At 31.4% G+C, this 72,089-nt stretch overlaps 1 protein-coding gene across 1 annotated transcript; it reads left to right on the top strand.

Moving 5' to 3' along the window:
- Positions 1 to 39,130: 39,130 nt before the first annotated feature.
- On the top strand, positions 39,131 to 59,381 carry LOC129962370 (uncharacterized). Its single transcript, XM_056076117.1, has 4 exons — positions 39,131 to 44,368; positions 54,478 to 54,618; positions 54,764 to 55,003; positions 59,358 to 59,381. The coding sequence occupies exons 1-4, from the start codon at positions 39,131 to 39,133 to the stop codon at positions 59,379 to 59,381; spliced, it is 5,643 nt and encodes a 1,880-aa protein (XP_055932092.1).
- Positions 59,382 to 72,089: the final 12,708 nt, after the last annotated feature.

Here is a 72,089-nt window from a genome sequence, read left to right as displayed (position 1 = left end):
AGACTATAACCGCAAATCCTGGAACAAATCTATAGCTTATAAATGTCTCAGCAATTTATCACACAGGCTGCGCTATCTAATATTCTGCTGTGTATGATGTGGGCCAAGAAAGAGCAGAGACAATACAATTCGAAAATGGAATATTCTTTTACTGCTTCTATCGCCAATTTCTCCGATCTGCAAGTGACGTATAAAAATTTCGATTTTACAAGGCGCCCGCATAAAAAATTGAATTTTTGATTCTTAAAATTTCTTTACAGTATCTCCTAAGACAAATAAAATAAGTGTTGGATGAAAAGAATGCGCGGACGGTCCTCGTTTCTACCAATAGCGTTCTATCCACCCTGGAATTGTTCTATTCCGTTTTTTTTTCCTGTCCCCCTCCCCCTTCTTTTTTTAATCCCACTCTTCGCTAAAAGATTGCCTCCCACTTTCTTCGATTTCCCATTCTTTCGTTTTATTCTTCGCTCACCCACCCTAACCCCTCTCGTGTTGAAAAAAATAGAAATGAACGTCCCCGCATCGTCAGTGCACCACTAAAAATTGGCTTTCCTCTCCAGCTAGATTGTGAGGGTTCACTCCCGCCAAAACACGAGATCGGGCGAAAGGATTTGGCTCGTTTTCAATATTTGGCGATGAAATGCGCCTACGGCGATGTTTCTAAAATTATAAATCTAAAATATTTTAAATTCTTTAGCGAATGGAAGCATTATATAAGAAAAGAAACGCCATGTACCAAAGCGCCATAAATCATCTATTTAATTAATTAGAAAAAGTTTCGTTTTAAAATCTGTAAGTAGTATGTTGTAATGGATTTCTTAATTTTCAACAGCCATCAGATGACAACGTAGGAATCGGCGTCTCCTCTCTAAATATACATACCATATCATACAAAAGACGTTTGGCAACTACTTAAGCAGCATCGCCATGAAACTCAGAATTCATCAGCAGGCCACCATCGCTCCAATAACAGAGAAGAGATTCAAAAGATTAATAACACATTCTAAGACTATGTATGAGGTAACTAGGTAACTTGTAACTAGGCAGCCATTGATGCAGTAAATATAAAGATAATAATAGCAATAAAGGTGGAGGTGTGTGTGCGTGCTACAGGACAAGATATTAGACTTAGAGCTACAAAGATGTACTTGACAAAAACATACTTTGAAAGATAAGAAAGTGCACTTCGGCGTGATGTTTTTAAATTTTTAATTAAAATATCAGCAAAAGTTTAGTATTTTTTGCGCAATAACTCTTAAAAATATTATTGAATAAAATTAATTTTTATACCATTTAAAAATTTTTAATACTGTCTTTTTAATAAAAAACATTTTATTTATATTTTTTATTATTATGTTAATTATACATTTATTTATTACTTCTTATTTATTTAAAACCTTATACATTCTTTTTCTATTTTTTGTAACACACTTTTTTCTTAACTTGACATAATATAATAGCAAAAATAATTAATCCCGTGATTTTCTATCAAAGTTATTGAAGAACTATTGAATTAAACATCGTTAATTTTGTATCATTTACATTAGGAATACAAAAATAAAGTTACAATATGGAGAAAATTAGAAGATAGATGAATTTGGAAATTATGTTTTTAATAGCACTTATGTCATGGGATTTGACTTCATTTCAATAGGTCATAAACACATAAAATTAAACTTATGTAAGACATTTGAAAAAACACAATTTTAATATATGTCAGAATTTAATGTTTATAATTTTTTTTTATTACGTTGAATCTTGAACATCAAGCTTTGCATAATAGAAAATAATTTTAAACTAAGCACAATCAGCATTTCCAGCACACCAATGGTACCAAAGGCAGATAAAAATAATATAAATTAAAATGTATATTTTTGGATCAATAAAATAAACAATTTAAAAAATTTTTTAGATGTTTATGTCTACTATATTATATAAATATAAATAATTTATATATTAGTGCATGTTTGTATTTGATGTAAGAAAATTGAAAAAAAAAATCATATATGATAAACAACACACAAAATTATTCATGTTTATAATTACAAGAAAGGGAGGTTGATTGACAAAATTCTATCTTAAGAATTTTTTAAGCCTTAATTAGAGAAAAGCGAATTTTTCTAACGGACCGACATAAATATGTACCAAATAAAACAAATTTAAGGGAAAAGGTAGATATTTATGTCGACCCATAAACGCTGAATTTTCAAATTACTCTCCTTATAGTTTCGCTAAATTATTCTAGTCCAGGTCGCTGAATTTTTTAAAAAAACTGCTCTGTTCTTGTAGCAAAAGAATGATCTGAAAGGCTGGAGTAATGAGAATGCCAAGTTTATTTACTATTCTTTTTTTACCGTACTTTTTAAAACCATCTTTTATTTTTATAATAGTACATCATTGAAAATAATAAACATGTTTGAAGAGTATGTATCAAATGATTGTGGTACGAAAATAAAAAGCAACGTCTTTAATATTTACTTTTTTATTTTGTAAAAATTATGATACCATAACAGAATATTAGCTCTAGGCTTTTTTAAAAAAATCAGAATCTTATTAATATATATCCTGAAATTTTCTCTCAAAAGAATTTTTTTCTGTTTGTTTAAAATTTAAATCTTTTTACTTCATTTCATATTATAAATGAAAGAAGCTATAAATAGATATCTGAATTTCAAAGTTGGTTAAATTCAATCATTAAAAATTGCTTAGTTCTAACTTAAGACTTGAATAATCTAAAAATTTGGATATTAGTTTTCAGAATCTTGTACATGCTAAACTCAATGACAAATCGTATTAAAATAACTCTAATGTATTCATTAATCATGAGTCCGCTTGTTTTAAATTTTACTGAGTATCACCATTAACTATGATTATTCAAAAAAAGTCTTCATGTGTAAATATATGTAAAAGGTTTTGATCATGACAGAAAATACAGTGTTAGCAAGAAATAAGTTACCCATTTCAGAGGGCTCTAAAATGCGTTCTATTGGTCCAAGTAAGATAAAATATGAACTATAGGTTATTCAGATGATGTGTTTTACATTAATTAAAAAAATTTAGTACAAAAAATTTACCAATAGATGACGCTGTAACACAAATGGCATTTATTTGTATATATTGAAAATGTGAAACATGATTTGCGTTATAGCGCATGTCTATTACCATTTTTCTTTAGACATAAAGAAGGTGGATTAGTTTGTTCGTCATGCCTACATTGCAAGAAACAGCGCTACTGGTGAAATTGTTCTACCTGACCCAACAAAATTCCGCTGCCGTTCTAAAGGAATTTCGTCATATGAAGCAGATACGAGGAGGTCCAATGTCTCCAGGTGCCTTACGCAAGATGATGCAGAAATTTCAAAAAAATTGGGTAACTTGGCATTCTTCCATTTAGAGGACGGAAAAAAAAATCCCGTCTTCCAACGTCGAAAATGTTGCAACCGCGCTCGTTGAAGCCAGCAGTCAGTCGCCACATAGAGTTTGCCAGTTGTTTACTGTGTTCTGTATATGCCGTATTCCACTGCACGAAAAATCGTTCGGTAGATTTTGCATTTTTATCCATACAAAATCAAGTCTGCACCTGTTGCAGGACGGGGACTTAGAGGTTCATAAAACTTTTGCACTTCAGTTCCTTGCTCGAATGGTGGTTGACACAACTTGTCCATGCAACATTCTGTGGAGTGATGAGGCCCACTTTTGCCTCTGTGCGCAAGTTAACACCCACAACTGTCGAACTTGGGAAGACGAAAACCCTCACGTTATCCAGGAACAACCTTCGCATTCTGAAAAAGTGACAGTATGGTGCAGTCTTACAGCCACCTTTATCATTGGACAGTATTACTTTGAAGAGATAACTTCAAATGGAATCCAAATCTGTTCCATCACAGGACAAAGGTAAGATGATATGCTGAGGGATTTTGTAATCCCAACTCTTCTACAGCGTGGATGCTTTCAAGACATCATTTTCATGCAGGATGGTGCATCATCTCATATTGATCGTCGTGTAAAGCGATTGTTAACACAGCATTTCACAGAAGCACGAGTTATCAGCCGCCATTTCCCAATAACATTGCCTCCTCGCTCGCAGTACATCACCCCTTGCGACTTTTGATTGTGGGGTTATTTGAAGGATAATATCTACCGTCAAAGGCCACCATCTCTACCAGATCTGAAGGAAAACATTCGGCACCATATACTTAATATTCCGACAGACTCACTCCGGTCGTCTATAGAAAATATGGTTCTCCGATTAGAGCATATTGTTGAAGATGAAGGAGATATATTGAGAAATTTTAATGTTACTTTATTTAACAATTATAAACTATGTTAAATGGTTTTATGTGTATTACAACACCACCTAACGGTGAATTTGTGAACTAATTTTTTTTTATTTGATAAATGTTAGCGCATCGCCTCAATAATCTGTAGTTCAAATTTTATCTCATTTGGATCAATAGAATGCAATTTAGAGCTCTCCGAAGTGGGTAATTTATTTTTTATTAACCCTGTATATGGGTGTTGTAAAATATGTAAATAATTAGATTATAATTTTGTATATTTATAATTATTAAATTTTGTGAAATTGGCATGTTAAAGACTGAAAATAAGATAAAAGAAATAAACAATTAAGAGAAAAATCTTGCCGCACATTCTCCAAAGTATCTCCAGATCAAATACGCGTTCACACACACACATCACACGCACAGATTTATGAATATAACTAAATAAACAAATACTCTGTGCACTCTACTAATTCTTTATACAGGATTCTCACTTATATCCATTATACCGCCCTTAACTTCTGAACTGTGGCAGCTTAGGTCATAAAGTTGGTGTCTAGGTATAGTGGAAAAGCTATGCGTTATTCGATGATGCAACTTACAACCCCTTCTGTTTGCTAATTTTGGAAATAGCTGTGCTATTTCATAAAATGTGAAAGATAAAAGAAAAAAGCCAATAAGAAGTTGCATAGCACTCTCGAGTACGAAAAGATACCCATCGCAACATTTGAGGTAAAAGGGGTGGTGTTTGGGAATGTAAGTGTGAAACATATATGCATGGCATTGCGCTAAATAAGTAATAAAGATTGCTCTAAATAAGTACTAAATGCACTAATAAAGATTTTGTATTATGATTTACCTTATTATCGGGTAATATACGATATTATAAAGTACTAATTCTCAAACGATAAGGTACAAAGAAGAAAGGGAGGAATATTTAAAAAAAATGAAAGAAAAATTGAAAAGCTAATTTTTTGAACCAAAATAAGCATCTCCCAAATTGTTAGCAAACCAAAAAGAATGTTCTTTCATGGATTTTTCTGGTAAAATTCTACGTCACTTTGCTTTTAGCTTCGTCGAAAAGTGAGCAGAACCGAGAAAGCATTTTGAAATACTACCTTATCATCCTGACCGATTAGTCTAAAGTTTGCTGCAAAACCCAAAAACATTTGTATAAAATTAAGGCACTGATAGACACATATTTAACTTATTGCGTATGTAAGTTTTCTCTTCTACATGTATTGGAATAGATATACCGACAGACAATAAATCTGGTGGTATGTTTTACATCTACAATGTAGACTTGTTGCAATCACTAATCGAGAAGTTGCTGTTGCGATTTTATTAAATAAGTGTGGCATTTAATCATTTGATTTTGACAACTATGAGCTTCATCGTGAATCTAAGCCGATTTGGCAGATTTTGAGTTTTTTCCCTCGTGCTCTGTGAGTGAGCTGGTGCATTGTCGTTGGTAGACAGTAAACGAATGGATTTTTTCGTAAATATTTGTAAACAATTACAATAAATAATTTTGTGCTTTTTATGGTTTCCAAATTCATTCATCCCACACACTTGTCGGAAAAGTAACAAACTGAAACTATATCTTCAACTGGTAATAAAACAGTACTCAGAGGCACATGAAAGCACAAACAAATAAATTTCTTCTCTATGGATTTTGCTCAAGATTGGATAGATTTTTAAGGTTTACAACAATTCTCACAAGTGGCGTAGGGACCAGAGGGACAAGAAGAGTAAAAATACTGTGGGCATTAATTTTATTGGATGATAACATGGCAAAACGATATTGTGTTTATATCATTTTTGAGATTAATTATCAGAAAGAAGCGAAAAAATTATTCAATGTCCCTGGTGCTTTTATATTTAATGAACCACAGATAACCGACTGGAAATGACAAAATCATATAAAGCATATATCTGTCGCTGTTGACTATCACATATCAGATTCTATTCTTCTGGGTTGTTGTAGAATTTTCGAATAATCTTGGTTTCAGATCGACCGACAACAAAACAGATTTTTTTAATTCACTTTATTTTGAAGATATCTTAAAATGATGAGATCACTTTTTTTTTGACGATTTTTATCTTTGTATTCTTCATATTAGTAAAAAGTAAAAATGTTATCAAATATTTAAAAAGTATTATTAAAATAAGAGGCATTTTAATATTTTATTAAAAATTCCAAAATTAATTGAAAGAAATGGCCGAATCAAACAAAAATCTTTCAAAAATATAAATTATTAAAAGTAATGTGGAAAGTTAGACGCCGAATATTCAGAATTGAGGAACTACGGCCCGCGCAAAATGCTCTATAATTCTGTGCAGCTGGGGGCTGTTCCCAGGAACATATGAAAAAAGAAGCCCTCACTTCACCCTTCCCATTCAATAGCATCCACTCACTCAACTTGGAATTTTGTGGGAAACCACAACTCAATATGCATCAAGAGCCCTTCCACAATTCCAGAACTTGGCGAGCAACAGCCCCAGCAGCAGCCCTAGTGGAGTGTTGTGTGCAGTATCTTCGGCAGCGCCCTCGCCGCTGTCATTTGATTATTTTTGAGAGGGCGGTCGAATGAGAGATTCTACTACTCCCCAACGCGTGTGAAGGGACCGTTCTTTCGACCCCCTTCCTCCGTTTCTTCTCGAAGCAATTCCATGTCTTCCCCTGTATATCTCCAACCCTCCCACTTTCTCACCCTTACCCCTCTTAGTTTTTCTGCGTCCGGCAGTCTTGTAATAGAAAGGCAGGAACGGGGGGTGGGGGGGGGAGGGCGAGGACACCACGAGAATTTCCCTAAGGACATATCTCATACTGATGCTTGATAAAAGAAAAGAGCCGAAGCATTTTTCCATCTTCCGATGATGGGGGGGGGGGGAGATTTTTCTTCCTTGAAAGTTTGATTTCGTAATTTTCTTTGCAGTGCTTTTTTTCATTGATTTTCCTTAAATATAAGAGAGAACTGCGTGAATGATGACTTCGTGCAAGGAAGCAATTCAACGATACAATTACATTCGTACGATGGATATTAATTCTCTTAATACGTGAATTAATACACAGCTTCATTTGTAAGCTAGTTATCATCTGACTTTTGATATAGAATTGGTTTAAATGAAGTGAATAGAATCAAGTAAACTGCTGGAATTAATCAAACAAATGTTGCACAAGCTTAAAAATGTTCTATTTGATAATTCTAAATTGTAATTTATAAAACTGTCTGATTAAGGGACTCCACCTTATATGAAGTATCCCGTGTTTTCAATTAAACTGACATTGTATTTTCTGTCGCTTGATAAGTGATAGCTACAAGAATAGTACAAAATTTAAAAAATAGAAAAAGTATCGTTGATTAAGAAGGATTTTGGGGGGAAAATGTACTTTCATACATAGCCGGCAAGAGGAAGTAAGTCTTATAATTATTTTCCAGTTCAAAATTCCCATTAAACACAATCTGATCAAGTCCTAAAATATCTAAATGGAAATTTTTCTCTACAAAGACAGTAACAACGGCAATATTATGGATATAAAGACAAGTGGAAAAACTCCAAAAAAACATTTAAATGACAAATTGAAAAGAAAGTAATTATTACCATGCATATAACTGATGATTTTTCTTCATCTCCACCAATCCAATGCTGCAAATACTCTTCATGTGTTTAGAAACAATCATAATCTTAAAAAGATCTGTCAATTAATTCTTTATACCGAATTATTTAAAAATTAGGCAAAGTAATAGAGAGAACAAGAGCATAGAAAGGCAAATGAGACCTTAAGCATAATATAAAATTTAATTGTCAGTGACTTAGCAACATAATAGAGCACGAGTCTTTTTACTTTTTCGCATGCATAGTATAGAGAAAGTATAGCGGTCGTCAAAAAAAAAAATTCGAAATCTCCACGTTTTAAACCTTTCTGAGTTCGAAAAACACATTTTTGAAGAATGTGAGCCTGTTTGTTTGTGACAATGATAAAAGCACTTTCAGCTAGACGAATGAAATTTTGTATTCAGTCCTTACATGAAATTTAGATTTTCTATCAATTTTTGAGGAAACTGCATTCAGAGTAAGTCTGTCTATCCGACTGTTAGAATAAGTTAATACGCTATCTGAGAACGAAGAGAGCAAGATGAATTACGCCTATCGAATTTTGAGCCAAATCCAACGAGGGCTGATCTTTTACTGGTGTGTACTTTCAGAAACATATTAACGCAATAACTAAAAAAAAAAAAAAAAACGAAATTACTTAAACATATGAAATTCCATATGTGTTTTTGTGACTAAAACTATAGTTCAATGCCAAATTTTTGTTTGAATCGATCGAGAAAAACGTGTGTAAAACACAAATTCGATTTTCGGTTACTATTAACCGAATGCTAGAGATTAATCGCCAAATAATTCACCAAGAATTACACGGTAAATTTAGTAAACCTGCTAAATTTCCGCCAAAGATCAATATTTGGTTAATGGTCAATATCATCCTCAATGATATGTCAATGTCTTGCAAGACGTTCTCTAGGATAACACCTTTATTAGAGAGTATGCGAGAAAGTTTTGGGGAAACTCCCACTGGTTTATTTTTGCTCCATTTGTCGCATTTTTCTCTAAATTGTGACACCTACAAATTCCTTTTCTCGACAAAACATTCTGTCATCAATGTCGTAGGGAAATCACTACGACACTGACAAAACTTTTGAAATTAAAAGCTTATATCTGAAAGTCTACCACTAAAAATAACGAATGGCATCTTGCAGGACGAATTTTTTTTTTATTACGTGTTTTATTTATTTCGTGAAAATTACGAAATGGCATGCAAGTTAGTGAAATTAAACATTAAGTGAAAGTATCTCGTTTTTGTTTTATACAAAACAGAAATCTGTTCTCATTTTATACCCCGTCACCTCCCCCCCCCCAAAAAAAAACTATGTTATTCTGCAATAGCCTAATCTACAACAATATTTTTTGTAAAATAGCATTTTATGCTCTTTTTGTCTGGTATAAAAAGTAAAGTGCAGATGCATTATTTCTAATACCTCAGATAAAAAAAAAACTTTTTTAAAAATAAAGCGTCTGTTCTGTTGCAATATTGCTAAATAATTCAACATTTTAAAACTTGAATCAGCACGAAGTGAAGGATTTGATTGCTGGCGCTTTTGAAAACTGACTGTTTTCTTGGAAAAAATATCATTTCATTCTTAATAATAGTTACCATGGAGACTGAATTCAGTCCTTTCTTTCGATGCCTATTCTAAGATTTTGTTTTTTTGTTTTCTTTGGATGCATATGTAGAACTAATCCTTTAACTTTTTGCTTCTCATTCTCATGTTGAAAAGCGTTCAAAATAACAATGAAAAAAAGTTAAATAAGAAGGACGCCAAATATCAAATGCCAATAAATTTTGAACCACGAAATAAAAAAAATTGACACCTTTACTTGCAGTAACAATTGTTTATGAGATATATTGTTTGAGATCTGTAAATATTACTTTCCTTCAATAAGAATCTCATCGCTAAAAAAAGAGTCTTTAAAATTATTCATAATAAATCTCAATCTTCTTTTTACGCGATAAATATTCTGAATGAATGTCGAGTCGATAATTGCCGAACTTAGCGATAAACTTGAGGATCATTTGGAAGTATAATGACGAATTTGGCGTCTTTGAAGACAAAATTAAAGCTCTAAAGAATACAAGAATTCTCTTATTTCTACAAGAACTCGAGATTCGTAGATTTTTCTATAAAATTCTCATCCAGTCAAAAAAAAAAAAAAAAAACTTATATAAATACGATAAACCTAAAGCATGTATATATGGCGAATTCACTCTTTGCAGCATTCATAGTGGAGCGAGCTATATGCGTGATATTTTTTTGCTTCTGTCGCTTGGCAAATATTTACTGTTTGCATGTGTATTGTTGTTTTCTGTGTTGTTCATTCTGCCTTTGAAAATTTTTGAAGATTCACTCGCAAATATCAAAAATTGCTTTGATGATTGAATTGAACCCTAACAACCAGACTTATTTCTTCGCGGAATCTTTTACTGTCCCGAATATAGACGTTACAGTTTCAGAGGGAACGTTACAGTTTCTGAGGGAAAATATTTTTAATAACTGGTTATATTTAAATTTTGTAACCATTAAATGTTATTTTTGTCTGATAAAAAGAATGTGTCATATTTATACATTCAATACATGTATAAAACTGCAGAATTTTTGCTAATCAAAAAACCAGTGAAAAATCCATCACAAAATTCCCTCTTTACAAGCTCGAAGCAAACCAAATTTAATAAAAGCTAATTGTAAAAATGAAGAGATCTTCAAATCTAGTGATTTAATCATCTTCTTTTCCGTGCTCTTTCTATTGATTTTCCTAAAATGTGCGAGAACATTTCAAATGAGCACCGAATAGCGTGATTGGGAGTTCCGTGCAAAGAAGCGATTCGACGTTAAAATCATATTTGCACGATGAAGAGTAATTTATACACTTGCTTAATTTGCAAGCTATTCATCCAAAGACTTAAGTAAAGTATTCACTTAAATATTTAAGCAGAAGATTAATGAATTCCGTTAACTTTCTGAAAATAATAAAATAAATCGGTTTAATGAATTATGCTTTTATAAATTTTTCAGAGAGAAAACTATTCAACATCACTAAGAATTATTCATCGCTCTGTAACCACTTTTTGACATACTCAGAGCCAGGCATCTGGGAAGGGTGGGTTGAGGAGGGACAAGAAACAGGGTCCTACGACCTTAGGAGGCCTCCGTGGTCATCAAAAGCTCTCTTTCTATATTTTTCTTTTTGCATTCTTTTTAAATAAAAAAAATTATATAACACGATTTTATTTAGAAGTTCTCTCAAAAGTTTTCTGGCGAGCTTATAATATAAATTCCAGTACAATAAAGGGATATGAAATAACGTTATTGAGAGAGGGTGCGACCCCAGCGACCCAGTGAAAAACCGCAGTAACCATTACTTTTGTTTAGTCATGCTGATCTAGAAACTGATTCGGTGATTATTTTTTATCCCTTATTAAGTGTGATAAAATTTGTCAGAATTATGCACTGGAATAAAATTAAAAAAAAAGAGACGGGAGCATGTCTGAAGATAGGTTGTCTTCCTCTGGCACATTATTAAATTACGTCTTTCTAATTTCATTTAGGAGCGCATGATTAATAAAATACAATTATTTTTTTCCCTTTTAGCATTTAAAAAATTAGCTTAATGACATAATTTTCATTTCAGAGCAAACATTACTCTAACTTCAATTAATTTTTCAAAGATTTTGTTCATTTTTAGTATTTAAATTAGGGTGTGAAAGTTTTATATATATGTATATAATATACTTACAAGTACAATTCCTTGCCAATCCAATATATGTAAGTTGTATTTATATTGTATAGACATTAGCCCCTTGACAGGATCGTTACTAAATTTTATACATAAACGTTGTAAAATGTTAAATCTGTGCATCGAAATTTATCTATCTAGTTCTCTTCATTTTGTAATTATTGCATTAATTCAGTGATTCTCAATCTGCGGGGCGCGCTCCCTAGGGGGGCGCGAGCACACTAGAAGGAGAATATCCAAGAGAAAATATTATTTTAAAAAATTGATTAACTGACTGAAAGGAAAGTACACATACACATAGAAAACAAAATACATTTCGACATATTTAATAACTTATTAAAATAAAACTACTTACTAAATAAAAACTTACTTAATCAAAAAATAAATTAAAAACAAATTTAATAAATATTAGTGACTTCTTGGGGCCTGTCTTGCAGAGCAAAGTTTTTCGAAGGAAGGCTTTGTATTAGAAATAGCCACTCTCCTCTCAGTTCTACTTCTATATTTTGTCTTCAAAGACGCCACAGCAGAAAATCCAGTTTCACAAAGGTAGGATGTTGAATAGTAATAGAAAGTGAAATGTTCTTGTTTTTAGTGCAGAAAAATCATCCTTACTCCTGCCCAAAATTCAAATAGCGATTCAGTACTAAATTGTCTTTTAGTTTCGCCACTTGTCGTGAAGTCTATGAACTTTTCTTCCTCATCAATTGAGAGTCTTTCGGGAGTCCCTAATCCACTCGTAACTTACTATCAGTTTGTTGTCAGCATGAAAATACTTCTAAAAATTCTTTGCCAGCATGGCTAAATGATATTCAATGATAACAAAAACAACTTTTACATGTTCTTCTTCAGCCTTGTAAGTTTTAGTACAATCATCCACATTTGCAAACATTGTTAGGTTTTTTGCTTTAAATTTCTGCTCCAAAATTCCAATTTTCTACAAAAAGCATTAACTTTATCACTCGTATCCAACATATGTGTATTTGCTCCTTGGAGTTGAAGGTTCAAGTTATTTAATTTCTCGAATATGTCGACCAAGTACCTCAATTTCATCAGAAATAAACAGTCGCGAAAATTCTCGGCCTCTGGTCTGTTTTTTTCTTCTAGGAAAATGGCGATTTCTTCTCTTAATTCATAAACACGTTGCAAAAATTTCTCACGTGATGATCATCTTGCCTCGCAATAAAATAGTAACTCTGAATATACTGAACCCATGTCTTTACCAAGTGAGGTAAAGATTCTCGACTTCAGGGGTCTAATTTTTTATATAATTTACTACGGTTACAACCCAGTTAACACAATATTCAAACCAGGACTCATTTCCATCGAAGCCAAAGCTTCTCTGTGGATCATGCAATGTGTGCACTGAGGCGAGTTTTGTTTTACTAGTGCTTGTATACCTTGGAATCTTCCGGACATTGAACCAGAACCATCGGTACATATTCCGACGCAATTTTTCCATTCTATGTTTGCCTCGTTCATAAAATCATTTAAAATAGCAAATAATGCGAGAGCTGATGTTTTGAGTTCTATTGGTTTGCAGAAAAGTAGTTCTACTACTGACATATTATCACAAATTCGAACATAGGCAATTAAATGAGCATCTTTATTACTATCTGTTGCTTCGTCAATTTATCACGCAACTTCGAAAAACGCTGACACTGTACATCTTCAGCTATATCACCAATTCGACGAGCAACAATATCATTTGAAAGAGATATGGACTGCAATTTTTTTGAAAAATGATCTCCAAACATAGTTTCTACAATCTCAATTGCTGCTTGCAAAATAAGCTCTTCACCAATGGTGTGAGGTTTTTTACATCTGGATATTTTATATGAACTTTGTAAGATGCAATTTAAGCTTTTTTATTCACAAAGAAAGTTTCTTTAAAAAATGATTTTTGCTTTTTATATGATTTTAATTTTAATTCGAAGAATTCTCTGGGTTTGTTGACGTACTCACTACGAAGCGTTAGCAAATGTGGTTTAAGTTTATTAGGTTTCATGCTGTCTGCGGCTAACATTTTTGTGGAAATGATACACAGGGGCCTTTTCTTCATTTACTTCAGTACTGGTAAACTCAAAATTTAAGTATTCTTGAAAATATTTCCTTGATTTTATTTTCGGAACCACGCTCACCTGTGTACTTGTTGATGCTTTACTATCGTCTAATGCTTGCTTACTTCCGCTTAAAAACTTATTCACGAGTCTGCATAAATCTGCTGCCGTGAATATTTAATATGGTAAATTGCAATTAACACGAAAACATATATAACATACACATTCATGATAGATTCGATAGCGATAAAAGGATCGAATCGAATGAGACTGGCTGGAATTGAATCTTTCGTTATCGAACATTTTCCTTCTTCCTATGAGAAACATTTGCTCCGCGCAAGCTCGAGACAGCATCGGTCGTGTGGATTCCCTTTCACAAACATTGCTTATTTTTTTCGCGCTTTTGTTATGCGCTTATGCGCTTTTGTTTTGTCATGCTTCTGTTTTAGTTCTTTTATTATTCGAAAAAATGTATTCCCAGTTTCTAAATTTAGCTCATCCCGTCTAGGTTAACTTTCATTAACGAATTTTTCTATTTCATATTCTTTGAACGTTATCTCCCTTTTGGCTTTCATTTCAAATATAATATTTAAATTTTCTCCGCTTTCATTTGCTTCATGAAAGCCAAAACCACATTTTGCATTTGTCCAAAAGCAAAATGTGGTTTCTCGCCAACGTTGGCTAGCTTTTACTCTTGTTTTGGCACTTAGTTAAAAATAATTTAAAAACAGAATTAAAAATACTCAATATACATTATTGTTGTATACATTTTATTGTAAGCGGGGGGCGCGATGAAAATTATGATTGAAAACCTGGGCACGAATACTGAAAGGTTGAGAAACGCTGCATTAACTTTTATTCCAACCGCTAGACAGAGAGATATCATCTTAACGGACTTGGTTCAAATTTAATAGAAAAATAAATAATTGTTTTAAAGCTATATATTATATTTCAAACATCTAGCTCAAACTGGTTTTGGGCTATCGTGTTACCAAATAGATGGTCATAATTCTAAAACTGTGCGTGTATGTTTGTGTTCTAAAACGGGGAGATTCGCCAAAATCTCGAACTCGAATTGTTTGACGATTTCATTTCTTTCTCTTTGTGCACTTCGTATACGAGAAAATAAAACTTTTATTGAAATAAATTTGATGCCTTGAGAATTTTTTTAAAATTTTTAAGTGGATCAGAAATGCTCTTACTTTGGAATAATTCGCTATTAGATTTTTGAATAGAAATACAAAAATTGTGATTTTTTAAAAATTTACAATATAATAAAAAAATTACAAAATTTGTACTATTCCATCAAAATTTCGATGAATTGATGAAAGGAAGTTTATCCGTCTGTGCAGAGATGAAATTTAAATTTTTATCGTGACATATTAACATATTTAAAGCAGACATAAATAAACAGTCGATAAGTAAGCCGACTTTTTGAATTTCATTAACAATATTTTGAAGTTTTGAGTCACGATTCAGTCAACAATTCAACGTTCTCGTCACTCAGAGCGAAAAGCGTGTTTAAAATTTTCATGAAATTTTTCTTTATTTCAAACGACACATACGTCCAAAGAAATCAGCCAAGCCTGCATCCTTGTCAGCTTGCCCAATGTTGTTTAATTCGTGACAAAAAGTATTTTAAACAGGCAATGAGCATACTTGATATTCATCCAGAATGTCATATGTCAACTCAAGTGAAACTTGTTTACGATACTGACTGAAAGTGTTTTTTTCTTTAGATCTTAACAATCAATCATTTACTCTAAAGAAATCCATCATTATTTCTATTATCTAAATGCTGCTAATATAGATCACCAGTTTATCGGACAACTGCAACGCAGAACGAATATATACAGAATTATCACAATTAACCTAGCAATTACCTGTTCAGAGTACCGAAGAGAAAATAAATGGGAATGTTTTCCTCTTTCGATTTTTTTTTCGTATATTTAAATTTAAAAAAAAAAATCCTATTGGCAAATTGGAAGGTGTGGATAGATTCTTTTCTGTCTAGATTCTAGACTCGTACATACATTGTGGATATGCAACGGAATCTAGTTTTGAGCTCATAATTTTTCAGCCTCAAAAGACAAAACAGAAGCTTGGTAGCTTGGGCAATGTAAGAACAGTAAAACTTAAACGTATATTGAGATGTTTTTACCGAAGGATAGGATCTAGCATCTTTTATCAGCAAGTCTAACAGATATTAAAACACTTATAATGCAAAATTTGTTTATTATGATGAGTCAATTATTCGCCAAATTTAAATAGTTAAGAAATAATTCAGATAGTTCAGAATATAGTTCAGAAATTTTACATGTTCAGATCTTTTATAGGGTCTTGCTTGCTAATCATTTCTTGTTGTTCTGATCAGAAAAAAGTTCCTGTTCGTAACTAGCGTTTAACTACACCATTGTGAATGTATGGCTCTTTGTTTCCGCTAAATTTATTACCCTCATCAAGAAGGTCTTTAATATTCACAAATAATATTGCTTTGCGGTCAAAATTGAAAGTCAACCATCCAATTCAACCATAGAGCAATAATAAACTACTGAATGCTCTCTGATATAACTAAAAAATACCAAAATCTACCACAATCGCGTCTTTTACAAATATTAAATCAATTCTGTGAAGCTTATTCATTATAGACAGAATTGGAAAGAGCATGTAGAATATAACTTGATTGAAGGAAGATGAAAGGGGGATTAAGTATAGGGTTTTCTATAATGTGTATACTACCATTACTCTTGCAGTTTATATATTTTTTTTCAATAAAATTGTTCAGTTATTTAAAAGAATTGTTTATTGTTTTTTGTGTAATTGGGGCAGTCACAGAATTAGGACAGCAGTTTAATTGGATAAAAATATTCAAGTCCAATGATTTCACAATTCAGTGGACTGTACATATCTTTAAAAAATTGGCAGCCAGATGTTAATGATAATTGATATTATCTGTTTTATTCTTATCTCACTTACATTTCGTATTCAATGTGCTTGACGATTGTCATAGATAATTTTCCACGGAAAAATTTAAAACCATGTCAATGCTTCTTTTTTATGTTTATTTTACACTGTCATTTTCTTTTAAAATATCTTTGAGCCTTCTTCTATCATGCTCTAATTTTATACCACTTAACATTTGAGGTTTAATTTTTTTTCCTGCAGTGCTTAATAAAGTTTACACCCATTTTATCCACTCACCATGTTTTAATTTGTCCTTCTGATTTGTAATAAAATTGCTATAGCAAATATACTAACCAGAAAAAAAAACGGCTTGAGTGGTCATTACGAAACTTTTTAGTGTTCCTTCTTACCCCCCCCCCCTCTAAAATTCTGCAACTTGGATAAAGCAATGAATTCTTTGCATATCATTGGAGAATTATTGTCATGAAATATACATCTTTTTGTGAATCTAACATTTTACTGAGCCTACCATGCGAATATGAATTCTCGACACCTCATAGACACTAAAACTTGCCATAAAACTGCAGTTGTAGTCACAAAATAACCTATCGAATTTCATTGATTTAATTAGTTTTTATGAGTTATTTTTTTTACATACATGAGAAATGACAGACCAACAGAGGGTAATGGATTGATGATCTCAAATGTTGACAATTATCTGTATTTTAGAGGATAAACCTGCGTGCCAAATTTTATGTATTTGACTCTCTTCGTTTTGTAGTTATCAAGTTCTCTTTAACTCGAACAGCTCTCGCCGCCCTGGAGGGTGCACAAAAAGGTGTAGGATTTGGCTCCTCCCATCGATAAAGGGACGTACTTCCTACGGGAAGAGTTGTACCGTGGCCGGTGATGGCTCATAGGACTCAACCACAGTTCCCGCCAGTGTGGCTGTGCGGCGATCCGGTCATTCAGTATTTTTATCCGCGTGCCTTCGGGTGGATCGGGGAGTCAGTGATAAGACTTAACTCGAAAAGCCAGACAGACAGGCTTACATTGAATGTATTTAGTTTAAAATTTAATGGAAATCTACAAATTTAATCGTAATTCTATACCAAATTCCAGCTGTCTAATTCAGGGAATTTTTTAATTATCCTGTTCAGTGACAGAGTGACAGACATAATTTCAAAAATGCATTTTCGAATTCAAAGAGTAATGAAACCCGGAGATATGTCAAAATTTCGAATACGATTTCTTTTAAATGTTTGCTATATTTTTTATTTCTAATTTTCTTATACAAGAAAACTTAAATATGACGTATTCACAGAGGAAGGGTATGAAGTAGGAAATAAAACAATTCAGAAGAAATAAACTCCTCCGGTGAAGCAAAAGCAACGCACAATGCTCAAAAGTAGAGTATCTGTAATCAATTCTATTGTTTCTATTAGCATTTGTCCAATGACTTTAGAAGTCAGTGATTTTGTTTTTCAATAGCGCCATATAGGGCCAAGACTACGACGTAGCTACACACACGTCACTGGGTAGCTACACACACGTCGCCCCTTTTTACTGGGCGGTCTTCATTCATGCATTTCATTCACTCATCCACAGATTTAATTTAGACCTGAATAAGAGAACGATCACCCCTGATCCAGTAACCCCAGTGGTATTACTCTCGAGATGGAGGACTTTGTGATCACGATCGATTTATACGTGCACCTTTCATCACACACACGGAGAGTCTTCGGCAGGCGGGGTTCGAACTCCCAACCCAAGAGACGCAAATCCAATGCCCTACCAACCAGGCTATCCCGACCCACAGAATCAACTCTTCCTACGGCGTTATGATTGTATTATAAAATGGTTGCCTTGATATTGCTTTGGAAAAGATTTTCAGAGTCCACTAAATTATTTACCACCATTATAATCCACCATTATTTTTTACCATGAATGATAAAAGAACGTCTAAATTAGGTACAGTAGAATCCTGATCATCCGAATTGATCAGAACTGTATTCTCCCTAGATAACCATAGACTTAATTAATAAACACTCAATTATAAATTATGCTTTATTTTATTCCGACGTTTCCTAGATTCGTATATTATATTCCAGGCTTTAAAAATAAAACCACTTTTTGTAACATACAAAAATTAAAAATAATTCATTAGTAAGAAGATATTGATTTTTGCTGTATCCTTTGATGTTATTAAGATTATTTTCAAGATTATTCTCTTTATTCCAATTAAGTGAAATTTTTAGACACAAATTTCAGTGTTATTCTTCCATGAAAATGCAGGAAATTTGCTTGTATTGAAGAGCTTAAAAATGAAGTGATTTTTTTTTATTTTCTTCCCTCTAAATTGCTTCCGGAATTATAAAATATTCGCTTCCCGATAATAATATATTTAAAGTCTTGTCTTTATGAAAATCAGTTTTAATGTGAACTCTGACTTCTTTATAGAAATTTCATTAATAAATATTGTCGTAGTTAGTGCGGATAAACGGTGTGTTATCTAAAGTCAAAGATAACACTTGCTAATCTCAACTGCGGACTTTATTAGAGGAACTAAACCTTACATCTGTTTTTATTCACATGACGAAAATGAATCGAATCCTCCAAATTTAGAAAGATACAGAAATTATAAGAACATTCTAGGACAAACGAGAAATAACAGAAAGTAAATCAATAACAAAACAATTTTAGGCAACTTGCCGCAATCATATACAAACTTGCGAACTGTCGCTTTCAGTTCATAACATTCTACCCCTGCTATTCAGTCTGCTCCAAGTTTCGTTACAATATGAATACAATTAGATATTCCGGCATAGACTTAGTTAATAGATGTCTTGGCTAATAGAAGCCCAAATAATAGGGATTATAATGTAAAAATATCTATTTATTAATTAACTCATTTTAATTATGAATGCATTCTTAGTAAATAAATGTATTTGAAACTGCATTTGTATTCATAAGGATGAAATATATTAGTATGTCCAGAACAGAACTTGCCGCAGTTTTTATTTTAAATACAGTTTGAAGACATAATGAATCTTCAGCATATCTGCGCGTATACTTAAAAATGAATGAAACATGACAATTTTTCATTTCGAGTATCTTCCTTCATTCTTTTTCTTCATTCGGGGGATCTTTCTTTGGTTCTCAGCCAAATAAAGCCCGGCGCTTTCGATTAGTCTGGAGTTCACTTTTCTGTGAAATGTTACATGAGAGGCGAAGCGGAATGAATACACTAAGGAAAATGGAAAAGAACACGAATGATTTGACTTCATTTCTTATTTTCAATTACACAACTGCTTTCCGATACATCACTGTCAAAAGCACTTCCCCCTACGCAATGGACATATATCGAATTTTTCACTCGTCACACGCCACAATGCAACTTATACAATGGGAGAAAGAAAAAGAGTCCGCTGAAAAATGAAATCATTTTCGCATTTATTCCACAGAATTCGTTATTAGTTTCATTAGGAATATTTCTTAAGAACATATCGATTTATCTCTTCCTGTGCTAGCATCCTGAGAAACGGAGGAAATTTAATTCATTCGGTGTTTCGATGCAAAATTAAAGTGCTCGTTTTAGAATGAATAATAGTTATGCTTCAAGTTTTTTTAATTTCATCTCAATAGAATTTCAACTGAAGTATACTTTTTTTGTGATAGCTATTAGGTAAGGTTGAATTAGGAGTTCTGCTGCTTTTTAACGTAAATATGGGACTGCTCAAAGCCCACAGGCAGAAGTTTATAAGGGAAGAAGCTGAATATTCTAGAATAAATATTTTTTGCATATAAATTGTCATACTGACAGCTAATCCTCTGTATTTGATATGATTCGGTGATGTATTCTTTGTCAGAGTCAAAATGTTGGGAATGTTTTCTAGAAAATCTCCTGATCTGAGACTGGTTGCTGAACATAAAGCCAGTGTTAGTATTCTCATCTCCAGTATGCTGCACTGGAGGCAACAATTAGTGTACAGAAAGAGCAGAAAATGGGAAATGCAGAGCCTGATGATGTAACAACATGATGGTTGATGGTTTTTCAATTTTTTATTCTTCCTGTGAATAAAAGAAAAAATACTGGTACGATAATACTGGTTTAAGAACCAGTAAAAGATAAAATTGGTAAAAGAAAAGATAATACTGGTTTAATGAACTCACTTTAAGTGTCCTTTTGTGAAGTTTGGAAAGAGTCGTTTAGAAGCTAAAGATCAAAAAGTTACTCAGCATCCGAATTCACAACACTGAATTGTCTTTAAAATGAATTCACATTTGGAATCCCTGTATAGAAGATATCATTATTTAACAGGGCGCATTTATCACTGAAATTCTGCATAGCTTGCTTTGGTATTCGTCGAGTGCGGTGTTTCTCAAGATGAGTGTCTTTTGAAAGGATCAGAATTTCAGATAACGAGCATTGTAAGTCTCATTCTTAGAAATCGATCAGAATAAGGTTTGAATAAGTTTGAGGCTATAGTAAAAAAATTTTTAAGTATTCTTCAATAAAGATTCATCTCAGGAAATTCTACACTTCAGCTGTAATATGAAGAGGTTCCACGTCTTGCGTGGCTGTAACTATCAAGGATATTACGCTCCATTAAATATAGCATCATTTTCTTCAATCGAATTTCAAATCACTTTAACTCCGTAGCCCAGAACTTAGTGAAAACTTGGCAGGCACAAAAATATCATTATGTAATAGCTTCTCAATGTATTCATGTGAGTTTTGTTAAGCCCAGACTCTACTGCACAAGATATTTTATTATAATTATAAGAAGGTTATTCGATATTTGAAATGCTGTAAGTATGATGTGTATATTGTTTGCTGATAAAATGCATTTACGAAACCATTCAAGAAATCCTGATAAATGTCCCATTTCTTCAGAATGTCAAACCAGACCGCAGAACGGATGGAATAATTGAACCTGAATTTTTCTTCAGTATCTTCTGTACTCTCAACTTCCTCAAAACTTCGGTAATGCCTAGCGATCTAGGTAATGCCTAGAGACAAGTGGCTATAAATGACAAGCGTGACAGTATTTTGCAATGTCTTAAAAACAAAATGTTAGTTCGTCTATGCCTCCTTTTAAATTCAAATAATGTTGAAGAGGCAACCTTTCCGTTCGCCCTCCATGATCTGGACATTAATACATTTTTTTAAATTACTGGTGACGACGGAGGGGTTGACGGAAGAGTAGTCATCCCCCATCGCCGCTTACTCTCACTACGCCATTCAGCTTCAACAGACAATTCGAGGACAAGGGAAAATAACTTCGCCTATTGTGATTTTATCCATCAGTCGAAATTACAATAAAAACCTAAAGCTACCTCAAAAATCAGGAACCAGCATAAATGAGCTATTAATTGTAAAAGCATTTTATCAGCCTCCGATTTGCATATTCCCTTCAATCTCTTGTCTGCAGTGTCATCTATCGAGGAAAATTTAAGCTACTTTTCTTTTCTTTTTCATAAAAAACGTTTCCCTTTCTAAGAATAACATAATTTGCTTTCGATTATATCAATTTCCTTCCACTTTTACGATTTTTAAAACCATTTATATTTTGTATTGTCCAACACGAGAAGAATGAAGCCAGAAAAAAAAATTCATTTTGAATTAAAATGAAAGAAAAAGAAAAAAAGTGAAATTCTTCTCAAGAATTTCTCGTATATTTCCACACATTTAAAAGTTGAAGTGAAATATTTAAATTTGTATTTATAATGGATATAAATGTGATCTACTGGTAACAACGCAATTAATATAAATTTATTTTGAATTAATTTTCTTATCCTAATATGCCATTGTTATTTGTTCCATAATAATTTAAGTTTTTAAAGTTAATTCAAGACGAGTCTTAAAATTCGATTTTTTTTTAAAATTTGCACTACCATTATTTATTCTATGATAACAGTGTCCTAGTTTTCCCTAGTTTCGCAATTATGTTCCTTGAATTTTAGGTATAATATGCATAGATCTACACATGTAATATTTCCATTATTCTATGTGGCAGCGAATATGCGAATCAAAACAATGATTCAGTACGTAATAATATTTTCGTTGGACTTGAGTGTCAACAGATATTTAAATAGCTGCAATGTTGAAGCATGCGTGCAATATTTTTATTTAACACGGAAGACAGCTGCTGTATACTTTTTTTACATCCATCCTTTTTAGGAGTCAATACTTTTGGAAAAAACGCCTGCTTTTAAAATTACAAAATAAATTTAAAAGCGCGTGCAAAAGCTAGGCCTGACCCTTCTATAAAAAACTCAAGACATTATTTTAATGTCTTTGTCTCTAATTCATTATTAACAAATCAAGAAACAACAAAGGGAACAAAAAGGATAAATTTACTCAAATAAGATTACTAAAATTAATATTAGTAATAAAAACAAATATTCAATTATTCGGGGTATTCATCAATAAGTCTGCCAAATTACTGTATGCATGTCTGAAATGTCGTATCAGAGCAGAATGAATGAACTCGCCATATGAATGAATTTCCATACATCTCAGATGCATGCAAATACATAATCTCAAGACAAATAGTTTTTACTATCATTATGGAAAAAGAAATCCTTTTACTACTTCTAAAAGGATTCATTTCTACAGCATATAGGAAATAAAAAAAATATATCCCAATGAATGCAATTTTTAAAGCAATAACAATAATCAAGAAACTGAAGGCGCTGGAATATCGTTCTCGCACGAATTTCATCAAAAATAATCCTAAACATTATCTCTCACATGATTCACGAAGAAAGTGATAAAGAAAAACTCACATAAAAGAGTAATTACTTTCTCTATTATCAGAGAGACAAGAAAATTAGCATCCCTATCAAGTGAGTCTCACGTTTTTGAAACCTCCTCCACCAATTTTCTTTTATCAAGAGAAACCCATAAAAACGTCAGCTTTCGCACTAATCTCCAAGGTACTTTTTTTCTATTATTACTACATAGATTTACGACTTGACGTCCATTCATACTGCATGTCCAAATACTACACAAAAGGGAAGGACGGTCTGTGCAGGACAGAAGGAAAAAGACTATCAGCTAAAAACGTCGTCCGTCCTCCTAATCCCCATAAAGAGAAAGTAAAACATTTTTATGGTCTTCCTTCGAGTAAAACTCTGCAGCTCAATAAAAGGTACCTTCTCGTTTTTCGACGAAAAGCTAGGAGGCGAGTGAGGATAAAAAGCGGTATCGACGTTTAAATATGGATACGAATCTGTCAAATCTAAGATGGAGGCTTCCCTCAGGTGCAATTCGGACCGATATCAGTCAATGCCAAAGTTTCCAATCCATCTCAAAATGTGGGCTCTCTTATTTTGAGAGCAGATCGACTCGCCCGCTTCCCAAGGAATGGAGATATTTATGAAAGTTTTTTTTATCGTTTAAAGCGCACAATGTGAGATAGGAAACTTTCCATTATAATGGAGACGTCATGTTTAAGTAGCGCTGGAAATTGGAAAAATTCATTTTTTTTTTTTTTTTTGTATGTGTTATTTGAGTTTTGAATCAGATTGGAGAAATATGAATATATTCCAACTGGTTAGAATCTATTCTCAGAAATAGATGCAGATAGTTTATGGTTCAAATAAGATTTGAAATACTATCATCTCTATTATTTCTTTAAACGAATTTATGATAGAAGAAACCTCAAATGATATATTATGATTAAATTTTATGTATTCGTTTTTTGCATTCTTGAATAAATAGTATGCTTAAAGAAATAACTGCAATCGCCATAAAATTCTTTCTGGAGAGTCTAATATATGCTCCAGATTATACTCGGCGATAGTGAAAATATACTTGTCGAAAAACTATTAAACAACGTCATAGTTTATCTCCCTCATAGTTCAAATGTTGAATTTTTTTAACTATTGGTTTCCGCCAGGGTTTGATTGCAAATTTTCAGCTTCTTTTATGAAAGAACAGCAGAATTAACACCCGATTTTACTTTTGGGGTTTGCGATCCAGTTACTGCAAATTAGCAATGGTATGTAAATCTTCCTAAATGGTAGCATGATTTGAAAGCTTGAAATTAGTTATAGATCTCATCTGATCTCAAAAAAAAAAAAAAAATCATTCCTTTACAGACTTGTGTAATTTTAAATTTTAATAAACGCAAATGTAGCAAATTAATTTAAATGAATTTCATGGAAGATTGTCGCATTTGTAGGCCCCGTGGACTCTAAGCAATCATGTCGAATCTGGAAATTTGAAGCGCTCCTTATAAATTGTCCTTTGCATCCGACTTTAATATGAATTTTCAGGATCCCTTCTCAATAGATTTTGCTCAGCTTTCAATCGGGAAGTTATTCTAAAAATTCACTCAACTAAACCTCATTTTGCTTGCAATTCTTCATATCACGAATAATATCAGCTTAGTCAAGTCTAAAGAGAAGTTCTGATACAAGACTGCATTTGGCATTTAAGAGCAGCACGCAGATTGTATATTTTTTTCTTCTGCTTGCATATTTATCACGAGGGTTGGGTTTTTCAAAATGGAAAGCCAATTTATTCAAATATTCATTGTACAGGTTCGCCTATTGCAAGTTAAATCTCAGTATTTTCACACAGCCTCATTCTAGTGTGCAGTGTCAATTTGAAGAAGGGTGTATTATTAAGTGCCGTTCTCTTCATGTGATTGCCTTACAAAGTTATGCCATCTGCGACAAAACATGAATGAAATTGAGCTGATACTTATTTTTAAGAGGCAGAAATGCTTTATCATTAAACCATTAGGATATCACTTCCTCCATAGTATTAATCTCTTGTTATCAAATCCTTCTGTAGAGAGTTTCACTTCTCTGCATTATTGTATTATTCCTCATGTGATGGTTATATTTACTATTGATGAAGGAAGATAAAATGAAATAGATAATGAATTGTTAGAATGAGAGATAGATTTCTTCCGATGAAATAATATGGAACTCTTTCCTGTTTCCTTTATGAAATATCTGTTTTTAAAGAATAGGTTGATATTTCAAAATTATGATTCATTTAGTATTTCCCCAAAATTAGTATTTATTTAGCACTTACTCCGCAAAAATTAGTATTCATATAGATTCACAATTAGAGTTTAGTCTAATTAAACTTTGTTAAATATTGTGGCGAATTCAAAACTTCTTATTCTAAAGATGAGGAATTACCACCAGGTCATGAAGGTTTTCAAATTTTTATTTTAATTGGAAAACTGATAATTTTGATGCAAAACTTCTTCATATGCACTTGCCATTAAAAAAACCCGTTTGAATTAAACATTTTCTCATTAAAAATAACAATTTTCAATGATTAAAAAAAAAATTACAAAACAGCGGGACTGGTCTCCGCAAAGTTTTCTCGCATATTTACTCGCCATTAAAGGTCTCATTCTCCTTCACTTGCATAAAATTACAGACTTTACGTAAGGCAAAGAAATTCTTTTTTTATTGCCGAGCATTGGTTACGAAATATTGAACTTAGGCGCTTTTTTAAGATTTTTACTGTATTTATTGTGCGATTATGTATACCTCTTTACGTTTTAAAGGTATGAAGTTCATTTGTACCTGAGCAGCCAAAGAGATAGATTTCCTTTCAATGGATTTCATTTAAAATTTGACTTTAAGTCTATGTACCAAATTTTATCTGTCTTGCTCAAAGCGTTTTTGAGGCATCGTGTTCACAGACAGATAGACATACATAATGATGAAAAAAATGTGTTTTTCGGACTCAGAGAAGTCTGAAAAGAAGAAATTCATCAAAATTTAGAGGGTTTTTTTTTTTTTTGACGTCTACAATACTTTTACTTTGTATACGTTCTGTACGAGAAAATAAAATTGGATTGCATTAAAACTGCATAAGCTTTTTCACAATTTAGAAACTTCTAAAGTGTATAAGAGGGTAAGAAGAATATTAGAACATATATTTTATTCTCATCTTTAAGAAAATTGAAATGCAGGAGAAATACTAAAAAATTAAAATACGCTACTTTTCTCAACATGTAACAAATAACTTTTTTGGTAACACATTTCCTGTCGAGTATACGAGAAATTTCCGAATCTGATTATTTCGAGAAAATTTGTACTTTCCTAGGAAATAAATACAAAATGAAATAAATATTACTACAGACAAGATTTCTAACAGATTAGAAGGAAGGATCTGAAATATGTTCTCAGATTATTTCTGCTTCTTTACACATAGGAACATAAATGTATTTGAGAAAAGATTAAAGAGGAACTTTGGTAAAACTAAGGATTACGATTTTTCTTTCTGGTCTTAGAGGCTGACGTCAAAATACGACTCTGTTGCACACAAACAATTTTGTCGAAGAATTAAATATCAAAGATTTACTTTGTTTCTAAAAATATCTTTAATTGATGTACGAAATTGGGTGTTTAAAATATAAGATTTTAAAGAAGTTTGAACTTGTTTAACTGAACATCAGAATAAAATAACAAGACTGAAAATATTATTTTATCACAATTTTGTAAAAAATAATTTAACTACATAATATTACAATTTTATTACGATTATATTAATAGTTTGAATAGTTAATAGAAATATTAGATTTTGATAGCTTTTCTATTGATTGATTGCTACATCAAAAAGAATCATTTTTATATAATAATAGTTTTTATCTTTAATAAGTATAATGCACATTTATCTGTATTTTATCATCTAGATTATAAAACTATGCTTTTTTAATTTTAATAGATATTATGGTCGTTGTGATTAATCGGATATTAATATTAATAACAGGACAATATGATAAATGGATACTTTAATCACTTTTACAGCTCGTTATTACGGATTAATCACATTAATTATACCATATACAGGGCACCAGATTTTGATATTTAATTTATTTAAATATATATTAGCGATTAGTATCAATGCAATAACACTCGTCTCAATGGTCAGATGAAGATGGTGACCCTAAACCAGTGCTTTTCTCTCAAAACTTTTACACCTCACTAATGTTGGATGATTTACATCAAATTTAACATGTTCATACATGCGGTGGAACTTTGTTTTAGCCAAGGATTGAATGTGAAACCTTTCAATTCCTAGACAAGATCTTGAAGCTACATTGTCACCTCATTCCTCATTTGAAATATATGAAATAAGCTACCATCATCATTATTAGTAACAGCTATTGTTGTTACTGATAAATTAATAATCATGAAAATGATTAAACGCATTTAAAAGGAATTAATATGTAGTGAATCTTCGTTTTAAAGATGGAAACATTCTAATATTATTGAGCCTTCACCATCTTCTTAACACAAAATCGTAAGGACTGCTTTGTTTTCTAATACATCGCGTCCATTAATATTTTTTATATATGGTTTTAATTAACCTACTATTATGAGCTGAAATAACTTTCCTGAATCGTTATTGCTAAGAATGCCTACAACGACAGAGGGAAAAAAATGTTTTGCCCTAAGCTTATCCTATTTTCGATGTTTTCTGAACTGATACAATCAGTAGTTTAGTGAGTAATCGTCAAAAATTCGAATTCTCGATTTTGACAATCATCAAAAATTCGAATTCGAGATTTTGAAGAATCTCCTCTTTTTAGACTCCCCTAAGTTCAACAAATGCATTTTTGGATCAATTTATCAATATCAATCTTTATCTTGGTGCATTGAATGCCTTGTCCATCAGATATTAATCCCATTTTATCTATGAGATGGTATGGTTCACAAGAAGATGTCCGAAAAATCTTGCTAAAAAATGCCATAACTGACGGTAACTCAGTGATTCTCAAACTGTGGGACGCGTTCCCTAGGGGGGCACGAGCACACTAGAGGGGGGGCGAGAATATCCAAGAGAAAATATTATTTAAAAAAATTGATTAACTGACTGAAAGGAAAGCACACATATACATAGAAAACAAAATACATTTCGACAAATTTAATAACTTATTAAAGTAAAACAACTTACTAAATCAAAACTTACTTAATCAAAACATACTAAATTAAAACAAATTTAATAATTATTAGTGTTTTCTTGGGGCTTGTCTTGCAGAGCAAAGTTTGTCGAAGGAAGACTTAATATTAGAAATAGCCACCTCAGTTCTACCGAGATCTATATTTTGTCTTCAAAGTAGCCGCAGAAAATCCAGTTTCTCAAAGGTAGGATGTTGAAAATTTTAATAGAATGCGAAATGCCCTTGTTTTTAGTGCAATTAAAATCATCCTCTACTCCTGCCCAAAATTCAAATAGTGATTTATTATTAAATTGTCTTCTAGTTTCGCCACTTGTCGTGAAGTCTATGAATTTTTCTTCCTCATCAATTGAGAGCCCTTCAGGAGTCTTATGAAATGGACCCCTAACTCACTCTTAACTTGCTATCAGTTTGACTACAGCAAGACAATACTTTTTAAACTTTGCCAACATGGCTAAATGATTTTCAGTGGTTACAAAAACAACTTTTACATGTTCTTCTTCAGCCTAGTAAGTTTTAGTACAATCATCCACATTTGCAAACATTGTTAGATTTCTTTGCTTTAAATTTCTGTTCCACAATTCCAATTTTCCACAAAAAGCATTAACTTTATCACTCGTATCCAACATATGTGTATTTGCTTCTTGGAGTTGAAGATTCAAGTTATTTAATTTCTCCAATATGTCGACCAAGTAGCTCAATTTCATCACAAATAAACCATCGCCAAAATTCTCGGCCTCCAGTATGTATTCTTCTTCTTCTAGGAAAATGGCGATTTCTTCTCTTAATTAAACACGATGCAAAAATTTCCCACGTGATAACCATCTTGCCTCGCAATAAAATAGTAAAGCTGAATGTACTGAACCCATGTCTTTACCAAGTGCGGAAAAGATTCTCGATTTCAGGGAGTCTCATTTTTATATAATTCACTACGGTTACAACCATAGTTAACACAATATTCAGACCAGGGCTCATTTTTTTCAAAGCCAAAGCTTCTCTGTGGATCATGCAATGTGTCCAGACCCACTGAGGCGATTTTTGTTTTACAGGTGCTTGTATACCTTGGAATCTTCCGGACATTGAACGAGCACCATCGGTGCATATTCCGACGCAATTTTTTCATTCTATGTTTGCCTAGTTCATAAAATCATTTAAAATAGCAAATAATGCGAGGGCCGTTGTTTTGGGTTCTATTGGTTTGCAGAAAAGTAGTTTTACTACTGACATATTATCACAAAATCGAACATAAGCAATTAAATGAGCATCTTTATCACTATCTGTTGCTTCATCAAGCTGTATTGAAAACAATTTATCACGCGACTTCGAAAAAAGCTGACACTGTACATCTTCAGCTATATCACCAATTCGACGAGTAACAGTATTATTTGAAACAGGTGTGGACTGCAATTGTTTTGAAAAATTATCTCCAAACATAGTTTCTACAATCTCAATTGCTGCTGGCAAAATATGTTCTTCCCCAATGGTGTGGGGTTTTTTACATCTGGCTATTTTTTATGAAACTTTGTAAGATTCAATTAAAGAGTTTTTATTCACAGACAAAATTTCTTTAAAAAATGATTTTTGCTTTTTATATGATTTTAATTTTAATTCGAAGAATTCTCTGGGTTTGTTGACGTACTCACTATGAAGCGTTTCCAAATGTCGTTTATTAGGTTTCATGCTGTCTACTGCCAACAGTTTTGAGCAAATGATACACAGGGGTCTTTCTTCATTTACTTCAGTACAGGTAAACCCAAAATTTAAGCATTCTTGAGAATATTTTCTTGATTTTATTTTCGGAACCACGCTCGTCTGTGTAGTTGTTGATGCTTGACTGTCGTTTAATACTAGCTTACTTCCGCTTAAAAATTTATCCATAAGTCTGCATAAATCTGCTGCCATAAATATTTAATATGTTGAATTGCAATTAACATGAAAACATATATAACATACACATTCACGATATATTATATAGCGATAGAAGGATCGACTCGAATGAGACTGGCTGGAATTGAAACTTGCATTATCAAACTTTTTTCTTCTTCCTATGGGAAAACATCTGCGCATGCTCGAGACGGCATCGGTCGTGTGGATTCTCTTCCACAAACATTACTTATTTTTTTCTGTTTTTAGTCATGCTTCTGTTTTATTTCTTTTATTATTTGAAAAAAAATGTATTCCTAGTTTCTAAATATAGCTCACCCCGTCTAGGTTACTTTCATTAAAGAATTTTTTTACTTTCATATTATTTTAACGTTATCTCCCTATTTGGCTTTCATTTCAAATATAATATTTTAATTTTCCCCGCTTTCATTCGCTTCATCTATTCACTGCACACTTTGCAAAATGCCAGATGTGGTTTCTCCCCAATGTTGGCTCGCTTTTACTCTTTTATTGGCAGTTAGTAAAATATAATTTAAAAACAGAATACAAAATACTCACTATACATTAGCGCTGTATACTTTTTATTGTAAGCGGGGGGAGGGGGACGAAATGAAAATTATTATTGAAAACTACGAATACTGAAAGGTTGAGAAACGCTGACGTAAAAAGATATACTATATGAATCTGCATTTGCTACCTCTGAAAATTTCCACCAAGAAACTGTTATAAGTTAAATTTCTTTTGCGAGCGCTTTTCAATAAAAAAAATATATATTTAGCCCGAACCGAGCACTTAGCCAGAAGCATTGTTGCTTGGTAATATTTAGACATGATTCCTATGTTTTTACATTATTTATAAAATTCTACTCTTTATTCTTTCAAAGATAACGCGTCCATGAGAAAATGCGTTTATGAAAGTGTATCAAATATAAAAGAAATTTTTTGAAACATCAAAATTATTCTAATGTTATTTTTCTATGTACACTTCATTAACATCTATGCACTTACTTCGAACATGTTCAGAATTTTTTGTTTCCAAAAGATAAAAAAATTCGGACGTGTAAAAATCCATTAAAAAAAAAAATCTTCTGTTTTTTTTTTTTTTTTTTTTTTTTTTTCATTAGATAAAAATTCTGCTCTTATTAACTTTTCAGGAGATTCAAATAGTGAGTAATCTGAAGGTGCTTAGTCTCTACTACATGGAGGAAATTTGAAATTAATCTAACACGTTTTCATTACTGAACTATACATTCAATTTGTGATAAATTTCAGTAGATTTGACATTTTCGTTCGTTAAAAATTTAATAATAGTTCTTTCTGTAAATGCGATATTTTGTGTTCAGTCATCATGTGTTTATGTACATGCGTTTGTGTCTAAACACAATAACAAAAAAAAAAAATGGAAATGATTTTAAAATGTATTAAAATTAGAGCTAAATTTTACAGAAATAAAACTGATATCCCTGTAAAGCTATATTAAAAAAATTTTTACTGGAGAAAGATGTTTTTGAAAGTTATACTCCGAAGTTACTGAAAAAATCCTTTCACATATGTAATAATTTTTTAATAAAAATCAAAATAAAATTTTTCAAAAATACTTTTTTTAGTGAGAGAATACGGCAAAGTAACTTCATACCAAATTTAATAGCTTTATGTTCAACACTTTGTCTATTAATATCACCTTTTTTTAAAAAAAAATTATCCCACATTTTTTTCAATTATTATTCTTTCCTGTCATTTCCTATTATTATATGCATCGATTAACTGTTTCAACTCTTCAACAATTACTCCGATTTACTCATAGGATAATAAAAACACACATTGTACATTATACGGTTGAGTTTGAAACGCAATATCCTATTTCTTATATTGCTCATTAAACCTTTTAAGATGTAGGGACTGACATTCTTTTATTAGATACAAGAATTATTCTTAGCTAAAATTAGAACAGTTTGTAAATATATGTCAATGGCGATTGTATTTCGGAACAGTGACAGCTTATAATTCGCCAATCATAAATTAAAGTCAGCGAAACGTTATCGTGGATTAGCATATCATGTAAGTGACATGTGTGCGAGGAAATGCAGATATGGAAGAAAAATTAAAACAAATAAAAAATTTACAAGAATTTTACCATAGAAATTAATTTCGAATTAGAAATTATTCGCTGTCACTGTTGGAATCATTATATTTCGGCGCTTTCTTGAAATATAATGACCGGTCCATACGGAAAGCATGCTTTCGTATCATTCAATATTAAAGAGTTGTTTTATAGTTATATTCTCCAGATACACATTTTTAAAGAAATACTGCATAGCAGTCAGACTTTAGCATCTGTCTCAGCATTATTTAAAGGGCTTTTCTTTCTTTTTTTAAATCAGCAAGAATCAGAAATCGCAGAAAGCAAGATCTTGGCTGCTGAATGATTTTGATATTTAGTGCAATTACAGACTATAAAATAATAATAAATGAAATATTTTGGCGCATTGTTTGGTAACACCAAAGAGTGAATTGCATGTCCACAATGCTGCATTTGCGACTAGTGAGATCATTAGGAACCATAAACCACAAACAGGCTTCTCCAACTTGCTGGAAGGCACATGAAAAATCTTGAATGACCGGACCGCCGCAACAGCAACACTGGCGGGAACTGTGGTGGAGTCCTGAGTGCCATCACACTTCACGGCACAACCCTTCCCTAAGGAAGTAAGCCCCGTCATCGATGGAAGAAGCCAGACCCTCACCTTTTCGTGTATCCGGAAGGGTGGCGAGAATTAATCACCATGTCGGTAGTTTCTCATACTCAGTTACGAGGAGCCCCTCCCCATGGGACTGAGATCATTAGGAAATACAAATGATGGATTTATCCAGAATGTGAACGGCAAAACAACTACTTTTATTTAAGAGAATCCTCTTTGATTTTTCTTCGTTAAATAATTTGAGTATTTTATTAAAATTTCTATATTTTGAATAAAAAAAGAAACGGGGCATTTTTATTAATTGATTTATCTATTATACTGACTCATCTATTATTTATTTATGATCTCTCTATTAAACATTCTGCTTGAATTTTGTATTCGGAATTAAATTATAGTAATATAACCAGTTGTATCTTTCATCATAAATCATAAAACTGTCACTCTGCTCTTTCACAGAAATACAATAGCTAAGACTACAGAATAATAATAAATGAAATATTTTGGCGCATTGCTCAGTAGCTCCAAAGAATGAACTGTATGTCCATAGTGCTACATTTTCAGCTGTTGAGATAATGAGGAAATACAAGTGAGGGATTTATCCAGAAACTTATTAGTGAAAGGCAAAAAGCTACTTTTATTAGGAGAATTTTTCTCAATAAATAATTTAAGTATTTTATTAAAATTTCTATATTTTCAATAAGAAAAAGGGCCAATTTTATTAATTGATTCATCTATGACTAATTCGTGTATAATTGACTCATCTATGACTGATTCGTATATGATTGACTCTTCTATGACTGATTCATACATCATTGATTCATCTATGACTAATTCATAAATGACTCTTCTGTGACTGATTCATATATGATTGGTTCATCTATGACTAATTCATTTATGATTGACTCATCCATGACTGATTAGTATATGATTGACTCTTCTATGACTGATTCATATATGATTGACTCACCTAAGACTAATTCATACATCAATGACTCATCTATGACAAATTCATGTATCATTGACTCATCTATGACTAATTCATATATGATTGATTCATCTATGACTAATTCATATATGATTGACTCATCTATGATTTATTAATGATCTCTCTGTTAATCATTCTACTCTAATTCGGAATTAAATTACCGTAATACAACCAGTTGCATCTTTCATAGTAAATCGTAAAACTGTCTCTCTGCTCTTTCACAGAAATACAATAGTTAAATTTTACATCAAAATCTTTTCTGAAAGTACATGGTCACAATGCTACAGAAATCCATCAGAACGGAGCTTCCCGAGAAGAGTTTCTAGCCACAATGCATTAAAACTTGGGAAAATAACTTCTCCAATGCATCTCACTTAGTAGCAGCAGTTCTGCATAGCCGTAATGATGATAAACATCGTTTAGACACTGGCACCAACATCGTATTCGAACGGGTCTTAATGTCTGCGTCCATTACGATGTCTTTCATTCTTCGGCGAATCCTTTCCGAAGTGTCCCGGCGGAGACGTAATACGGAAATGATTTTCCCTCCCTTCATTATCACTGCTCTGGGAAGTATTTTCGATTCATCTGAACGTTCTCATAAGATTCGGATTCAATTAGGAGTCGGGAAAACCGCCGAGAAGGAGATGGAATAAGTGACACAGGCAAATTGCCGGGGATAATCCTGTGCCACCAATAGGACGGTAAGTGCCACGATTTTCTGAATGGGCAGAAAAAATCGTTGTAGTAAAAAAATATATATATTTGTATTTTACTTATGTATATCATTTCTTATATATAATCATGAATAAGACCTTGTTTGAATCCCTGCCTAAGGGTGACCCTTGAGAAAGTCTTCAGGCCGGATTCTTAATTTCTTCCTTTTGATTCTAGTTTTATTCTTTTTACTAATATTAACTTCGTATTTTTACTAATTTGGTTAAGTTCATCTGTGTTTTAGTAGTAGCAGCATCAGCTTTCTAAATACAATTGTATCGTTTTTAGTTTGATTCAAAAATATTTTTTCAATTTTTTTTAGTTGGTTTTCAGAAATATATTTTAATTTTAATTGAAATTTCCTAATCCATAGATTTTTGAATTTCTTATATATAGATATAAAAAAAAGCGATTAGGGAAACCAAAAAAAACGGTTCTTTAACCCTAGCAACTGCTCTGATTTTGCTAATATTCATTTCATATTAGTTAGAATTGAAAAAAAAATGCATATTAGTTAGAATAGAGCAAAAAAAAAAAAAAATGTATATATGCGCATTTATTTTTGTATTTTACTTACATGAATCATTATATATATATATATATATATATATATATATATATATATATATATATATATATATATATATATATATATATATATATATATATATATATATATATATATATATATATATATATATAGAGAGAGAGAGAGAGAGAGAGAGAGAGAGAGAGAACGGTTAAGGAAAAACCACCAAGAATCAGTTCTCTAACCCCAGAAACTGATCTGATTTCGATAATATTTAGTTCATACCAGTTATAAATGAGCAAAGACATTTTATGTGCATTTATCTTTGTACTTGATTAGTATTTAGTTATATCATTTCTATAATATAATATATTTAAAATAACTATGGAAATCAAAGAACAAGTCCTCTAACCTCAACCACAGGTTCGATTTTGCAAATTTTTATTCAATACTAATTGATATACTCAGCGTTGCTCGGAATTAAAAAATTTCCATATATAATATTTTTAATGTAAAAAACTACTTTTGTACAAATTTGAATGAAACCAAATTTTGATACGAAACTAAAGTTATAATTACAAGATTTCATTGATTTAAGTCATTGTATTTATGAATTATCGTGTTTACAATCTTGAGAAAGTGCTCACCGAAAAGTAGTCTAAGTCAACAAATTTACCTATTATTATCTCTATTAATGTCAATGATAGGAGCATAAACGCGTTGTGTCCGTATATATGATTGTGAGAAAACCATTTTATTAATTGATATAGTTTTTTTTCATCAAGAAGACTATATAAAGATTTAATTTTTGTAACTTTTTTTATTGACCAATACAGAAATCAATGTGTTTGCATGCAATTATCTACTTCTATTAATTAAGCAATGTAATTGAAGTACATATCTGATTGCAGTATTTAAAAAAAAAAAAATTGCTCCACCTTTAGGGCATACATATGGGAAACTACATTCCTACATGTACTTTTCACTGCAATACAAAATCATTGTTGCTCGGCCAAAGAAACCTCTTGAAATTTCTCATTTAATTAAATTAATAACATAATTTATATGCAAAATCAATATCACATGGCAGCTAAATCTCTTCAAATTTATTATTCAGAACTCCCAACATTAAGACTGCATGAGAAAAATCTGTATGTAAAAGGAATGAATGCATAGAATTTTAGAGTAAATGAAATTCGATAGTCTTTTTTTTAAGTGATAATGGTTTTGTATGTTACCCTAAAATGTGGAATTAAATGGAGAAATGGGGAATTAGCAAAGTGTAATGCAAATGAAGGACTATTAATCATTGATAGATAAAGGCTAAGTCACACTTTAGCTCAGATTCTTCACAGTGACAAATTATTTTAATCAGTCGAAGTTGTTCCTTTAGTTCTGAGGAATATGGAGATATTTAGAGGATCCTTGAGGTATGGCACTATCACAATATAATCCTATTTTTTGATTCAATTATATATTTCCATCTTCATTAGTAACATGAATCAACAGAGAAAACATTATTTGTACATTATCGAATCAAAGCACATTGGGTAGCAGAAACACTGAGTATGAAGTGAGTACCACCTTGATAAGTTCTCAAGTTCTCAAATGTAATGATACAAATATTACATACTACAAGTTGATTAAAAAAACATCTCCCCTTCTTTACATATGTACTTAAGCCTCAAGAAGAAGCTTGCTAAAGTTTTTCAACAAAAGAAGAATGTTTGTAGAATCTCAATATTATATTTTCTAGCTTATCTTTTGAAAAATAAAAGTGGTTATAATGAGCACAGAGTCATTTGCTCATCAAAGTTTAATAGTTCACAGGGACAGTATTTAAACTGTAAAAGAATCTTCGTTTACCATTTCAGGCCATTGTCGGAGACTTTTTTGTAAATACACAGACAACAAATTGCATCGAAATTTCTCAGGAACTCTAGGACTCCTACAAATTGAAATTCGTTTGATTGAAATGAGCGAATCAAGGTTTTTTTTTCAAACCCATCTTTAAATATCCCTGAAAAATCCTGGTACCACATTTTTAAAAAAGAAGAACGATTCCATCAGTATTTGAGAATCTTGTAAGAAAGGTATCAGGGCAAAAGGAACATGCTGGATGACTGCTGCTAAAGCATTAAGTCAGATAGATTTCAAATACTGAGCACTCTAAAAGCCAAAAATGCAAATTTTTATCTTGATTACTATGATTTGCTTGCCATTTGGCAGAAAGCATTAATCTATCCTTTGTAAAAACAAAATAATTGTAAATAAAATATATCAAAATAAATTATTTTTTTAAATATTCCATTTTACGTAGGCACTATGATTTCCCCCTAAACATGGAGAGTCTTAAATCGTAAAAAATGCGTTAGAGAAACATTGAGGTCATACTTATATCCTTAACCAAAAGTTAGTTAATGGTTTATGTTAATGTAATTTTTCAAATGTTTGGTTATATGACTTAGTATTTTATTTTTCCTTTCCCTTGCCCAATTTTGATTTCTGCATTAATAGATCATATTAACATGATAATGCTCATAAGTATTTCAGAATGCTCTAGAAAAGAGTACAGGACCTGGAACTATGAAATTAGGTGCGAGATTACTTCTTGGGGAGTAGGCGCTCATTAAGAAATGGTTTTGAAAATTCTAAGCCAAAAATTTACAGTTTCATCTTTATATAATATTACTATACAAAAGAAATAAAATAAAAAAATAAGCTTTACAGTGATATTAGTTTTATTTCCATAAAATTGTTTCCCTAAATTTAATAAATTTTTAAATTATTTTTAAGCATATTTTACCGTAACACTTTTCACTGTTTATTAACTGAATTTATATATACTTGGCTTGTGATGATATTAAATATATTTTTTATCCAAGTTTTCTCTACAATATGATTAAAAAGAAATTAAAAAATAATATAAGTTAATCGAGACTCAAAAAAAAATTTATACTACGATGCTTCCGAAAATAGAGTTCTGCTATCAGTGCTTCTTTCGAATTTGTTACCAATTCCTCTTTCATCCATAAAATTCTTTCGGTCTTTGTAAACAAAACTGAAAAAAAGAAAAATTCTAATGCGATGAACTAATAAACACAAGGTTTTCTCACACGGGGAAATTGTTGCTGAATTTTTGGTTTTTATTCCATTTGAATTCTTTAATTCGTTTTTAATGAGTCCTTAATACAAATTGTTTTCTTTTCTATGTAAGATGTCATGATTGTAACTAAGTAAAGGTTCAAGAGTTAATTTTCAATGAATCGAATAATCGAAACTCGATTCCGTTACAGAGACTTTCCATGTTCTCAAATTCATCTTTGAACCAAATGGATCCGTTCTTATATGAAGTTAAATTTGGAAACAGGGCAGTTAATTGAATAATTGTTTTAATTAGAACATAAAGAAATTTCATTTCAAATTAAAAAAAAAACATCCATCACAGATAAAAAAAAGAGGTATTGTTGTAACATTTTATTGCCTTCTTGATTGTTGCGGCAAGCAAGCAAGCAAACAATTTTGTATAATTACTTTAGCTTGAGTGGCATCAACTTGTTTTATTGTTATTCTAAAATTACTTATATGCTTGTACGTCTACCTTTTGTGAAGAATAAATGTAAACTTTACTAACGCCGTCGTCTTTAGCATATGGTGCCGAAAACTCTATTTGAATCAGGACCGTGAATTTATACTTCCTGCTTTTACGAAATATCGGCAAGTTTACTTTCTTACTGAATTTTTTGTGTTTATACTTCGGATTACTGCAATGTCGACGCCGGATGAAACTGCAAACAAAATGGCGCAACTCAAGCGAAAACGGAAAACTATTCGCGGTAATATTACTCGTTTTTCTGTTGAAATAAGTAACTTAAAAGATGATTTTTCAATTGAAGATGTGGAATATATTTGTAATCGTTTAACTACTACCTTAAATGAAATGAAAATAACGGATAATGAAATACACAATTTACTTTCTGATGAAGAATACGAAAATGATATTTCACAATGTGAAAGCTATAACGATAATGCTGAATTCGCGATTTTTAAAGCCAAAAAAATAATTCAAAATAAATTAGCGCCAACTACAAATAACTTTACTGATTTGGCTATTAATGACAATAATTTGGCGATGAATTTAAACCCTTGTATTACAACGCCTGCTATTCAATCGTATACTGTAAAACTGCCTACAATTAAACTAGAACCGTTTAACGGCGATATAGAACTTTGGCAAAGTTTTTGGGAACAATTTCAGTCTTCCGTAGATAATAATCCAAATCTTTCGGTAATTGATAAACATGTTTTTTTAAGAGGATATTTACAAGATGAACCAAAACGATTGGTAGATGGCATAAGCATTATTGCCGATACATATGAAGCTACTAAAAAACTGCTTATGGACAAATATGGCGATAAAAACAGAATCATTCAAGCTCATTTGGACTTTTTAGAAAATTTGACGCCAATACGAAATCCATCACCGACTTCACTAAACGAAGTTTTTATTGAGTGTAATAGAAGATTACAAGCTCTACGTGCCTTGGGAGAGGATGTTAATTCTTATGGCCGAATTTTAACTCCTAAAATTTTACGAGCATTTCCGGATGACATTTGCCGCCGTTGGATTATTTTTGCGAAACGACAGAAAATTTCGGAAGGTGACATAACAAAATTAATACAATTTCTCTCGGAAGAAGTAGAAGGTGCACTTACTACTCTGAAAATTAGAGGTGAGCAGTCTGTTCAATATGATTTTAAACCTTCCACTGCTAACTTATATGTTAATTCCAAGAACACTACGCCAATTAAAAAACGTTCTCCATTTTGTGCTTTCTGTGATACTAATGGACACTGGCCGCAAGACTGTAACATTGTAACTGATATAGATATTTGTAAACAAAAGTTAAAAAATAGTAATCGTTGTTTTTTATGCACTAACCGTGGCCATAACGTAAATAATTGCCCTCGGAAAGACAAAGCCCGTTGCTATAAATGCAAAAAAAGACATCATGTTTCCATCTGTAAAACTGTAACTGAGAATCCAAATTTAACTACCATTCCAGTTACGTCTACTAATAACGTTGATATTATAACTCCCAAATTTACTCATCTGCAAACTGCTCGAGTATATGTAATTGGCCCAACTGGTAAAACAAAAGTAACGCGGTGTCTCTTAGACGGTGGGAGTCAGTCTAGCTTCATTCATCCTAGTTTGATTGACTTCCTGCAACTGGAAATCACTAGCTCAGAAAAATTGAACCTTCAAGCATTCGAATCTATTTCAACAAACACTGAAACGAGACGGAGGGTCAAATTTATCTTGTCAAGCATTTGGAGCAACTCAAAAATAAATATACAAGCATTTGAAAGTTCGAATACTTATGCCTTTCATCCATCTACTCCACAACCTGTCTCTTCTTTTGCTCATAGTCAAAAGTTGAAACTTGCTGATCCATCAGACAGCTTAAACGACTTACCTATAGAAATTCTGATAGGTGCTGATTTTTATTGGACTATAGTGCATACTAAATCTCCTATCAGACTTTCGGCGACTCATGTGTTAATACCTACAGTATTTGGATGGATTCTTTCCGGCAACCGTTCGTTCACTACTATAGCATATTCTTCTGTTTCTTCAGTTCTCAACATTAGCTCAGAAACTTTGGTACGTGATCTGGACGATCACGTGAGACGATTTTGGGACTTGGAAACAATTGGCATTAAAACTATGCAGGATAAAGGGATAACTATTCGTAATTCTGAAATTTTAAGTGATTTTCACAATTCATTTTGCAAAGTTGATGGCCGCCGTGTTGTAAAGTTACCATGGAAACCAGAGGTGATTCTTTCATCGAATAATTACGAAATAGCACTCAAACGATTTCAAATACTCCGTAACAAACTCTTTACTCATTCAGACTTAAGAGATATTTATACAGAACAGATGCAAAATTATATCGATAACCAACATGTTGAACTTGCTGATAATAGTCCTTGCAACCAATTAAAACTTTTTTACTTGCCTCATCATATAGTGAAAAAACAAAAGAATGACGAAAAGAAATGGCGAATTGTATTTGACGCTTCTTCTCATACACCAGGACATCCTTCCTTAAATGATGCTCTTGAGCAGGGTCCTAATTTGCTTCCAGAAATATTTGCAACATTGTTACGATTTCGACTTCACAAATTCGCAATCACAAGCGACGGACGTCAAGCATTCTTGCAACTTATTTTGGATGAAGAGGATAGAAACTGTACTAGGTTCCTGTGGTTTAGGACGGAAAAGGATGCAAACGGAAAAATACATTTGCGAAATGAAATACTTACTTATCGTTTTTCACGTTTACCTTTTGGATTGACTTCTAGTCCTTTTTTGCTTTCTGCCACTCTTCGTGAATTAGCTAATATGCACTCTGATCCCTACCCTATTGCAGCTAAACACCTGGAGAATAATATTTTCATGGACGACTTTGTTATGGGAGTGGATACTGCTGAACAAGCAACAACTCTTTACCAAGAAATGCAAGATTTAATGACACAGATAAGTTTACCTTTGGCTAAATGGAGTGCAAACTCCAAGAACCTACAGGCTATTTGGGAACTAAAGGATATCATCTTCAAATGCAATACGCAAGTATTGGGAATTAACTGGAATACCAAAGAAGACGTGTTTCATACAGATATAAACGAAAGTGTTTATCAGTTTGCTGTTCCTGCAACAAAACGTTTACTTCTTAAAATTGTATCAAAGTTGTATGATCCTTTAGGCCTCTATGCACCAGCAATAGTAGTTGGAAAAATTCTTTTTCAAACCACGTGGCTCATGGGAGTTCAATGGGACGAAATTCTTCCTCCAGGCATTGCCGCAAGCTTTAACAGATGGGTATCTGAAATATCATCCTTAAACAAGATACACATTCCTCGCTGGATTGGAATTTCTGCTACTTCTCACATGACTATCCATGTCTTTTGCGATGCTTCGGAAAAGGCCTATGGAGCCGCAATATACATTTGTTTCACTGAGCGTAACGAAAGAAAGGTTCGCCTAGTTTGCAGTCGCAATAGACTTTCTCCACTTAAAAAGGTGACACTTCCACGGTTAGAACTTTTGGCAGCCTTACTAGGAGCTCGTTTACTTCACTATTTTTGCAAAGAAACTGGTTTAGAAAATCAAACATCAACACTTTGGAGTGATTCAACTGTTGTATTAAGTTGGATAAGAAATGATCCTAATCGATGGAAAACATTCGTATGTAACCGAGTCACTGAAATTCTTCAATACACTTTTCCAGCGCAGTGGCGACATTGCCCAGGCACACAGAACCCAGCAGATCATCTCTCCCGTGGTGTATTCCCAGCAGAATTACCATATCTAGAAACTTGGTGGAACGGCCCAAGTTGGTTAGCACAAATTTCAGGCGCCTGGCCAGTCCAAAACATTTTGACAAATGAAGAAAAATTATTAATGGATATAGAAGCTCGTCAAGTAAAGAACCAAACATTGTGTACATCGACTATCCAAACTTTAATCGATATATCTCGCTTCAGTTCATACACAAAACTCTTGAGAATTACAGCTTGGATTTATCGTTTTCTGAACAACTGTAAAGGTCGACAACATTTTACTTCAGAATTGACGGCTGATGAGCTGAATAAGGCAAGAAACTATTGGATTTCAGTTGTACAGAAACAGAGTTTTTCTGTAGAAATCAACGCACTAGAGTATAATCGTTCCTTACCTAAATCCTCAAAAATTTCTCGGTTTCGCCCATTTCTAAAAGATAACATTTTACGACTTGGTGGTAGGCTACAATTCGCACAAATATCAGTTGAACAAAGACACCCAATACTACTGGAGGGATCTCATTATTTTGTGCACTTGTTGATTAGACACACGCACATTCGTCTACATCATTTGGGTGTTCGTGTAGTCCTTTCAGAATTACGCTCCGAGTTTTGGATACTCCGTGGTCGTCAAGCCATCAAGCGAGTGATTAAAACCTGTTTACCGTGCAAACTGTCTCATGCTTTAAGTTCTAATGAAATAGAAGCCCCTCTTCCAGCTGACCGACTTACTCCTTGTATGCCTTTCGATACTACTGGAATAGACTTTGCAGGTCCAGTTTATATTAAGACCTTTAAACCTTCAAATACAGCTTACATTACGCTATTTACATGTTCTACTACTAGAGCCTTGCATATCGAACTTGTTTCTGACCTTTCTGTAGACAAGTTTCTTTTGGCCTTGCAACGATTTGTCAGTAGAAGAGGACTTCCACATACTATATATAGTGACAACGCCACTACCTTCCATGCCACAAACAAAGAACTCATTTTCCTATGGAATACATTGACTTCAACGAAAGTGCAGCAATTCTATGCTCACAATGGTATAAAGTGGAAGTTTATTGCACCACGAGCAGCTTGGTGGGGAGGATGGTGGGAGCGACTAATATGTCTAACCAAACGATGCCTTCGAAAATCCCTTGGTCGCTCATTACTAGATGAGGAAGCCTTAACTACGGTATTAGTGGGAATAGAAGCCTCACTCAACAGTAGACCCTTGATTTATGAGCGTGGTGAAAATGATACAGAGGAAGCTTTGACCCCAGCTCATTTCCTAACTGGTCGAAAGTTGACCATTGTTCCATCCGGACCTGAGTCAAGAAATGATAAGCTCACAAATATTTACCGGCAACAGCAAGACTTACTGGATACATTTTGGAAAAGATGGTCCAAAGAATATCTTTTGGAGTTACGCACATTTCATCAAGTACGAAATGTAAAGGAAACACCACGAGTACGAGTAGGAGACTTGGTCTTATTACAAGAAGATCTGCGACCACGACAAATGTGGAAGAAAGCTCTCGTGGTGAAATTAATCGATGGCCGGGACGGAAGAATTCGAACCTGCATCCTTCGTGTCAATGGGAAAGAGATTACCCGTCCAATTCAACTGGTCATACCTCTGGAGGTTGACCAGGGTGGGGAGGATGTTGCGGCAAGCAAGCAAGCAAACAATTTTGTATAATTACTTTAGCTTGAGTGGCATCAACTTGTTTTATTGTTATTCTAAAATTACTTATATGCTTGTACGTCTACCTTTTGTGAAGAATAAATGTAAACTTTACTAACGCCGTCGTCTTTAATATTGATGTTACAACAATTAATCAACAATGTTTAAAGAAACCTTCAAAGAGCACAATTGATTGAGAAATATTTACCTTATCATGCTTTAATATAATATTTTTTTTACTTTACATCAAATTTTCATAAAACTAGGGGAAAAAATTCATAAAATAGAAAATTTTTTAAATATTTAATTAGAAAAGAGATTATTCTGCGATGTTATTTTCAATAATAATTTCCATTGTATTAATCTATAATTTTCGTTAAGATTGATAACACATTTCTAGATATAAGTTTATAATACTTATTTTGATCATCAGAAATCAATGAAAGCCAATATCTTCCCAATCCTATTCAAATTTTCAATTTCATGTCCTTTGAAAAGTTGCGCAAATGGTTTGTCTAGAAGTTTGTTGAGTGTTGCATGTTAATAAAAATCATATATGAAATTGGCAGCAGATATAACAATTTTTTGAAAATAACCATTTTTCTCTGACATTAATGTTAGAAATTGTAAGAAAATATGTCTTGACATCTGGAATTCGCTTATAAAGATGGTTTATGAAAAGACTTTTATTAAATGGAGTTGAATGTTTTCATAATCTTTAAACTGATTTGTTCGAGTTTAATAAAAAGTTTATTAAATTAATTGCTGAGAATTGAAAAAAAAAATATGAAAATTTTAGAAATTAGAGCTATTCATAACTTGAATGATTGGAAACTCTAAAGCTTCAATATTTTATTTTTATTGTCCTGGTGAAGAATGAAAATTGTGTCTGAACACATTTCAATCAACTCATATCCATTTGAAATTTGCATTCTTTTATTATTTCAGTTTCAGATCCGGCTTATTATAATTTGTTCGTTGAATCCCAATCTTGTTTTTTTTATTGTTGTTACAAATGGCACTTGCCATAGACAAGCCCGCTGACGAAGTCAGTGATTTATGCCGAGTTTGTGCAATAGCTTTTGACGGTAAAGGTCCCTGAACACCTGAAAGTAAAAGTCTGATTTCTAGCTCATATGAAGATGAGACTCACACACTCGCTTGCACAACCCCTTTTTACAGAAAGGCGCTTTCACACACCTCACAGATAGAACACAGGGTAAAGAATAACCATACCCGAGCCAGGACTCGAATCCGGGACGCCCAGATCACGGGGAAGATACGCTTTCACTAGGCCACAAAACAGGCTGGAATGTCACTTTCTGAAAGACAATAAATACTTTCTAGATCATCATCTACTTCTACTTCCACGAAAACATGAATGTCATCAGTACAAAGTTTCTTTGCTTTACACTTGGCTATCATTCAGGCTATACTAAGCACTGCGCAAATACTTCTACAGAGTAGGATAGTGACTAAAGCAAATCCAAGAATCTCCTTAAAGAATATAATGGGCCGATAGGAAATGAGTGACACTTTTCGGCCAACATATGAACTACTACTAAATTAGTACGATAAGCCCGGACATGCCTCGAGTATGAAAGGATTGAAATCCCAAAAGATCAGAGAAATCTTCGGGAATAGGACGTTTTGGACTGCAGATCAAATTCCGGAACATTCCTTGGCAAGTCGCTTAAGAGGTTAATTCATGATTATTATAGTATTCTCAAAATTTAGACAACTGCAATTTAAAAAATGTAAAAAAGTAAGAAAAATTCTTAAAGAACATAAAGTGAATTAAATATAAATAAATATTACATATTTTCTTTAGCAATGCCCTCTAAAATACCATTTTTTTTCGATTGAACATCACTAAGTTTTTGAAAATGACCTTTCCTGAAAGTTTATTTAGTGGATTTTATAGGAAATGAAAATTTTAAAATCTCAAAACTGCTGCGGTAATGGAATTTTTAGAAAGTATTCTAATAAAAAAAATTAATCAACATTTAGCTAAATATAAAAAAAATGAGAAGAGTCAAATAATAGTTGGATAATATAATTCCATGTTCTTAACGTATAATTTTATTGCAGACAATTTATAAAAGATTCCAATCCCTAATATGAAGTATCTTAATACTTTAATGTTTCAGGCATCTCATTAATATTTTTTGTTTTGTTTTTTAAATTTACTCTTAAATGTATCGTAGCAATAATATTTAAACTAAAAAATATTTTTAGTATCGTCGAAAAGAAAATAGTATAGATTCAATAATCAAGGCAATGAAAACCATTGTTCTAAAATACGTTAAAAAATTTATTAACATTCTAGAAGAAAGCTAAACGGAAAAACTATTGAAAAATATTGAGAATGTTGTTTAATTATTGTTTTTACTTTTAAATGGCGTAAAAAATAATTTTGTGCTATAATCGATTCTGACATTTCTGAGAAACAGTGTTAAAATTGTAGTTATTTTTTAACACCAGAACTACCAGGTCAATCAAAATGACTGGCTGATATCTGGTAGTTTTTTGTATTAATTAAGAATCTAGAAAACATCTTGAACAAAACTCATTATTATTGAGCACTTACTTCCTAAATAAATAGTATCAAATTCGGTCATTCAAGTCTAATAGTTTTTTTTTCAATTTGAATGTTGGAGCAATTTTAATTAAAGTAAAATAACAGAGAATCATTTAGTACTTAGTTTATGAGCATAATCAGTTACCAATTTGGTACTTAAAAATCTCACAACAAATTTCTGAGACATTATTTCTAATCAAATAGGTATATCAAAATCCGGAAATGAATTAAAATGAAATGATCTCAATGATCGTTTGCTCCAAAAAAATTTGATTTCGTCGAAATATCTGTATCTTAAACAACTGTAATAAAAAGAATATGGGTACCTGGAAAACAGTTTTTAATAATTTAATTAACTAGTTGCTGTGCCCGCGGCTTAGGTTGCATCTAATATGTTCTATATGTGTGTAAGGAAAGGCCTTGATATTAGAATTTTCTGTAATATTTAATAAATATTCAAAATATTGTAATCGGATTTTGAACACATAAACAAAGTATGAAGTGAAATAAAATCCTATTCCTAAGTGATATTGAAAATAATATAATTTTATAATAATATCTTAAAAATTGTAAACAAAGACACATAATAATAGTAAACAAAAACAATATATTGAATGGGCGCATTAAAATTTTAAAAGTAGTGAAGTATGAGAGAAAATAGATGAGACAGTTAAATCGCATACAATTTTAAGACAGAATTCAAAAGCACATATCAAAAAGTAGTACACACTAAATTCAATCCAAACTCAGTCATAAAAACCTGCGTAACAAAAGAAATATAAAAATGTTCCAAGAAAGTAATTTTACTTCTACAAATGCAAAATCATCATATGAGTGATGTTTGTGATTAAAGAATGAAATAAATTTCATATTTTGAAAAAAAATCATAAAAATTATATTTAACTTTGAAAGATTAATTAAAAATCAGAGAAAAATAGTTGGTGTACTTAAAAAATTTATTTTTTAAAGATGGTGTAAAAATAATATTCGTGCCATGATTTTTTTTTTTTTAGAAATTTTAGTAGAAAAACGTAAAATATTTTTACTCCATTTAGAGAGTGCAGAAACTTATAGCGCAGTTATAATTATTTCAGTATGAAAGTAACGTGATTGAAAAATTTCTTTTGAATCTCTCAGGGTGTGTGGATTAGAATAAACATCAAACAAACAGACCGGCATTCAATTATAAATTTATATATTATGATAAAAGTAATAAACTTTTGATTATGTATAATTACCGGTGATTATGTATAATTACCGGTGATTATTCAGAATCAACAATAAATTTCAGTAGTGATTATGAAAAATCACCGGATTGATCTGTAACAAATTACTATATCACATTTACTATAATATATGTATTGTTTGTAAATTTAAAGCTGAATACAAAGAGCTACAGACTCTTTTAATTTTACTAGATAAAATATTTAGAATACGTTTTTCTTTTATAACACCTTAAGAATTAAATCGATATGAGGGGTTTCTCTTAGACTCTTTTTCTAAGACTTTCTTTCGCCGTATAGAAAGTCAAGCATTCTCTCGACAAAAACAGAAATTCTTTCCTTCGACAAAAATGGGTCCAAATTTGACAAAGATTTTCAGTGAAAATTACATGCAAAAATTATTGCATCTACCCAGTTGTATTTTTGGGTTATTTTGTTCACAAACGACAAGCAATCACCCACTATTAAAATTCGTCTAAAATTAATACACATGTTCAATTCTGGAGATATCATGTGCCATGTTTCATAGATCTGCTTTATTACCCTTTGACTTACCCTGTTCATTTCAGCAGCATGCTGATATGAACAGAGTAACTCGAGGGATAATATCCATATCGGTATATTTAGTGGATAATATCCATCCATATAAGTGAACTGCGAAGGCTGAAAACCGATTCTCTTGCATCAGTATACTCTTCTGACTCCGCCATCTTTATGTCACTGATATGCGGATGGACAGATAGATAGACAAACATTCCGTCAACGGATTTCAATCAAAATTTAATAGAGATTTTCATTTTTTGTGTAAAGATAGCAGACAGATGTAGCTCGTGCTCATAAACAGGTAGTCAGATATAATTCCAAAGATGTGTTTATTTTGACATCATGAAGATCCATAAAATGCTGATTCACGATCTTGAGCTTTATAATTCTTTATAAAGCTCAAGATCAAAAAATTGAAAGACCTTTGATGTATGGTGAGACAATACTCAATGAGCTATCCTGGAAGGAAAACATTTTCTTTTACCTGTTATAAAAACAATTTTAATTGAATGTTAGGATTTGGAATAAATAATTACCATTTGCAAATGCTACACTGTTCTGAAACAGGGTAGAAGGCGTTTCTTTGAGGACTCATTTTCTGGTACAACTTGACATTTATTTTTACTAGTTTCATTTTCTTGCCTCAGTATTCAGATAAAAGAAACAAACACACATTTCAACTGCTAACCATCCTCTAGTTGTCACACAATGAATGCCCTTCATCGGGATCCTCGTTTGCCATTCCGAAATGTAAGTTTATTTCGGGTTAAATTTGATGTCAGCATTTCCCGCATGCCTCCTCCCCCTTCTCAAACGCTTTCACCACAACCCTTTATGTAAATTGTTAGCAAATGATGCGGGCATAAAGAGGACAGTCGATGTAACTCGATTCGATTTGTAGTATGGCATGTAAAAAATGTCACGATTGAAAAATGTCAAATATTTTCCCCTGATATTACCTAGTTGATGCACTTTTCTCACCACTTTCATCTTTGCAATTCTGGAACCTTTTCGTGTATCTACTATTCAAAGGACTTATAGAATGTTTCAAAGTCTAAAAGTATTTGATTTATTTTATTCGTCAAAATTTTGTTGCGATGCAAATATGTTTAAAGACGATGCAGAGTTTCGGAAATCTGTTTAGGTTTTCAAAATTGAATTTAACAGCATCAATTGTGGTGAAAAAATCTGTCAATGATTTTTGCTATGGTAATAATTTATGTCGATTGCTTGTAACGGAATTGATCCGTATTTGATGGAGTAATATCAATATAAAAAAGTAGACTAGACTAGACTAGATTAAAACTACACTGGACAAGATGGAAAAAAACAAAACAGCTTTCTTTATATGTCTGTGCGTGATTATGATAACTCAAAATGGAATGGAGAAATGAATATTAGTGGGACATTTTTACCCCACATTTTCTAATCTGAAGAATTTTAGAGAAAAACAGTTGAAAGGAGTGTGTTTATCCATTTGTGTGCATGTGAACACGATAACTCAAAAATCAAATAATAAAATCAATCAATCAAAGAAATAGAAGAAAGATTAATGGATTGTGAAATTGTTAACCTGAATCAGATTTTAAGCCAAATCGAAATTGGATTGTATTTGACTATACAGAGTAGAGAAGTTCATAATTTCGAACCTATCAGTATATATGAGCACAAAGTATCTCAAAAATGGGAAGGATTATATAAAAAATTTATTGGTTATATTATCTGGGTATGAAAAAAATAATTTTTTTTTTCAATTTTGGATCGAATTATTTTAACCAAAATTATCTGAAATGCTCCTTTTATTCCCAAATCAGCAAAAGTGAGCCGAAAATTTGTTATATTGTATAATGTAAAAAAAGTATTGGGAAGAACTGCTGTTTCCTTATTGTTTTATTGAGGAAACCTTAAAAATTCCCACATGACCGAATGATGAGTTTTTACTCAACAACTAACGATTGTAACGATTGTCCTTGTCTATACAGAATAGAATAGATTATACGTTTTAATTGAAAAAAGGAATTAATCATTTGATACACTTGCCAGTTAAGTTTTCACATAATCAAAAAATAATGTTAGAATTACGATGATAATGAAGTAAAGCAATTAAGCAACTGCGATGAATAATACTAAAGAATTTTTACAGAAATTATTTATTGTTTATTATCAATAACAGAATGGCACAATAACAGGCAGTACAAAAACAGCGATGATAATAAAAAAGAACTTTCATTTTTTTTCTGAAATAATTCTTACTTGTACAATTTATTTGAGTTAATGATGATAATACAAACACCCAGTGAATGACAGTAAAGAATGTTGCATTCTTCAATGTTGCAAATAATTTCAATTCAAGAAGTTCTTTAGAGTGATGTGAAATGCATCAACAAGCAAAAATTTATTCTTAATTCCATACACTTTGTTATCTATTATTTTTTATTTAATTTTAGCTATTTGCTAATTATTATACGAAAAAATACTTGAACTAAGTCTTAGTCCCTGTTTCAATTAGAATTGATGACGACTACATCATATATGCCTAACAATTTAGCATCGAGATTGAAAATAATGCTATTTTTATTAAAAGACAGCCGTAGATGTTATTGAATACATTTTCAACCTGGTTATTTCTCTTTAGATAATAATAATGACTTCTGAGTTTCCCCTTCATTCTCCAATTTTTTTATACTATCAACGTAAAAACATTTGATTTTTTGATATCATATTTAACATGCATCAAATTCCTTCAAACTGAGCATCTTTTGTGGTAAAAAAAAAAAAACTCCGTTCGAGTATTAGATATAATTTATCAAAATGATCTATACATATTACGTCATTTTTACTAGTTTCACTCTTAAAATTTGTAAAAACACAAGTTGTATTTTTTGAGGGGGGAGGGGGGATCTGAAGTATTTTGTAATGAGAATTTTAAAGGGAAAAAAAACAACGGCTGCTTGATAATGATAAAATGTCAAAATAATTATTCTCATTATTTTTGTGATTACACAAAACATTAATTTAAGTAATAGTTAATTAAATGATAGGTAGCAATAGAAATAATTTGTGTTTTACAATTTTTAAAAGTACTTATTAGGTACTTGCATGTATTTTGATCATTTTTTCACTGTAAAAAGACATTTTTTACTTTAAAAGAAAAATTGGTACAATATATATCAATCAAAATATTTTTCATAATTTTTTACAACTTTTTTCTCATTTTCATCCAATAATTCTTGCAATGGATTGTCTTAGAATTTTTTTGGTCCTCCAGGTCGTTCTTTGTCATTGACATCGAAATCGCCACTCTTAAATCGTTGAAACCAAAACCGACAGTTGGGATATGACGGAGCAGCACCACCATAAGTTTCTAAAAGTGTCTGATTTCTTCAATTCAAACAAAAAAAGCAATGAAAGTCGAAAATGCAATTTAGAGCGTTCCATGATTTTGTCTTTATACACTGAATAACTCAATAATACTGAATGGGAAACTTTCAAAATTATAACATTCATTTAGTAAATTGCAAAAATTGCTTTAGTAAATTGCTACAACCCAAAACCATTGTCGTTTATATAGATACTTCGCATGTTTATCAATATATTCGCTGATTAAAATACATGCAAGCACTTAATACAAATAATTTTTTTAACCTTCAGCTCCTTTTTTTTACTTTAAGTTCTATATAAATTTTTTACTAGCCTGAAATTATGTTTAGTCTAGAATATTTCATTACAAAATATATTTATTTCTTTATTTTTTTCGACATTATTGCTTACCTTTAATCAATTCAAATAAACAATGTTATTATATAATTTATTTTCAGTTCAATCTTACTTTTTCATAGTCTTTTACACACAAAATAAAGGCACGCTCTGAAATTCCCAGTTTGCTGTCGTCTCCTTCTCAACAGATTCGTTCGCCATTCCGAAATGTCTAAACTTTATTTCGGACTAAATTTGACGTCGACAGTCACTGCTGCGTTGCCACAACCCGCTATGCAAATTGTCAACAATTGATGCAGGCGTAAAGAGGACAGCTAATGTCAGTGGAATCTCGCTTAGCTTTGTGGAATTTATTTTCTTTGTACGGTGGGAAAATGTCAGACATTTCCCTTTAGTATTATCTAGTTGCTACCTCTTTTTTTCCAACGCTTTAATCTTTGCAACTCCGGAGACTCTTGTTAGTATATTTCTCTAGTATTCAAAGTCTACATAGAATGTTTCGAAATAAAAAAGTAGCTTTTTTGCATCACAATCTTGTTTCTGTCTAAATTGTTAGAATGATTCATAGCGACAGCGGGGACTTGGAAATCTGTTTTTGTTTCCGCAATAAAATTTATTAGACGCATCTAAAAGAGTAATAAATAAAAAACTCTCTTGTCTTGTTATTTAAAAATTTCCTTTTGTCATTTACCATATTATCTTGCATCGTATGAAGAAAATTGAAAATTATTCCAGGCTACTTGATTGAGTATCCATCTAATAGTAGACGTTAAAATAATAATTAAAAAAACTGAAACCTGCTATCGCAAAGTTCAAGTTGCATTTTCTGGCTTCTAAAACCCCTCAACATAAGATTATTTTCAAATAATAATAATCAAAATTTGGAATACAGAGAAAAAATTGGATTGAAAACAAGCGGAAAATGTTTCAACTGATAGTGTGATGCCGACAAGATATATCTGAAGAATTGTATATGATATCTCATTTTATAAAAATCACGCAAATGAGGCGATAATGACAACGATTAAAACTTTTAAATAAACAGAATATCAACAGTAATTTGAAACAAGGAAAGTCTGTGAGGCTGCAACTCAAAAAACATACACAGGAGGAGCAAAATTTACACATATTATTTTCTTGATAGGGATAAAGTTAAAACAAAAGTGGTCTCCTCGAAACTTTATCGCATACCTTCTAATAAACTTGTCATGACAGAGAACGCTTTACATGGCATTGGCATACAATATTTTAGAAATATTATCTTTTTGTGTGAATTTAGCCTTTTTACTGAATCTATCGTGCCATCCTAGGCAAGTTATTTGGCAATTAATTCCTGACACGTTGTTAATAGTATCCAAAAATCGAATTTGTGTTTTAGACGCATTTTTCTTACCCAATTGATACATGTAAGTTCATTACGCTTTCGAGTTACCAAGTTGTATGTTTCTGAAAGTAAAGACCGACAAACGGTCAACTTCTTGTTGGATTTTGTTAAAAATGTAATAAGTGTCTACACTGTACATGTTAAAACTGTAGACATTAAGAAATGAATAACGCCTTTTCAAAATATAGAATTAGTTTTAAATGACATCTTGCATAAAATAAACACCAATTCTAAAATAGAAGCAAGCATATATATAACATTTAAGCAAAAAGTATGTGTTTCATTACTGAAAGTAGACGTATAAAATATATATCAAGTACTAAGTCGTAATGAAAGTTTGCAGCCGCAATTAATATCGTCTGCACAAACAGTTCGCGTTGGCTTGCTTGCTCCTATTCTGTCAAACGATGCTTAGCATTTGAAAAAAAAGAGACTTGCTTTATAACACTGTGTTGGGAAATCTGTAAAAAAATATTTTTATTCTTATGTACAAGGTGTCTGAATGGAACTATCACGCTACAAGATAAGAACCGTCATTTACTTCTATTTCTAATACAGAAAGATAGCCACAGAATGTCAATGAATCATATGTACAGCTTAGGTACTACTGTTGTGTTACTGTGTGCATAATACTGTGGAGGTTTAGTACCGAAAGTTCAAAAACAACGAGTATGACATTCAACAAGCAGAGCACTCTAGCCGGCCTTCTGATGTTGATGAGGCCTACCAGCAAGGACTTGTGGAAGATCAGTATTCAACCACCCGAGAGCTAGCTAAGGAGTTAAGCGTTAGTGCCATGTCAATTAATAGAGCTATGCATCACATAAACGTGGCGTACAAGTTCAATCACTGGATGCCGCATGAGCCAGATCCAAGCATAAAAGCACAGACGTGTTCAAGCCTACTCTAATCGGTTCGAATATCAACTTAAGGACAACATTCTGTACGAGATCCTCACTTGTGAAGAAAAGTGCATTTACTTCAACAACACAAATCGAAGATGGGGTCGGTTTGGTGACCCCGTCGACAGCATAGCAAAGTGCAATTGGACTAATAAAAAGATCATGCTTCATATTTCGTGGGATAGCCACAACGAGTATCTGAAAAAGGGTAACATCATCGATAGTAAGTTGTGCAGCCATATGCTAGTCCTTTTCGGAACTGCTATCAAGGTAAAACGTCGAACTGAATTCCGTCGCAAAATGGTAACATTCCATCAAAACCACATGCGTCTGTAGTCACCGGTTGGTCCTTATAAAAATTTGAATGGTATCTTTGGCCACACGCATCATATAGCCCCGACATCATTCCTTCGGACTTCTCTATTTTTTACACTTGCAGCTACATCTTGTTGGTGCTATTTTCGATCCTGCACAAGGCGTCCGAAATGAGGTTGATATGTTTTTGAACTCTCGGCGGCCACGTTTTTTGGTCAAAAGCTTTGAAAACTACCGAAACGTTTGCAGAAAATCATAGATTTGGGTGGTGATTACTACCCGTGCTAAAGGTACGGCTTTCATTTTTTTCTACCTTCATTAAAAACATTTTTGGCAGAAAACTTTCGTTACAAACAGATATGTTCTGAGGGCAAATGTTGAAACTAAAACAAATATGTTACCATTAAAGCTCTAAAGCCGTTAATGTGAATAAAATCAAGGAAATCTTAGATATATTGATCTGATTCTCCAAAATGCTGAATAAATGTGCAAAAGAAGGTTTTTTTAAATTTTTTTTCCTTGGTAAAATGTTTAATAAACATATTCTAAATCCTTAATTAATAAACGTTTGTTGCTCTATTCTCATTTCATCTCTTCACGCCTTTCAGGTTTCCCCTTTCACCTAAAATTCAAGTGTCACAGTCTTGGAATTGTATTAACAAGTATGTAAATTTTATCATATTTCTTTTATAAATTTATTTCTTTAATTGTAATATATATATATGTATATATATATATATATATATATATATATATATATATATATATATATATATATATATATATATATATATATATATATATATATATATATATATATATATATATAACACTTATTTTGGTCATTGATAAAATCTCCCATCTCCATTATTTAAATATGAGAAATTTATAAATTACATCGTGTTTCAACAGTCTTTCAGTATTTTTACATTCTTTTAGATGAAGTATGCAAAGAGGAAGTAATGTCATCGTTAAAAAATACAATTTTGAAATTTGAAAAAAATCCTATGTTGGAAATCTCACCAAAAATCTTAAAAACACATTTTTGGAATTATTTTTATCAAAGAATACTATAAATAAAAAAATGCATTCATTTTTTATTTTAAAAGCTTATTTTAAATCATAAAATAAATCCTGAGCTATAAAAGTAATATAATAATTTTTTTCTAAAGAACTCTTCGAGTCATTAATTAGATTTCGAATTATATTTGAAATCATTAAACTAAATCAGAAGACATTTGATTTAAAAATTCTTCTTTTTTTGTTTATTCTGAAAATTTAAAAATTAGATGAAATGTTCCATAAATTTAAAAGAAAATATTCCATTAAAATGTGAATTTCGAAATGCCGAATAATATTAAGCATTCTAAATACCTTTCAATAGATTATAGTGTTATATTTTTAGATATTAAATCATTTCCATTTATTGAATTTCCAAGAATTAAATCAGGTTTTAAAATGATTTCTTTAAGAAGTGAATTCGCTAACATAAGGTGTTTAACAACAAATATATTAAAGCTATTATGGGAATTTCACAATTATTTAATATTTTTAGGAATATAAGTTAAAAAATAATTTCGATTCAAACAGTAAGAAACTTTAATTTAAGGGGGTCCGGGACACATAAATCATCAAATTTTCGAATTTTTTTTAGCTGAAAAAATTTTGTATGCTCTTCTGCTTAAAATAACATTCAAATCATGTTTCTATCTTAATTAGAACGAGAGATATCATAATTTTTGTTGACAACTGCTTTGAAATTCCAACTGTCAAAAAGGCGTTGCCATGGCATTTTTAACCATGTTGCGTTTTCTCATTATTTGTTGCGATCAAATTGATATAAGTCCAGATCATATAAAGATAGAGGTCTGAAATTTGAAACACATACTTTTCAAACTATTTACTTTAATTTTGATTCAGAAAATTAAAAAAAAAATTTACTTTTCAAGATATGAATTTTTTAAAAAAAAATACCCAAGATTTTTTCAAAATTTTCATTCAAATTTTTTAAATTTTTTTAAAAATTAATATTTTTTAAATTGCCGAATCAAAATAAAAGAATATATATTTGTGTTTGATATAATGAAAAAATTTTGAAAATTGATCAAAAATATTATGAGTTATATCGATTTAAAACAACGTCACATTTTTTTTTTTAAAAATTAAATTTTAAGTTAAAAAAAAATTTTTGAAAACTTTTGTGTTGTGATTTTGCTTATTAATAAGATGGTTGATCAGTACAAAAAATTTCAAAATTTTAAATTTATTAATAAAAAAAATTTCAAAATGTGTCCCGGACCCCCTTAATAGATTTGAAAATAGAAACTGCACATTATTTAAATAATTTGTTTTTATTCGGAAGGTATTTTCGCATCGAATTAAAAAAAACACTACAAATGCGATTTCAGAATGAATTTATTTCTTCTTTTGAGTTTATAAGAATTAAGAAATTAAGTAGTGTCTAAAAGGTTTTGTAAAAACTGCTTTACAGAGTTGTATTTACGAATAAAATCGCTTTAAGTCTTTCTGATATAATTCCACAGAAATTTTGGCAATAAAATAAAATAAATATCTAAAAATTTATTCGAGATTAATTTGAATTTCAAACATAGAACACAAACACATCCTTGGCCCTGGTGGCCTAATAGTAATGTGTAGGCCTAGGAGTAGAAAAGTTCCAGGTTCAAAGTCGGGTTCCCCTAAAAACCTGTCACATACTCGGTGCACATTAAATTCGTTCGTCATGGTTCAAATACTCTTTCGTTGATACAGAGCGAGAGTTTTGAGAGACGGTTATCAGTTCAGGTGTCACTCTCAAGCATTTGATCGGAGTTCAAAATTAGTAGGTCTGTTCCAAAACTGCACAATTTTGCTCCCAAATGCTACGTTAATATAACTAAACTAAACACAGAAAGCGACAAAATATGCGGTGGATGAAGTAAAAGCCCCAATTTTTCCAACTTGAGAAATAATTTATTTGTTTTTAAAATTCAATGTATATCTAGTTATTATTACTTAATGTAGCCAAATTTTTCTGTATTTCAGACCGATGCGCAGAAACCTGAACTGTTGTTGTTAGAAACCAAAATCCAAGAATTTTCTTCTGTAATAATAATAAAAGTAAATGTATATGTATTGGCGCATTACAAGCTAGACTGTTTGACTTACAGTTAACAAATGGGTTTCATATGTACCTAAGAATGTGAATCTCGGAATTAGTTTTTTAAAATTTCAATTAATTTAAATTTAAACTAAATTTCAGACTTTTCCGGAATAATTTTCAAAAATATTATCGCACGAAAATGAATTTTACAACTTTGTTTCAAAACTTTAAAAAAAATTTATTTTGCCTGATACCAGTTTAATAGGCATGTGTATATATATATACACCACAATTTCCGATTTATATATACAACAATAATTCCCTACAAGCCACTGCATTGTAACTCCGAATGAAGAGTGCAATTATTTTTAAAGTACATATTGTATTAATACAGGGTATGTATTGCATTGTATGTTAAAATAAATTTCCTCGTTTGAAGGCTTCTACAACTAAAACGAATGAACGAATGAAACAACATTTCATATGCAGAAAGTATGTAAAAAGCATAAGAAAATAAATTCCGAAAAAAAAAAATAGCGCTGAAAGGTGCCGATAGGGGAAATATTGGCGCTGAAGTCAAGAACGAAGGATATAATTTGAATAGTGAGATGGATTACGTAAAATTCAAAGCTCGTGCGTGACAGCAGCACCATGCATTCCTTGTAGAAAGGGGAAAGCAAACGACGTGTTTGTAGTTCTTTCTTGACATTGATATGTTCTTGACTGTTGTTCGTGATTGACTGTTTATGTGTGCTTAATATGGGCCCTATGCCTATTGAGCTTATTATGTTGATCTCTCAGCATGCTTTACTATTACAACTGTTCTACACTAGACAATACAATGCATGGGTGCTCTTAAGCAAACTTACATGTCTTGAAACATAGCATAAAACAGGTTGTTATGAACATCAAAACTGATAGTTTGCATACAGCTGTGGAGAACCTCATACACTGTATGCAATATGTTGTACACAGTGAAGGTCAGAATATTGGAAATGTTGCATGGTATTCAGGGGACCATAATGCAGACGAATAAAAAATTATTTTCTGTGAGTTTCATAAATTTATTCATAATTGTACTCCTACAGCGCCAGCATTTCCCCTATCGGCAACATTTGGTGCTGATTTTTTTTTCTTCTGCAGAATTCATCTTTCCATCCGCAATTTGTTTATGAAATTTGGTTTCATATCATTCATTCGTTTTAGCTGGAGATGACTCCAAACATGTAAATTTATTTCATGATCACCCTGTATGTTGCCGATATTTCACCTTTGCAAGAAAAAAGTTACTTATAGAATCAGCAGCTTTAAACTCAGGAGTTATATTTAGATTTTACTTATAGGAAAAATCCTGTGGAGAATTGAGCACTGTAAGTTTGAGTTGGGTGAACTGCCACTATACTAATTTCAAATTAAAAAGAGAAAAAGAATTTCATTTCATTAGATAATGTGAAATTTTTTGAACAATTAGCGTTTAATTGAGTAAATAACCATGCATTTTTTCTATAATCTGTCAATTACATGCTATATTTTTAAAAATAAAAATTCGTTTTTTCCCTTAGATATGTTTATTTTCATAGATGAAATCTGTTCAACGGTTACTTGAATGTACCTAATACATTTCGCGAGAAATCTTATTGCAGAAATCTCTTGATTGTTATTTCCTAGTTCTCTATTTGATTCAGAATAGATCAAATAACGAAGAAAGTCTGAGATGTGCTAAGAAGTATTTATTATGTGTTTTTTATGTCCCTTATGTTGTTTTTCTAAGTACAATAAAATTTCATAAGATACCATTACATTACTTTGACAGCTCTAAAGTTGAGTACGTTATCAAAGAAAGAAGAAGCCTCGGTAAATTTGCTTCGGATTATATATGAGCACTCAGCACCATTCAATACTTAAAATTAATTACTTTTTAGAGAAATATAAAACCATCATATGACTCATACAAAATCAGAGCATATGAAACCAAATTGACTGTATGCAACGAAGAACTTATGTGGAATAAGATACGTACTGTCACTTATTTGTTATTTGACGAACTAAACAGATAAATTATTTCAATGATATTGATAGTAACCTGTCAGCGTGATAAATAGATTAATCGCTGTCAAGAGTTATTATTAATGATGATCGATTAATCATATATATAGTTACAGATATATCAGAAATAGAATATTCAATTATATTTATATATGTATTAAAATAGCATATTTTCTGGCAGAAGCGTGTTATAATCATATACAATCGTCTTGCAGAATTTAGCAAAAGAGTGGTATACAATCATCCTGTCTTGTTCATATTTATTGAAAATTTGTCTAAACACAATAATATATATATATATATATATAAGATGAAACAAAATGGTTCAAAATAACAAATATCAATGAATAAAGAACTGAATTTTTGAAATCAAGATTATTTTTTAAATAGTGATATGGAGACGTAAATAAATTAATTATTATAATAAGAATAATAACTAATTTAAAAAAAATAAGAAGAAATACAAAAAATGAAATCTACGATCTCACAAATTTCAAATTATCATGTGAGAACATTATTATTTTTTAAGTCATTATTTGTCTTAATTAATTTAAGTCATTGACCAGTTTAAACCGGTTTACGACAGCTCCAAAGAGTGCTCCAAAACTTTTTTGCCAGCTAAGAAAAAATTGAAAATGAAAATTGCCATTTATGCTTTATTCATTGCCTAAGCGATATCGAGTTTCAAAACCCCCTAACCAAAACAACATTATGTTCTCACAAAAATAATGCCACGTTTAGTTTAGTTTAGTTATATTAACGTCCCGTTTGAAGCAACACTAGGGCTATTTTGGGACGGACCTCGTAATTTTGAACCGCGGTCAGATGACGAGGACGACACCTGAGCTGGCACCCCCTCTCCACACCACACCAGCGGGAGGACGTTTGGTCAGGACGGATTTAACGTGCAACAGACCCCCTTACACGACGTTTCTTCTGTGGAATCGGGTCACGAACCTGAAACGCTCCGGTTCCGAAGCCGAGACCTTACCACCATTCCACCGCGGCCCTTATACCACGTTTGGAAGCTGAATAAGGAGCGTTTCCGTCGCATTGTGATTTCCAAATGATAAACTATTTACCAATACATTTTTAAACTTATTGATTTATATACAATTTTCATGAAAACATTTTTGTAAACACAAACTTCTATTTTCTAATTTCTGAGATCATAAAACAATTCATAATGGATTAATCTTAGAACAGAAGTCAAATATTTCAATGTTTCTCACTTAAGAATGAATGAAGTGATATTTCCCCATTGGGGGAAATTGAAAATACTTTTATCAAAACTGTTATTAAAAGCGATTGAAGTTTTTTTGAACATATAAAAAATAAATTATTTAATTTCTTCCAATAAAAAATTACATTCCATGAAAATAACAGTTATGATGTCACAGTTCTACGTCAACCTTTTAAAAACGCATCTGCTGTCAAAGAGGCATACGTAATAATAAAGCAATACTGGTAAAAACAGGTCAACCTTTTGAAAACGCATCTGCTTTCAAAGAGGCATACATAATAATAATGCAATACTGGTAAAAGCAGGTAAAAATATATATACGATTAAAAGATGATATAGAAAATTGCCATTTATGCTTTATTCATTGCCTATGCGATTTAGAGCTTCAAAACATCCTAACCAAAGCAACATCATGTTCTCACATTGATAATACAATAATTAGCAAAACAATTTAAGACAAATCTTATAAATTTATGTTCTTATTTTATACAGTACTCACACTTTGCGTATTTTCACATCTATTTAGGGTCTTATGAATATATTTTATTTCTAAAATCATTCCCTTGTAACAAAACATTCTAACATTTACCTCGGACAAAAGAACAGACAGACAGAAGCCAAAGCGTGAATTTTACGATTGTTGCGATTTGCCATCTCATTCGTCTATCACAAGAGCTGTCAATTACTCACTTGACATCCTCATCTACGCTTGACTTGGTGTACAATTCTGCCTGACACCTGTCACAGACATTGGAGGTGCGGCAATTATATTTGGGTTTGTTGCCAGCTGTCAGTCGTGACGAACTTCAGTCATACGCTTTTTCATGCCGAAATGCTTTATGGCAATCTTCTCTTAACGCTATGCAATTTAGTAGATTGATATGAAATAGACATAATGACTATAGTTATATTACTATTAAAATGTTAGGTGTTAGTTATGTTACGACAAAAAATGTACTTTATTGCAGAGCGTTGAACGAGAGTTTCAATTTATAGGATAAACAAAAGAAGTAATTATTTATAGGATAAAGAAAAGCCTCTCTTGTTTCCAATCTTATCCAACGACTAACAGTCAGTTGGATAGGCCTGAATATTTGGTGGGAAAAATTAAAGAGACATTATAAAGGTTTTCCTGATTGAAAAGAAACCAATCAACTTAAGCGATTCAATTCAGAATCGCTAAAAGTAGGATCGAATTTATCCTAAAAACATTTAAATACCAGCTGTACAAACAATAATTTTTTTAGCATTATAATGTTTAGAAACAGCATACTATCTGTAAATGTTGCACCCTCTACGCCCGCAACGAATGCGCAAGAAAACGGCACAACAGTTAAAAATGTTTATAATATTTTCTTTCTACGCGAGTCACAAACAGCTATAAATAAACATAAAATATCTGAAAATAAATATAAAATTTTCTTTCAGCGCGAATGTCCAATATAATATATAAAAATGAGTTTTCGTTTGTTCTTATTTTATGCCATGCGATAAAACTATGTCACTTAATTGCTTACACCTGCGCGAAGGTTATAGGTATAGTAGAATTATCAGCATTTATTTTGAACATAACAAAATTTACAAACAAATCGTTTCTTACGTTTCTATTACTCAACATTATTTTAAAATTGACAATTACAGAAATTGCCAATTGACTCTGTCATTCCTAATTAACCACTTAACAGTTTTTTTTTTAATCTATACTTATAAATAAAGCTCAATGTGTGTGTGGGTGTGTTGGTGCTCTACAGGCCAGGTCATTTGACAAACAGCTACCAAATTTGGTACATGTATACCTTAGAGGTCGGGAATGTGCACATAGGGTCCCTTTTTTTGAATTTTTTATTAGAATTTTAATTATTAATTAAAAACTAACTTTCACGCCAAATAAACCTTCCATTTTCCCCACCGCCAACTTTCCCGCCAAAAAAATCTTCCATTTTCCCCGCCGCCAAATGAGTAAGGCTTCAGTTATTTTTTTCTTCCAACAGTAATGAGGCTAGGGTTAACATTTTTTGGCCGATTATTTCAAACGATTCTGTTTATTTTCTTAATGTTTTATGCATTTAAAATAAAACATTGTTAATTAATCCATGTTTCAGATTCATTCTGAAGTACTTTTGAATTAAAATAACACAGAATAAAGGAAATTAAAAATGTCTAATCTGCATAGCGTTACCCCAACTGGCGTAGAAAAATTCACGCATTTGCGTTACCGTAACTGGCGAAGAAAATTCACGCATGCGCATTGTGTTCTGATTGTTGACATGACAACCATTATCAACGGATGATTTAAATTATTTTTAGGTTAGTTGCATGCTTTTATAATTAAATTGTATTTATGTTAGTTATATATTTTTTGTATATGCTTATAGTTTTAAGTACATCGTTTTTTTAAGTAGTTTTTCTAAACCCGTTTTCGACCGATTATTTTAAACGATTCATTTTATTTTTTTAGTGTTTGATGCATTTAAAATGAAACATTGTTAATGAATCCATCTGTTCATGATGAATCTGAGAAATTTTTGTTGACAAATTTTTGAGATATTACATAAATTAAGAAAGATATTCTTTAGTGCCCATAAAGTTTAAACGCTCAGTAACTCTGTTATCAGTAATCATATTATTAAAAAAAATGCTTTGTTCCAGTAAAAAATATTATTATATTAATTGCAGATTAATCATTTACACTTTAATTTAAAACATAAATTCTACGAGAGGTAACATAAAATTAGAGAGATACATATTACGTTATGACTGAAGTTCTTTATAATATTATGAGTGAATTATATGACTCTCAAATTTTGAAGTTTTAAAATATTTTGATGAAGAATCTATTAAAGTTGGAATTGCATAAAATATTTAATGGTACGACCGGAGTTTAACCCCCTGCTTGGCACAATTTTTAAAAATCGCCAACAACGGTCTTGCGAAATATTCAAAAGAAAAGGAGCAGATGTTCAATTATAGTTCATAATAAAGATTGCCAGCTTTGGCGCGTTATCGCAACTTGGCGAAGAAGGGGGTTAAACTCCGGTTCAACCTATTTAAATATTAAAATTTAAATGAACATTAAGATTGGCGAACCGGCTGGTCGCGAAAGGCGGCTTGTACCTAATAAAATGACACCTTCTATTTTAGGAATATTTTCTTATTTTGATTCAAATGGAAATCCATTGAATACTTGACTTATCTATGTATTCGAAGTAATTTTGATATTGAATTATAATTGTTATGAATGGTTTATTTTTTGCTTACAACTGTTAAAATTAAATAAATCGATACACGTATGGCATACGGGCAAAACAGTTAAGCGGTTAAAAAAGACAGCTATTTCAAATTTCAAGCGATATTTCCAAAATTATTTCTTCTGCGGCCGTCAACGCGCCGTATACTAGGTAGTGGTATATAAATATGGAAAATATGGTCCTATTTTGGGTATTACATAGAATACAATTAAAATGGAGTTATTGTCATGGGTAAATATAATCTTGAGGAGGGATTTGACCTAGAATTCTCCACAAATGCAGCATTTTATTATTAAGTACTAAATGCGAAATTTCATTCATCTAGATTCACGTGCACAGATAGATGCAAGAATATAATTCAAGAAAAGCCTTTAATATTTCTTAGTACTGAATCACGGATCAAAATTACGTGCGCCTCATCATACCTTCTGAGTAAGTATCTTTAACAACAGGCTTGAATCTAACTAAGCTAATGTAAACTAAATTAAAATTTAACAAGAGACCGAATGGTAATGACGATCGTAAAACATTCATAATTTCCTGCCACTTTCCAGCATCAAATATTAAATTTAATTCAACATTTAGCTTTGAAATCTAGCAGGTCTCTATATTTAGTTAATTTTTAATTTAAATAGACATTATATATTTTAGCTCTTAATTTTAACTACTAAGCTCTCTTATTATTTAACAGTATTAGTCTAGACAGAGGGACCCACTATTCTACTACGATTTTATAATTATACTGAAATGTGATTTTGTTTATAAGTTAGTTCTAGAAATGAAAGATTGAACAACGCAGTAATAAGACACATTTACCAACACATATGCATTATACAAACACATAATAATGGTATAACAGCTATTGAATAAACCATTAGAGATAATTATATATTTCCAATGGGAAAATGTATTAAATGATGTAAAGAATGATACTTAATGTTGTTTGAATCAGTAATCGTAATGTTGAATACATAAATATTTTATGCAATCTCCAAATCCTATTATTCGTATTCGAAAATTTATTCTTGATACACAAACATTTTAATAAAAAAAATCAACTTTTCTGAAGATTGAAACTAATAAAATTGTAAACTCTTGAATTTCACTATTTTAAGTCAATCAACGGCTGCTTCGAGACGCAACATGCATTTACTAACTTAGAAGCGGTCATTAAAATTTTATAAGATGGAGATACCTAAGCAATATGCCACAGTCAGTTTTAATCGCAGTAGCGTTGAACTATTTTTTTTTGTTAGTGTATTATTAAGCATATTTTATGAAATATGATAATTGAGAGTGGGGATTGTCTTAAAATTTAAAATGTTTTCTTTTCTTTTGTCATGTGACTATTTTAAGCCAAATTTTGCGTAGTAGCTTCTGAGGGTAAAGACCCCTGAGCACCCGAGGGCAGAAGTCTGACTTCTAGCTCAAATGAAGATAACACACACTCGCTTGCGCAACCCCTTTTTACAGGGAGGCTCATTCACTCATCTCACATAGTGAACACAAGGAAGAGAACAACCATTCCCGAACCAGAACTCGAACTCGGAATACCTAAATCACGGGGAAGACGCGCTACCCCTAGGGCAGGACGACGGATAGCATAAATGTTTTTAATAGTATATTTACTGACTGAAATACTTTAACACATAATTTTTTTAGATCATACAGACCATTTTTTTTGTTGAAATTATATGACTATGTATAACAGTTTAGAAATGAACTATTGGACAATAATTAGAGTTAGGTTATATTATTTTACTAGCCGTCTTTGGCGACTAGTTTGTTGGGATTATTGGGTGCTAAAATTAAATGTTTCGTGAAATTATATCTTAATGATTTCCTCAACAAAATACTTTTGCATTTTTTAAATATTTACAACATAAAATTCTCACATGCCCTTCAGGGGTCCATTTCTAGGTAACTGTGATATTTCCATTATTTATTATTTTTAATTGGCTATTTCATAAAACATTTAAATAATCAAAATATATGTCAAAATTTTAGTACTTTTGGCTCGATTTTAACTTTGCTTCATCTTGCAATTTTTGAAATAATTATTGCAAAAAAGTCTTTTATTTGTCAGCTTTAAGTATATATATTTATCTTTTCAAAGACTTTGGTTTAAGTATTATAGGATGCATCGTTGATATTTCAATCGTTCTTGTTAGTATAAGAGTACGTAATATTACTGAGACCTTCATTTAGTTTCTCTCTCTTTTCATTTTAATTGAGTAAAAATGAAAAAAATTCATTTAATTTTTAATTAATTAAAATTTTAATGAAAAGTATTAAAAAATTGCTCTCAGGTACACATTCCCAACCACCAAAGTATGTATGTACCAAATTTGATGACTATAGCTCAGCGTAGATCGCCAATACACACGCACGCACGCCCACACGCACACACACACACACACACACACACACACACACACACACACACACACACACACACACACACGTTCTTCTTTATTATTTGTAAAGATATTATTCTAAGAAAAGTAATAGTAGAATTCAGCTTTTTTTTTTCAGGCAAATATTGCATTAAAATATTCAAATTTTGATGTCGTCTCAAACAAAAATCAAACTGGCTGTAATTATCGCCCATTTTAATTTTGAATTCCATTAAAGTCTCTAATTAAATTACGTCGTATATAAGTCAGAATACAAAACATAGTATCTATTATTTTATGCCTTTTAGAGATTTTTTTAAACATTGAAATCCATAAGAATGAATCTAAGCCAGGATAAAACAACGGACTAGAGAACAGCAAAATTAGAAAGTTCCATTGCAATATCGAAATAGCAAAACAGAAAACATAAAAATATGATACTTTAATTTAACTGCATTGCAATCCAATTTGCTGGTACACTTTAACATCATTTTCTCTCGGCACAAATTTGTTCACAAATGAATTAAAGAAATATCTTAATGAGATTGTAATAAAAAAATTTGTTATTTCGATTCTTCGGAAGAGGGGGGGGGAGGAATAATGAGAATGAGTATGTTTCATTTAATGAAGAGCGTAACTTTTAGATGAAGGCCTTTAAGGGAAATAATTTATCTAACGCCATTTCATTTCTCATCGTCGCAAATGCATTTAGTATTTTGTGGGAAATGATATTCATCGATTGGGTGTTTTGAATAGTGCTTGAATTCGAAATGGAATAATAATATTTATTTTCTGCACTTGACGATCTTCAAGTATTTTTCTAAACTTCTAGATCCGAATTGGCATCCAAAATTTTTATCCGGTTAATTTATTTCATTTCATGAACATGTAAAATGCTGAAATAATAGCACAAAATTCGTAATAAACCAGGGTGACTGGTCTTCAGAAAACTTTCTCGCATACTCTCTAATAAAGGTGTCATCACAAAATATGCTTTGCAAACGCCATTGACGTACAATAGTTATGAAATATTAAATTTTGGCGTTAATTTAACATTTTTACTGAATTGAGCATGCCATTCTTGGCGATTAATCCCTGGAATGAGGTGAGTGAACAATAACTGAAAATAGAATTTAGGATTTAAACGCGTTTTTCACAGTCGGCTGAAACAAAAATGTGACACAAAACTGCACTTGTAGTCACAAAATCCCGTAACAAATTTAATATATTTAAATAATCCTGTTTACATGTTTCTGAAAGTACAGACCGACAAATAGTCAACCTGTTGTTGAGTTTGGCTCAAAATTTGACAAGTGTCTACACTATAGATGTTAAATCTGTGTACCAAATCTTATCTATCTAGCTCTTTTCATTTTATAGTTATAATGCTTATATTCGAACAGCCGGACAGACAAACTTCCTCTCAACAGATTTTACTTAAAATTTGATAGAAATGCGTAAAATGCGTGCAAAAATAATATACAAAATTTTAACCGGGTAGCTCAGAGCGTTTTTTAGTTACCTTTGTCACAGAGAGAAAAACAGACAGACGGACCGACATTTTCAAAAAATGTGTTTTTCGAACTCAGGGAAATCTAAAATGTGGAGATTCGTCAAATATCGAATTCGAATTTTTTACTATATTCTATACTCTATACGAGAAAGTACTCTATACTACATATACCGAAAGTAAAAATAGATTATTGCTGTCATGCAATGAAGATGATCTTTTGGTACAGAAGGAAATATTGAGAAATTGTTATATCGAACTTCAATAAAAAATATGATTTTTTTTTTTTAATTTCTCGTATACAAATCTACAAAAAGTTTTGCAATTGTAAAGAAATTAAAACTTGAGATTTTACCGAATCTCTACGTTTCAGACCACACTGAATTCGAAAAACACATTTTTGGCATTATATCTGTTAGGAAATACGATAGTTAAAAACAAAACTCTTTGATCTACATGAAATTTGGTACTTGGAGTTAAGATCAAATTTCGGGATTTCTGTCAAATTTTGAACAAAATCCATTCAAAGGAAATCTGTATATCTGGCTGTTCAAATGCAAGTAAACTCAATAACTACTAAGTAGATAACTACGAAGTAAATAAAATTTGGCATCTAAATATAATAAGTAATAAAAATAAATAAAATTTTGGCATCAAAAAATGTAAAATTTACCATTTAAAATATAGATTGTCGACGAATTTCGAGGTAAAGTAAAATAAATAAAAAAATGAAAAAATAGAATAAAACAATAAATAAATATAACTCATAAATAAGCAATAACTCTTAAACGTACTGACTTAAATCAGTTAATATTAAACAAGCAAATATAAAATTAAATAACTTATCGCTTTTGTAACTTCCCAATGAGTGAGTGTAGAAACAAAATTCAAATGTTTTTTTTAATAAAATGTTTCAGATATTAAGAACATTGAATAAAAAATATCGATATATTAAACGAAAATCAACTTATCACTTTCGACAACTACCATAAAAAGCTTTCATTCAAAATTTTAAAAAAACATATACTGCTTTAAAACGAAAGAAAATGAAGAGAGAGAGAGAGAGAGAGAGAGAGAAAAGTGGAAGAAAAAAAAAAGAAAAAAAGCAGATATACTTTTTTTTTTTTTTTTTTGTAAAAAGAAGCAGATCAGCAAACTTGAAAATATAGAAAACTAATATTTATTTAGTTGAATGTATAAGCATGCAGGTCATCTATATACTTATAATAAAGCTCAATGTGTGTGTGTGTGTGTGTGTTGGCGCTCTACAGGCCAGGTCATTTGACATACAGCTACCACATTTGGTACATGTATACCTTAGAGGTCGGGAATGTGCACCTGGGGTCCCTTTTTTTGAATTTTTAATTAGAATTTTAATTATTAATTAAAAACTAACTTTCCCGCCAAAAGAATCTTCCATTTTCCCCACCGCCAACTTTCCCACCAAAAAAATCTTCCATTTTCTCCATCTCCAAATGAGTAAGACTTCAGCTTTTTTTTCTCCCAACAGTAATAAGGCTAGGGTTAACATTTTTCGGCGGATTATTTCAAACGATTCTGTTTATTTTCTTAATGTTTTATGCATTTAAAATTAAACATTGTTAATTAATCCATGTTTCAGATTCATTCTGAAGTACTTTTGAATTAAAATAACACAGAATAAAGGAAATTAAAAATGTATAATCTGCATAGCGTTACCCCAACTGGCGTAGAAAAATTCAAGCATTTGCGTTACCCAACTGGCGAAGAAAATTCACGCATACGCATTGTTCTGATTGTTGTCATGACAACCACTATCAACGGATGATTTAAATTATTTTTAGGTTAGTTGCATGTATTTGTAAGTAAATCGTATTTATGTTAGTTATATATTTTTTTGTATATGCTTACAGTTTTAAATACATCATTTCTTAAGTAGTTTTTTTAAACCTGTTTTCTACCGATTATTTTAAACGATTCATTTTATTTTCTTAGTGTTTGATGCATTTAAAATGAAACATTGTTAATAAATCGATCTGTTCATCATGAATCTGAGAAAAGTTTGTTGACAAATTCTTGAGATATTACATAAATTAAGAAAAATATTCTTTAGTGCTCATAAAGTTTAAACGCTCAGTGACTCTGTTATCAGTAATCATATTATAAAAAAATGCTTTGTTTCAGTAAAAAATATTATTATATTAATTGCAGATTAATTCGTTCCATTTTAATTTAAAGCATAAATTCTAAGATAGGTAACAGAAAATTAGAGAGATACATATTACGTTATGACTGAAGGCCTTTATAATATTATGAGTGAATTATATGACTATGAAAATTTGAAGTTTAAATATATTTTTCTGAAGAATCTATTAAAGTTGGAATTGCATAAAATATTTAATTATTAAAATTTTAACGAACATTAAGATTGGCGAACCGGCTGGTCACCAAAGGCGGCTAGTTATAAATAAAATTGGTCAAAACATTTTGTGTTGATAAGTGTATCCTTTTTTTTTTCCCCGTTTTATTGAATATCAACAAAATTCTGCTATCAGTGTTGTTTCACTTTATACTTAGTATTTGGCTTAGGCTTACTGTATATTTTATAAGTATTGTCCCTTTATCATGCAAAATTGGATTTTCTAATGGATAATTTAAACGAGGAAAGGATTTTAATGACAAACGTATTAAACTTTAACGAGTATTAGACTTAAAAAAAACACAAAGAATAAACAAATAAAATCGATAAAAAGATTTAAAATTTATAACATAGAGTCAAAATGCCAGAAATGTTTCTTTCTTGAAGGTATGATAACGATGAAATATCCATTTCTTAAAATGGAGAAAAATTTTTCTTTTGTAGAGATTTAACTCTACTTGACATTAGTTCACCCAATGAAATTTAAAAAAAGTTCTACAAATGCCAGAGTCCGATTTAACTGAAATGCTTACTTCTGTTTCAATTTCATTAGATTTTTAAATTGAACTATTTTCTTGTGGAAGGACATCTGTTGATTCAAGGAAAGAGAGAAAATGTTTTAATGTGTGTAAAAATATTTTAATATTATTAATAGTGATCAAATTTAGTCGGTGTGTGCTTTTGTTCGGAGAAGTGGCTAATTTATTTTTAATTCTAAAATTCATGATTTAATGCATTGTATACGCATCAATGTAAGAGAAATTCTCTTTCATGCATTTCGGTACCCTGTAAGGAAATTGAAATTGTCTTATATTGATGATACTTTAAACATATTGCCCATTTCTGTTTATTTCAAACATATAATTTTACTTGAGATGCAGATTTCCGAGCTAAAATAAAAATGAATTGGCGCTATCTTCTCTATTTCTTCTTTCTAAGAAAATAGTTCTATTATGTATAAAATTATTCTGTTTGGACAACGTACTACATAAATGAAAACCAAATAGCCTGAATTTTATTCTACGTTCGAAAAATAATAATATCATGTCTGTTATTATTTTTTATTTATTATTCGCTTATTAAACAATATTATGCAT

This window comes from Argiope bruennichi, chromosome 2 (assembly GCF_947563725.1).
Source record: "Argiope bruennichi chromosome 2, qqArgBrue1.1, whole genome shotgun sequence".
NCBI classification, from domain to species: Eukaryota; Metazoa; Arthropoda; class Arachnida; order Araneae; family Araneidae; genus Argiope; species Argiope bruennichi.
The sequence above is the reverse complement of the archived record's forward strand: the minus strand, read 5'-3'. Positions and strand labels throughout refer to the sequence as shown.

Excerpts from the sequence above, each read along its gene's own strand:
- LOC129962370 (XM_056076117.1), top strand. The coding sequence starts at position 39,131 with ATGTCGACGCCGGATGAAACTGCAAACAAAATGGCGCAACTCAAGCGA. Across the intron at positions 54,619-54,763 it reads AGCTAGCTAAGGAGTTAAGC|GACAACATTCTGTACGAGAT; the intron begins GTTAGTGCCATG and ends TATCAACTTAAG. Across the intron at positions 55,004-59,357 it reads TTTTCGGAACTGCTATCAAG|CTGGAGATGACTCCAAACAT; the intron begins GTAAAACGTCGA and ends CATTCGTTTTAG.